We start from the raw sequence: 72,089 nt of genomic DNA on the forward strand, positions 1-72,089 counted from the left end.
ATAGGGAAAAACAAATCTGACTCCATATTGGATCTGCTTCTTTTTTCTTTAAGCTTTGTATTCTGTTGCTTTTGCGATAAGTTAAGAATGTTGCCTATAGCCTGAAATATACAGGAGAGCCCATTCTCAAGGCTCTGATTTTTAAAGGTTTAACATTTTCCATTCATATAGAGATAAAAAGTTGCAGAATAGAAAATAACGTTTGTCTTGTTGGGGCTTTATAAGAACATTGTGACCAGACAGACCTGAGAGGACAGCTCCAAGAACAAAGGATTTGGGTGCTGAGAAGTTTGCAACAACCAGCCTCACCCAATTCCCTGTTAGTATAAAAGAAGCCTGAATTCTAATGTAGGTAAGATGGCTCTTTGGGCCACTAGTCCACCATCTTCACAATCTGCTGGCTTTCCAAATTGCTATTCCAAGTCTCTCTTTCTTGCCTCAACAATTTGTTTCTCTGTTTACTGACTGTCATGTGGTGAGCAGTATGAACTTGGACCCAGTATCACAGTCAGGAACCAAATCTCCATCAACTTTGTGGTCAGTTTATGGGAAGCACTTAAACAGTTATTAGGTGATGAACAGTAACCAACACCCAATAGGTACTCTGTGAACTGTGACTCCCTTCACCCTTTTCCTAAAACAGAAATAAAACAGAGTATAGTTTAGGGACTGACCTTAGGGAATTCATTGCAAATAATCATTGGTGCTCACAGCCTCCGTGGCTGTGCACTTCTGAACCTGTTAGCCACGGGGAACAGCATTCTGATACCCCTACATCTTTCTGATTTCTTAGAAGTGACATTGGCCTTTGACTTGTCACACCCAGCCCAAGTCCTAGGTAAATGATTCAGTATAATTCTTCTCCATTTTTTTTTCACAAGTTCTTGACCAATTAGAATGAGGAGATTTAGAGCTGAACTGAGGAAGTAAAAAAAAAAAAACTAATATCTGAAGAAAACGACTCTAGTTTCTAAAAGCATTGACTTTCCTTGAATTACAGTAAAAAAAAGAAAAAAGAGAGAGAGAGAGAAAACACATCTTGGAAACTGCTGCGGGTGCACATTTTTACTTTGAAGCCCTCCACCCCAAGAAAGTCATGCAATGCACTTCCCAGAAAAATGAATACAGGGAGCAGGATGAAAGGGGGCCTCCCAGACCACAGCCGTGTGCCCTCTCCCAGCTCCTCAGCTGGGCATTGAAATTTCCTCTCCTCTAGTCTTCTTACAAAGGCATTTTGTTCCTGAACAGAAAATGTCTGTGTAGGAAATGTGTGCCCTGACTGCTTGGTACCTGGTCTTGGGGCAGAAAAGGCCATCACCATCATTTCCTCATCTTGGTGCCCAGGAACATCAGCATCCATCCCAGCTGTCTCTTATCATCTTCTCTGGAAAGCTGAGCCATGCCTTCTGATGACCTGTCCCCATCTTCGGCCACCTTTGGCCAACTGTCTGTAGCCATGTCCATGGGAGCTTGTAGGTGGAAGAAAATATAAATACTTCCCTGAGGACCTCAGACCTGTTTACTACATAAAAAGAACTGTTGAGACTTGGACCTGCACTTCTGCTCCCTTGATCCTTGAACTCCTCCCCTTCTAGCTCTGTGTGAGGAGCAATATACTAGAACACAAACTTTGGTCAAACAGACCTAGGATCCCAGGAGATTCTAAAAAGGTTCCAAATACAGTGATTAGCAATAAGTTTACAAAGATGAATAAGACAAAGTTCTGCTCTTGAGATGCTGCCGGTCTAGTGGGAGAGGAAGGAATGTCAGAAAATGTTCTGTAATACACTGTGATGAGAACATTTCAGAGAGAGCCATGAACCCAGATTAACTTCACCTGTGGCACTCAGGGAGCTAGAAAGAGATGGAAGTGTTTTAAATGGGTCTGAAGTATGAGTAGGTGTTCTAGTTAGAGCTGGCTATATTATTTTACAAGAACAAAAATCCTCTAAATGTAAGTGGATAAATACAATAAAAATTTACTTCCTGTGTGTGCAAAATCCAATTCAGATGCCCTGAGTCAGGCAGCTCTTCTCTGCGGTGACCTAAGATCCCAGACTACATCATCCAATCGGGTTACTGTTCCCTAGGGCCTCAGAATTCTTCTGGATTTTCACTGGATCCTCTTCCTCTTCACAATGAAGACACAGAATATAGACATCCCATGAGGCTTTAGGGGTCTGCCAAAAACTGTCTCACATCTCTACCATCCACATTACACTAGTCAGAAATCGTGCACATAGCTCCACGTAGCTGCAAAGGAAGCTGGGAAGTGGACTTTTCCCATCTGCCAAGAGGAGTAGAAAAGCAGGTCTGGTGAATTCATAGTACTGGTTGTTCCAGAGTAGGATTTACCAAGGAGAAAGGGAAAGACATTTCATGGAAGCTTTAAAAATGTAGGTGGGTGGTTACTTAATGCAAGCACTGAGTAAAACAGTTTCTCTCAAGAAAAATATATTAGGAAACTAGCCAGGAAAACCAAAGACTAGGCTTGGGATTTCGTGAAAGATGGTTGCAAAGGATAAAGAAGAAAGTTGGTCTGCGGGTCAGCAGAGGTACAAGCTAAGCTGTAGACTGGAGCCAATTCTTTCCTAAGGAGCACATGCACACAGCCTCCATTCCTTGTGCAAAGGGACAAGTGCCCAGAGAAACTCCCACAAAAGATGGTTTGGTCTATTTAAAAATAGGAACTGTTTTTTCCTCTTCTTTTCACATGTCCAGATCCCAGGGCCAGCTACCTAAGGACCTCCAGGTGAGTCTGGGGCTTACCCCTCAGTGCAGGAGTGTTCACCACTGCCCTGAATCTCATGCAAGCTACCCATCCTCATGTACACCTAGACAGCCTGAAATCATGGGTACTCGAGTCCTTGGGTCATCAGTATAGACAGCTTCCAAGCAGATCTCAGATACTGGGTTCAGAGCAGGGAACTTTGAAGACGAGTGGAGGTGTGGTCTGAGATATTGCCCAGGGCCCCTCACAGGAGAAGAAGGTCTCTAGAAGCAGATGCACACCGTGGCAACCAGACATGATGCCTAAGCTCTGTCTTCCCAGCCATCTTTGACAGGCTTTGAGATCGGATGTATTAACTGACTCTAAGTCTCAAATGACCTGTCAAAGAGCATGTATTTTTTTAAGTTTAAATGATTATTGACTTAAATTTCTTTTGATAATATAATAGTATCACAAAAATTTTTCTGTAATTCAGAAAAGTATTTTTTTAAGTTACCACAAATCTCAACTCTTAAAGAAAAAATGTGTTGAACAATCATTTTCCTAGATCTTTCTTTCTATATAAAGGCAGATGGAAGGAAAGGAGAGAGGGAGGGAAGAAGAAAGGAAAAAAAAATAAACCCACATATGACAGTGGAACTATACTTTTTCCTGGTGTGGTATTTTATACTTTTTTAGAAAGCAATAATATTTATTGACCAGTCCAAAAAATGCAAATTCAACCTCAAGGAAACTGCCTTCAACTCATCCCTCATGTTAACAGGAATTCCTTCACCTAAGAATTCTTCTTATATTAGCCAATCTGCCACTCATCAAGATCCGGTCTTTCATTGACTAAATAGCTCTTAAGGGCGTAGCATGAGCCAGGCTCTAGGCTAGTGCAGGGAGTAAGCAGTGAGCAAGACTGGCACAGTTCCCATCCTCCAAGAACGTAGGGGCAGAAGTTCAAGGTCTTGGGGCATCTGGTGTCAAGGGACAGTGTGTATTTTCAAAGTGATGGTGATGCCTTTTGGAGTGTGAGAACCACTCTGCTAGTAGAGTTTTTTGTTGGTAGAGCATTGCCCAGAAAAGACATGGCAGGTATATTTAACCAGCTCAAGTCAGGAATCCAGGTCAAGAGTAGGCAAAGGTCCCGGCTATGGAGCTAGACTGACTATTTTGGACAGTCCCATGGCATAATTATAGGTCTAATCCGATTTCGTGTGAGGATCAGAATTACCACGAAAATGGGGGGAACACACCTCTGCAAGTAGTGGACTTTAGCAGATGTTTGCAGCAGACTGGATCCTTCCGGTAATCTGGTGGATACATTCTCAAGAATTTTGATGCAGAAATGTAACCCCAACTTCTATGAATATCCAACAGCAAAGACTTCTTTGTGCCCTGGCAAATGTCATGAGGGCTTAGAATCTTTAGCACAAAGATCCTCAGAGGAAGAAACAGTGAACTAAGGATTAGAGTCAACTTCCTGCTAGAAACTGCTCTCCTTGAAACACATAGATTTAAAAATGTGTTTTTCCTCCCCTGTTTAGTTGAAAAGTTGAGACCCTAACTAAATGCGCAGGAGAGTTTAACACCCAGTGTGTGTCCTGGGGCCATCTGAAGGAAGGTCTAGGTGAGAGGGGAACTGTACTTTCCCCATTTAAACAACAGGGCTTAACATGGTAATGTGAGACCAGGCAGGAACCCACCTAGAGGGTTCATGCAATTATGTAAGTTGAATAAATACACTATTTGGAGAATCCATAACATTCAGATGGCAACATTCAGTTTTTAATCACCCTCTAGCCCTTTAAAGACACATGCTTTTAAAGATTAATTATAAATATTATTCCATGAAATGTTGAAGCTGGAGAGGTGAGCATAAACGTCTGTTAGATTAATATTTATTATTATAATGAGTGAGTGAATGAATGCTTGAAAAAAGTACAATTAAAAGACTAGAAATTAGCTTCTTAAAAAAAAAAACCTCTGAAATATTAAGTAATCATCACAAGCTCAGTACCTTTTTCATAGCCAGTAATTTTTGTTTCTCCATATTGCTAGCAAGACTTAGTATCTCATTTTTTAACCAGCATCAGGCTAGGCAGAAGAAAGGTTTAGTGTTTTCTAGATTCTGGGGAAATAAATACCGATTGCCACAAGGGGGTTTAATTGAGAGCTTGATGATAAAGGGAAAAGAAAAAAATGTTAAAAATTAGGTTTAAAATTCTAAAGTCACAGACATCTGATGGCATTCAGCACAAAGCAAAGAAGCCCTGAATATCTTCAAGCAGATGTGACCACATCACACATGGCAATAATTAATATTCATACCAATGACTTCAGGTTATCGAGAAAGTTTTGTGGTACATCTATGTGTTCTAATTCAAAGGACTGAGAGATGTATGATACAATTAACATCTCCTTCACAGTTAGTTTTGAAAGTTTTTGTATTTCACAGGTTTAGCTTCCTTCATGGATCAAATTCACTTGGCCAGAAAACCTCTTTCTCCAGTGACTAGGGTTGCCAAGTTCAGCAAATAAAAGTATAGGACACACAGTTAAATTTGAATTTCAGCAAAACAACCAATCACTTTTGGGTATAAATGTATCACATCCAATATTTTGAACATACTTATGTCCCATGCAATGTTTGAGACACACTTATACTGAAAAAAAAACAAAAAACTGTTGTTTGAAATTTAAATGCTTGAGTGTCCTGTATTTTATCTGGCAATCCGACCAATGACTCAAAAGGAACCCAGTGTTGCATCTCAGAGTTAGTACATTCTGGAATTGTTGCACTTGAGAAAGCCTTGCTGATTCTATGAGTCAGTGCCACAGAGGTTTTTTTCAAAAGAAATCTGTAAACTTTAGGACAAAATAACCTAAAATATTAACCTCCCTCTAAAAGTCTCAAGTCAAGACTAGATCAAAGCTTGAGATACACCTGCAGGTATGCAAATAGACATAAGCCCTAAGGGAGCAGGTCGGAGGGAGTAAATTAACTCAGTAAGTTGCCTTGCAAAATCACCTCGTTTGAACTGACTTCTCCAGTGAAGCCTTTGGCTTCCATTGCAGGAAGCCACGGGAAAGAACACCAACACAGCCATCACTGAAACTGCTGCTGAATGTCGCTGGGGATGCTCTGTTCTGCCTCCTTTCTTCAGGTCTGACCTGCCGGGAAGTCTTGCCTAACTCTTCTAGGCTGCTCCCTTTTCCAGAAGCCTCCCTTTTAGCCTTAATTCTACGTTTCTCTAATTGTCTGTGTTGTTCTCTCACCAGCTTCTTTAGAGGGCAGGGAAGGTACCTTTTAACTTTGCATTCCCAGTGTTAGAACATTCCCTGGTCTGCAGTAAGAACACAATATGTGTTTGAATGGACAGCAGAGAGGATAGCTGGATGGATGGATGGATGGATGGAGGGATGGATGGTTGGATGGATGATTGGATCAGTAGATGGATGGAGTACACAGTTGAAAATATTACATTGTATTTATGGAAAGGGAAAAAGTAGCTCTTCTTGACAAGAATATTTATATTTACTTTACTCATACTAGGCAAAAACTGAAAAATCCAATGTGTCCAAACAGGAGAATGGATAAACAAATGGTGGTTTATTTACCAGTGGAATTCTACTTAGCAATAAAAAGGAATGAGCTATGAATACACGACAGGGTTAAACTTCAAAAATATTACGCTAAGTAACGGAAGACATACAAAAGACTACCTAGTGTATGATTCCACTTTTGTGCAGATTTAAACAGGCAGAACTAATGCAGGGTGGAAACATAAGAAAAAAATTGTCTGGGAGGTGGAAGAGGGTGGGGATTGCTGGGAAGGGACATGAGAAGACTTTCTGGGTGATGATATTGCTAAACATTTTGAGTTATTTGGGTTGCCTAGGTGTGTATATTTGTCAAAACTCAATAAACATACACTTGAGATTTATGAGTTTCACTGTAGTAAACTTTTACTCATATGAAGAAAAATCTGCAAACAAACTGCATTCGGGTTACCTTCAGAAGTATTTAGGAGAAGTGTAGTGATAGCTGCAATTTGCTTTGAAATGCAGCTCCAGAATAAAACGGATTGATGGCTGGACAGAAGAATACCTCGTTATAAGATAAAACAGGTACAATGAAATGTTCGTGGTAGCATACTGGTAGTGAGTATACAGGTGTTCACTGTAAAATTCTTTCAATTGTGCTATGTTTGAAATTTTTCATAATAAAATGTTGGGATTAAAAAAAAAACAACTTGCGGCTCACTTGTCAGAAGGCTTCACTTAGAAAGAACTCTGATGTCCTCTGAAGATGTTTGAGAACCTTTCTCAGGGCAAGCAAACTACATCTGAGGCTTTCTCGGATATTGGTGCCTGTCATGAGAACCCCGAATGCCATTTGGCCAAGCTGGGTACAGCTGGTGAAAATTCTATTTAGGTTATTTTTCCATCACCCCAACAATTCCAGCACTTTTTCCCCTGAAAACACAGCCCATTTACTTAGAAGGAGGAAGAACCCCATCCCAGGCTCGCATCCCTTCTCCTGCATCCATTGGTCTCCATCCTTTAGTGTCAGGCTGGAGGAGGCTGTGTCAACGTCAACATCAATACAAAGTCGATCAGAGACGACTGACTCCCGGGGTTTGTGCCGGGCTGAGCCGCTCCCGCCTGCAGAAGCGATGTCTCTGAAGATCACTCTCCCTGACACGTTCCCGCAGCTGCTGAAGGAGAGGATTTACTTGGGTGAAATGTAGGCCCCAGAGGGACTTGAACATCATGCCCACAATTAGAAGTGACATGTGACACAGGATTAAAAGCTGGCTGCCAGAGAAAGAAGTAAGCTGACTCTTTGGAGCCGGTCAGATTCAGGGAAACTGTCTTTGTAATTCCTTCTGTGAAAGGTCCAGAAAAGTTTCAGCGTGATCAGTTTTAAAAAAAAAAAAAAAAGAGCTGAAGATAAGGAATCCATTTTAAAAACAAAAAAAGTCACAGGCGTCCAATTAAGGGAAGAGAGGAGGATGAAGAGCTCGGTCACGTGGACAGTATCTGTGACTCTGTGTCACGCTGTGGCTGCAGGATGTGGATGACGCTTCACTCTGCCTGCAGTCTCCCCCAGCCAAGTGAGTTGCAGAATCGAGACGTATTCCAGTCCTCTCCTGAGGAAGTCTCGGTCCTGTGACCTTCTCTTTGGAGACAGATTTAAGCTCTATCCACTGATGACACAGGTACCGCAACCCACATCCCTGGAGGTATTCAAACTGACGCTGGGCCATCTATGCAGGCTCCCTAAAGACAATGAAAGGACAGAGTGGTGTTACGGGCTGAAATGTGTCCCCCCCCACATTCATATGTTGAAGTCCCAAACCCCAATACCTCAGAATGTAACTATATTTGGAGCGAAGGTCTTTAAAGAGGTGATTAAATTGAAATGGTGCCACTGGGGCCAGGCTCTAGTCCAATACGACTGGTGTCCAAGAAGAGGGAGAGACACCAGGCGCGTGTGTACAGAGGCATGACCGGCGTGAAGAGCCAGCCAGAGGGCCACCACCTGCGAGCCAAGGAGAGAGGCCTCCGAGGAAGCTAACACTGCAGGCACCTTGATCTTGGACTTCCAGCCTCCAGACCTGTGAGAATGTAAATATCTGTTGTCCAAGCAACCCACCCAGTCTGCGGTATTTTCTTATGGCAGCCCTCGCCGAATGGTACAAGTGGGGCTTGGAGCAGATGGCTTCCCAAGTTCCATCTTTGAGTGTAAGCTGCACAGAGGCAAAACCCTTGCCTTGTTCACTGCAGTGTTCCAAACACCTACGATAGTCCTTGACTGATAGGCATTCAATAAATAATGAATAAATACACTGTATTAGATTTTCCAGGGAGCTCTGTGTTACTGGAAGTTCGCTACCAAGCACAGAGCCTTTTAAGCTTGGCGCTGGGTATGGCTGTATTGCATTTATTACAGCATGCAACTTTCTTCTGGTTTGATTTTCAGAAACTGAAAATACAGGCATTAAAAGAGAAAATAAAAGTTTTCTGAAATCCCAACCCGAAAATATAACTGCTGTGAATATTTAGGGTTCATTTTCTTCATTCACAAAAATATACACATAGGTAAGTTTAAGACAAATTTTAAATGCAATTATTTTTCTTCTTTTTCACAGAAAATTATAGTATTTTTTAATCTTTTTATATATTTTTTCAAATAGGATCTTTAACATACGTGTATTATTCCAACATGAAGAGATACTACTGTTTAATCATCTAAAAGTTGACTTAAATATATTTTAAAAAATGAAATGAAACTATATGTCTAAAAAACATCCATTTTTAAAATTGCATTTAAGAGAGGCTAAATATTTTCCCATGTTTTCATTGGCTATTTGAATATTTCCCTTTTACTTTTATGATTTCCTATTGTTTTATGCTTAGACAAAATTTCCCCATATCTAAATCAGGTAATTAATCACTTTTATTTTCTCTGGGGTATTTCCATTATCAGAACAATATATGCTTATGATACAAATTTTGAAAATATTTGAAAACTGAAATAATAAAAAAAAGATCATCTCTAAGACTCTGATCTTTTATTATTTCCCTTTGCATCAATTTGCAGTGTATATTTTTACATATTTGCTACCATATAGTATCTATAAAATTTTATATACTAATTTTAAATTTATCTATATGAGTATAAAATGAACATCTGATCACTGTATAAAATCTGGAGACTGCACAGCACTACTTGGAAAAAATAAAAACAACTGAACGCTATTCCCCCAGGCAGGGCCACTGTTAACATTTAGTATACAATATTTCCTTCCATGTTTTTGTTGTATATCTCTTTACCTAATTGCAGATGTGCAATCTGCACAAAATTATACTGATTTTAATCATTTTTTTCATCTAATATTAATACATATTCATGGTAGAAAATTGTGTATCTAAAAGCATAAGATGTAAAATAAAATCATTAATAAGAGAACCATTCAAAGAAAACCACTATTAATAACTTGGCATATTACCTTGCAGAGTAATAGACACATGTCTTTCTTGAAAGGTAACCTTAGATGAAGAATACACATATAAATCATATATGTTTATATATATAATTCATACAAAGCAATATTCATAGGTTTCCTGTGAAAGGAAATACAAACAGAAGCATAATGGTTGGTATAAACTAATTAAGTCATTTAATGTTTGCTCTTTTCCTCTGTATTTTGAGTTTCTCAACTTTGCCCTCCAAGTTAGTGATTTGATTTTCTGCAAAGCAATTCTTCCCTCCACTCCCTCCAATGATGACTTTAATTATCTTTTTGTAAATTAGCTTGCTAGGTCAACAGCTGTTTGCAGTGTGTTTCTCCATTTATTTTTGTCCTATGTTTTTATGCTCACCATTCAGGGCTTGTACTGGGTTTTTGGTTTTTTGAATTTTTCTCTGCTTTATTTGTTATTGTTGTTTCTTAATTAAACCATTTATTTTTGATAATTGTGGTTCATGTGCACTTTTAAAAATAATACCAAGAGATAACACATGCTATGTCCAGTTGCCACCAACATTAACATCTTACAAAACCATGTATAATATCTCAGCCAGGATACTGGCATTGATGCAGTCACGATACAGAACAGTTCTGTTCCCTTCTTGTAGCTCCTTCTATACTGACACCTTCCTCTGTCACCCTCTCTCTGCCTCCCTTTACCCCTAACCCTGACCACCATTAATCTGTTCTGCATTTCCATAATTCTGTCTTTAAAAGAGTATTTTATAAATGGAATCATGTATCATGCAATCTCTAGGGGCTGGCTTTTTCCACTCAGCATAATTTCCTGGAGAGTTATCCAAGTTACTGTGTGTGTGTTTGTCTTTTGAAACATGTATATAAATGATACAAAATGGTGGAGAACAAAGTTTAAGGTGGTTCCCCTACTCACCACTTCCTGGTACTCATTCATTCGTGTAATCTCCTCCCCCTGAGGGTGAGCAGGACCTGCAACTTACTCCTGACCCATGGAATGAGGCAAAGGTGTTGGGACGTATGTGACTGCATTTATGGGATGATGTAAGAGTCTGTTTGAGTTTAGGGAGGGTCCACCACCATGTGAGGTGATGGATGTGTCGATTAGCTTGATTGTGGTCACCATTTCACAATATACACATATATCAAATCATCATGTTGTGCACTTTAAATATATACAATTTTTATTTGTCAATTTTATATCCATAAAGCTGGAAAATAGTGCCACTTATACCAGACACATTCCTTTGATATCTGGAATAAGGCTATGTTGTGTGTGCATGAGAATATAAGATTTACTAAATATATGTTGATAAATCTGGAGAATCAAGTGCAGTATTATACTCAGTGAATTGTTTTTATAGCATATTACTGACTGTGCTTCATCTTGTTCTAAAAAAGGGGAGGGTCTGCAGTTTTGTCCTCATTTTATAGATGGTAAATCAAACAAGGCATGGCTACAGACATGAAAGATATTTCAAAGACCATTTCCTTTACTCCTTGACCATATTGGCTCATTTCTGCTTTATTTTTTCAACAGTCTATTTTCTCTGTAACCATGCTGAATTCTCTGATGACAGGTTAATGCTGCCAAGTTGGCAAATTGAAACGAAGTAATTTCAAAACCTGCATTCTAATAATGGGAATCGCTCGCTTTTGAACCTATAACTAATTCAAAAGCAATTGAAATCTCCCAAAGAGAGCACACTGCATTGGAAGCAATCCTCCAGGCCCCCAGAGTGAGGCCACGAGTCAGGCTGAGTCCATCAGGCAGGTGTGCAGGTAGACAGACTCCTGAGAGACCAGAATAGAATGGGGATAGAGTTGATCATCCCACAGTCGGGCTACTTGATTGACTCCCTTAAAAGTCCACGTTCCCACAAAGCAAGACAACTCTGATGCATTGCAATGCTTGTAAGTGGGGCTCAGACACTGGCGGATATCTTTGTCAATCAACAAATACCATTTGAGGGTGGGGCATCCGTTAGGTACTGGAGAACCCTGGGGCTTATAACTGCTCTCTGTGGTTTTGAGCAACCCCACCGGGGTTTCTTTAAACATTTACCAAGTGACTTCTGTGTGTTTCATACACTGCCATGTAGGCTTCTTCTACCCATCCTGAGGTGTCATAAAGATAGACATATGGAAAATAACAATTACAACTAAATATAAATGTCCTTAACTAAATATTTGGAAAGGAATGGGGAAAATTGGCTCCTGCAGAGTAAATGTGTGAAAACTTACAGAAAAAAAAAAAAGTAGATGCTCTTTGAATGTGATATGTTCCCTAAGCTATGAAAGGTAGTGAAATATCAACTGATTTGGAGATTCTGCTTCTTTGCAGCCCTTCAGACTATCCATATGGCTGGCTTCCTGTTACCAAGAAACGGAAGCAGTTTTCACTGCTCAGCTCCAAGTTTCAATCCAGGCTTATAAGTTCACAGCAAATAGTCTTGAGAGCTGTGCTTTTAAAGGAGAGAAAAGGATTTGCTCAGACCTCCCCAAACTAGATGTTTACATATCTGGAAGTAAAGCTTGGAAGAAATAACTATGTGGTACATCTTGAGCAAGGGCAGGCATGAAAATGGTGACGGGAAAAATCTCCCCCATGTGAAGGGTTAAGCCATCCCTGTACCAACGGAGGATGAAGGAAGACAAAGAGCAAAAGGTTAAAGAGGAAGCCCTTCCTCCCCACGCCTTGGAGGAGGGACGATCCCTCAGTGGGCAAGAGCTGAAGCACCTAGATCAGAATGCCAAATGCCATTCTCCCATGCCACAGGGATGCACTGCAGTCATACACTGCCTTAGCAAGGAAGTGAGACAGAGGGGATAGAACATTAGGTGCAGAGAGAAAGGTTGTTATGATGACTGAATCATCAACCAGGAGAGAGAGAGATTAGGTTTCAAATGGGTGATAGATCTTTAATCGGCAAGAACAAGGATGTTTCACCAAAAGAGGTCCTGGTGGTTTGAAAACAAGTGAGATCAGTTATAGAAAATAAAAGATAGTTGTGTTCACTTACAGATAAGAAATTAGTTAAAGCCAGATTAAGGTGTTAGAAAGTCTGGTGAAATGGGGAGCTCTTTGATGGTAGGGCAAGGGAGACAGCATCTAGATACTTAACCAATCCAAACACCCCTTCCTTTGGGTCCCCTTAAAGAGCAGCAGTGCTCAGGATCATAGCTGTAGGTAGAAAACGTGTTTCTTTGCCTCTAACCACAAAACAGAGAATCACATTCACTTGTGCTGGACCCGGTGGCGAATACTTTTTTAAAGATGATCATTTCCAGTTGGTTTCACACTGAACTATGTCCCTGGGATACAAGAAAAGGGGACCAGTGCACTGGGGAATCCCCAAGAGCATGTGCTTCAGGTTCCAGGGCCCAGCACTGAGTTAGTCCAGGATGGAGAGAGGCAGTGAGCCTTTCTGGCTGCCAGATCGAGGCAAAGAGAGAGAAGGCTGTGAGGGGGGAACACGTGATGGCAGCAGATGGGCCCTAAAGGGAACTCCTGCTGCTCGGAAGAGTGAGAAAGCCAACCCCACTTTGTCAGACTCATTTAATACAGAATGACCCCACGCACCACTGTTTTTAGAGATAGCCCCAACAATCCATTCTCTTCCCCTCTGCAATATGAATGTGAATGTCCTGCCATCACCATGTGGGGTTTATTTCCCCTGCCCTTGAGCTTGAGTCAGGCTGGCCTGATGACAGCTTTGACCAAAAGAATGTCAGTGGCAGTGATGCTGTGCAGAACTCCCACCCAAGCCTCAGTAGATCTTGCATTTTTTAGCTTGGTGCTCTTGGGGTACTGCCCTGAGACCACCACATAGACCACCAGCCTAGCCTACCAAAGGTAAGAGTCCATGTGGAGTTACACCAGGTCATACCAGACGACACCCATCTATGACACCAATTGCCAGACAAGAATGAGGCCATCGAGTATCTTCCAGTCCAACAAACCACCCAGCTGAAGGCAGTGTGAGCTCAGCTGAAACCAGCAGAGAGACTTTTCCAGCCAACCCACAGAGTTACAAGAAAAAAATAAATCGTTGTTTTAAGTCATTAAGTTTTAAGGTGGCTTGTTATATAGGAACAAAGAAAACAAACAGCAAACCAACATGGTCTATTTCTGGTACCTGACCAATGCGGTCAGCATCCTGCTTCTGGAGAGTGATGGCTAGTGCACCAGTGGAGGCAGAAAGATGAACAGGGGAGGATAAAGTGGAGCAGCAGCCACCAACCTGCGAGGTCAAGCAGGGACAGATTCAGGAGGAACTAACAGATGCTGAGCAACTGGACTTTGCCCTGGAACAAGTGCAAGGTTCCTTTTCACTCTGCTTGTTGGCGAGTGCAGAGAGAGGGGCGCTGGCCTGTGGGTCAAGATCTGTGAGTCCTACTTACTCACTGTGACCTTCAGATGTGTCACAAAAGCCACCTGTGCCTCCGTGTCATCACCAGCAGAATGTCCTCAACCACTCTGCCTAATTCACAGCAAGGGCTTCTGGAAGCTTCCAATGAGAAAAACTGCTCTGGAAACTCGGAAGCATGATGCAAACATGAGACACGGCTATAAATTAGAACCAATGCTATTCATTAGATTCATTGCTATTTATTGAATTCACAGCTCCCTCAAATTATTTGACGGGATTAAAGGAAATGTTTTACAGCTGGAAGTCATCAGTACCATCATCTCACAAACACATGCCTTTACAAAAGAGGTGTGTCCAGCTTTGGAACCCAGAACACAGACAGCAAGGTGTCCCAGAAGCATCCCTAAGCCACAGAAAAGAAGAGACTGCATAGAAACATGAATCATCTGAGCCTCCTGGCCTGGAGGATCATTGCGAGACTAAGAGAAGCACTAAGAGAAATGGCAAGATAACCAGGAAAGTTAGACAGCCCAGAAATCCAGAGGGGATTGTGATGGTTCATTTTATGTGTCAGCTTCACTACATCATGGGATGCCCAGGGATGTGGAAGCATCATTTCTGGGTGTATCTTTGAGAGTGTTTCTGGATGAGATTAGCATTTCATTCAGTGGACTCAGTAAAGCAGGTGGCCCTCCCCAAGGGGAAAGCTTGAGCTGAGACAGAAGTCCTCTCTTGCCCTAGGACTGAGATTGACACCATCAACTCCCCTGGTTCCCAGGCCTTTGAACTTGGACTGAATGACACCACTGGCTTTCTCTGGGCCTCCACCACGCTGACAGTAGATCACAGGACTTCTCAGCCTCCATAATCATGTGAGCCAATTCCCCATAATAAATTATACATACAAAATCTATCGGTTCTGTTTCTCTGGAGAACGCTAATACAGTGATCTCTCAAGAAGAGATAGGTAAATTAGTTCCAAAACATGAAGGCAAGACCAGGGATAAACTGTGGTTAGAACGCCAACTCAACTTGGTTGGGGCCAAGAAATGCTGCAGAATAAGAAGAGGTGGAATTCGTTTTTTTATCAAGACTCCCAATGAAGAGCTGCGCTCCCAGGTCTATGAACACAGAGTGGGTAGGCAAGCTGAGCGAAGTAGGGTGCGCCTCAGTCCACAAGCAAAGGAAAATGTATTCCAACTGGTGATTTTGCTGCTGTCACCCATTAACTATGCTTCCCCCACCCCATGTGGGATTTTTTGAGGCCACTTAATGAGGGATTTAGATCTGGCTTCTAACACCAATCATGGCAGCAATTTTGAAGACATTTCACAGAAAACACACGTAGCAAAAGAGACAGTTGCTTAAGAGTCTTAAAATGCTGCTGGGCAGTTTTATAGAATGGTGGAAAGTTCTGCGTGTCGGCAAGAATCAGAATGGACAGAACTCAGCACAGAACCAGGAAGACATTCTGTCATTCTGGAGGGACACTGTGGAAACACTGGGGAAGCTGATGAGATTGTGAAGGGGAGAAACGCTGGGAAAACAGCCGGGTCCTTGGGGTTTCTGTACATGCTTGTCATCCACCCAGAAGGTAAAATGCACCCACTGGTCAGGAAAGCATCATCTTGCTTTCCTCAAGGGGAAGCCACGTTGCTGGGGAAATCACACCTTTCTGGAAATTCCTGGTCCTGATTCCCTCCATTTCTCTAGAAATCATATCTTAATTGATGTTTAATCGTTTTCATTTCTCAAAGTTAATTACCCTGAGAAGTGACCATCGTGGCCAAATTATTCTATTCTGCCTGCCTCCGTGGATGCGTGTGCAGTGTGTGTGTATAAACGTGTACATGCAGCTATAATGATCTGTGATTGTCCTTCTCGGTCAAAGATAATTGGCACAATCTTGATACTGCACATGTGAGTAGAGCTTAGAACAACCCACTGGCATGGGAGGGAAAATGGGAAAATGTCCTTGTGTGTGGGTCTAGGAGAGAATTTCCTATATTTTCCCAGTTTATAACATACTTGGTGTCTCAGTAATATCTTCATCGCAACTCTAGGCCGAAAGAAAAACCTGTTCCCCAGATACAGTAGTTAGGTCCAAACTGCTTAATAAGTAGTTATGTTCTAACAACTCAGCAGCTGTTGGAAAAAAATAATTCACATCAATTAAAGGAAATCCCCAGGTCACCTCCATTATCATCACCCTCAGTCACCCCATCTCTGTTCTGCCATCCTCCCTACCTGAAGCACCTCCCCCCTCCCAGTTCTCCCTGCACCCAGCTCTGTCTTCAGGACACAACTCAAGCATCACCCTACCCACCTGCCGTGCCCGCCCTCCCTCCCCTCTGCCGTGAGACTTGCTCACACCTTCCTCTCCGTTTCCAAAGGACTCTGCCCTTGCCTTTAACACACAGCATCACAGTTACTCGCTGGTGACAGACTGCATACCTTAAAGTAAGGGAACATGTTTAATTCATGGCTCTCTCCTCAGCTCCTAACGGGGTCTGCCACCTTATAGGTGCTTGGTACATGTTTATTCATCGAATGAATGATTGATGTTACCAAACTCACCAAACAACTTGGAAGTGACGACGTGTGAGAACCCGAGGTGCTAGCAGACATGTAAACGCGCGGCTCTATCCATATGCAAGTCGACGTGCATCCTTGCGCTTGGAATATACATATGCATGTTGACCTCAGCATCTGCCCACATCCCAGCTGCCTGACTGTTGGTGGCGGGTTCTCTTCCTGGGCAGAACACAGACAGATTAAGTGACTTTCTCAAGGTCACACAGTTCGTCTGTGGCAGAATTAGAATTCAAACTCTGGCAAATTAGATCTGGGTTCTTAACTGACATGCTCTCCTGCCTCTCATTTCTCCTGGCTGAAGTGCTTTCTCAGGAGTGTGCATATCACTGGGAGGTCCTTCCCAAAACAGGAGAAGTCAACCTCTTGTACTCTGCACCCCAATCCTCCTCCCTGCTGCCCGGTACTCCCCAAGGTCCCCATCAGCATGAAATCTATGAATTCGATAAATTCAGCAAACAGTCGAGTGGAGTGCTGATCTGTATCAGGCACGGGGGACCTGACCCCAGCAGAGCATGGCCCCTACGTGGCTAAGAAGGGAGAACAGAGGCATGGAAGACTCTAGCAGGACGACAATACACAAGGCTCATTAGGGACAGGGAACAAGACTGAGCAATTCATGCTGTTAAGAAGATCACAGAAGGTTCCAGAGGAGGATATTGGGCTCCCAGAAAGCAGGCTTCCCATTCAAACCAGTCAGATTGGACTCAATCCAAAATAATTAGTCAGATTCTGAAAGAGGTTGGTGCCTCTGAGGCCGCACCACGCTGCCCCAAGACAAGGAGACAGGGGAGCGCACCCAGCTCTGCCAAAGCCTCCGGCTGGCTGTTCCCCAGCTCTGTGCCTTGGATTCTTCTCTGCAGATGCTCCATGGAGCAGGCTGGACGACGTACACTATCTTCAGCTCAGAAACCTCAGCCCATCCTATATTAGATTCCAAATACGTGATAAAATATGAATAATAGTTCTCCGAAAATAAGGGGAAAGTATAGAATTTAAAGTAGTTGCAGTTATTTCAATTCTTGGCCAAAGAAACTGGTGGCCAAGGGAAGAGACCAATGGCCAGTGAACCCTCAGGAACACAGTCTTTCGTCCCTGACCCATCGCTCTTCTTGAGCGGCAGAGCAAGAACACTGTGATCGCTCCCTGCTGCCCCCATACTCCAAAACTTACCCCTCTGATGAGCAATGTTTAGTATCGCTGAGCACCTACCCTGTGTGCCCAGAATTGTGCCAGACCCTATGCCATGCTAGACTCAAATCTATATTGCCTTACTTTGCCTTCTTAGCAATACTGTAAAGAAAGATTATCATCCTACCTTCACAGGTAAGAAAACAGACTCAGAGATGTTAAGTCACTGCCCTAAGGTCACACAGCCAAAGCCAGTGGAGAACCCAGATCTATATTATTCCACAATTAACATTCCTCCTACTATGTACACAGCTGGCTTTCATAATAGACAGTAGAGAAGGGAAGGAAAACTAAGAAATGAGTCAGTAATAAGGGATGTGTTCTGAAGACAGAGCCCAAGGAACCCCAAGACTGTATGACCTGAAAGCTTGTTCATCGGGAAACAAGGATTTTCCTGGGACTTCCTCCCCATCTCCACTTTCCTTCCCCTGGCTGACTCCTCTTCATCTCTCAGGACTCACCTTGATTGTCTCTTCCTTTAAGACGTCTTCTTGGCTTTTCCCTGAAACTTACAGATCCCTTTTTGACCTTGGCCATTCCCATAACTCCTTCTCTCCACCGTGCATTTCATCCATGTGAGCAGAATGGCTTGATTACTTGTCTATGACCCCCCCACCCCCAACTAGATTGTGGTGCCTTAAGATTTGGAAAACAGTCTATCTTATTTTCTATCCTTAACCTCTTAGTGCAGTATCTGGCATGCATTAGGGGCTCAATAATTATTGTGGAAGGAAGGAAAAGAAAGAGAGGAGTAGGTAGACAGACGCCCAGAGAAAGACTCTTGATTTTCTCTTCACAGTTCTACATCATAGAGCCTAATCATAAAGTCTCCTTGACTTGAACTTGGAGCTGCCTCTTTTCCAATCCTGCAAACCTTGATGGTAATGAGGTATTGTCTCTGCTTGCCTCCTCCAGCCCCAGAATCTGGGGGCTCGAGGGCGTGGCTGGCAGACGAAGCTTGAAGGGGATGATGCAATATCGAAATTCGACTGGGAAAACTGGATGTTCTACTCTTGGGGGTGTGGAGGGCAGGTGGAGAGTTGCCTGACATCCCCCACTGGGAGAAAGTTCTTTCTCTCTACCTTTCCCACAGGGTAAGGCGTTCGGGAAGGAAAATATTTCATGCCAGACTCACTTGGCGAAACACTAGCTTAAACAGAAGTAAAGAAGCTTCTTTAGTGGAGAATGTCTCAGAAGTTTAACATGCTGTGAGATATAAATCTATGAGTGACAGAGAGACTGAAGATTCCATTTTCCCCCCAAATTAATAAGCAACTGAATTTTTTCAGCAGTGTATTTAATTACTGTCCTATAGAATAGTGCTTCTCAAACCATTTGTGGTGTAGAACAAGATTTTTACTTTAAATTTCCAATTGACAGTGGACCAATACATGGTCTTATTCTGCATGACAGGCACACAGCCCAACCCGCATGCCATTCACCACGTGTGTTTGACACCTGTACTCGCTCATTACATCCTGTCCAAGGAGATGAGTCCATTAGACTCTCTTTCAAAATCTCTCTTATCAAGTCAGATGTCCAATAGGATCACTTTCTCTCTTTCTTCTCCTCTTTTTCCCCGAGAGGGAAGACAGAACCGGATGGCGAGCTCAGGAACCACCAGCTTTCTATTTCCCATGTTAGGAGCTACCTCTGCATCGCCCAGTCCCACAGCAGACGTTTCTGGGAGACGAAACAGATTTCCTTCAGCCCATCAATGGGGGAATGAACACCAGGACCAGGGCTATGATTTGCCAAATGGCCAGGGTAGCCTGGTTTATTGGGAGTTGAGAGCCTTTCTGTTTCCAGGCTCTGTCTTTGGAAGTTCTAAGAAGGGGAAGCTGTCAGACCAAAAATGCTCTGGAGTAGGGTCCTAGGGAGCTGTTCTGTATTCCTATTTTTCATGCTCAGCACAGTGTCTGATGCTTAGGAGAGGCTGGCCTGAGAAGGAAAGAAAAAGGATTCGATATGAGGGAGAAAACATTTCAGAGCCAAGAAAGGACTAATATAGGCAGGGCACAGAAATGCTCACAGATTAAAAGAAGGAGATTTGGGGCTGACTGCATAATGCAGAATGCTGGCAGTCAGTATTTAACAGGGGAAGAGTTCACCTGCTCTCTTGCTGTATTCAAGACCTAACTAATAGCACAGCCAGCAGTGCTTGTGGTGAAGAAAAGCTCGTCAGTATCTCAGCCCTTCCTGCTAATTTCCAGGCTTCCAATTAATTGATTTTCCTTATGGAAACTCCACAGTAATAAGTGGCTTGTATATAAATATGACAGGTGTGCTGGGTGGATAAGAGTATGCCGTGGACATGTAGTGGCATTATTAATGACCTTGTCATCAATATCATTGCAATATTTTTTAAAAATTAAGCCTTAAGAGTAGCTTGGGCACGTGTCTGAGACCATCTTGCATGCCTTAAAAAAGTTGCTGATCCTAAAGTTTTTGTTTTTTTTTCTCTCTCTCTCTCTTTGTGTTGCAACTTGAGTTTCTTGAGTTTCTTTTGATGTTTGACTCTTGGGGTATTGCTTAAATAATTAAGGCCACTATATTTTACCTACTTTACATATAGAAAGTTTGATTTCCAACATTGAGTTAGAAAATTATTTAATGGCATCTTATTAAATAGAAGGTAGATGACACATAGATAGATAGATAGATAGATAGATAGATAGATAGATAGATAGAGATTCTTTTATTTAAAATGTGGATGCTATGAAATCCAGATGGACACAAAATCCCATTGTGGTTTTTTGAAGCCCCCAGGTGCTGGCTTCCCACTAACATCAAAGAGAACTGAGGAGGAAGAAAGCTCATTGCCTTGAGAATGCACCCTGTGAGAAGCGGGTTGCAAGGGCCATGTGGTTTATTTCTGCTAAAGGATCTGATGGGAAATGTCACCTGCCTCCACGGGCAGCCCCAGTCCCATCAATGCAGAAGGACCATGGCTACAATCGCAGGAAAACTCTGAGGCTCAGCTCCATCACTTAGCAGCTGTGGAGTCCTGGGCAAGTCATCTAACCTCTTTGAGACTCTGTTTCCTTACATACAAGATAAAGATATTAAAACTGGGCTTCTAAGGCTGTTTTGAAGATAAAAGGTAAAGTTTTTAAGTACACAGCGTGTAATAGATGTTCGGTGAGTGGTATTTATTACCATTGCTGCAATTAAGAATGACCAGGGAGTCTCCTCTCCCCATATGAGATCCACAAAGGTCTTACCCTTTAACCTACTTGTCCAGCAAATTCTAGCCTGAATAACAGTGGGGAGTTTCCTGTTCTTGTTGAGGGTAGCAGAACCTAACAGGACAGGCTGCCCAGGCTTCCATCTGGGGAGAAGAACTAAAGAGGACAGTAGGATGGGGGCCGGCTCACTAGACATAGGAACCAGGACCTGAAAATCGATAGCAAGACTAAAGACCACTCCTGCCTGATCGCATAGAGAGCTCCTTCCCCCAGTCACAAAAGGCAGGGGTGAGCACCCTGGGTTGTGTTCTGGGCGATGAGAAGAGAGGTGTGTTGGGTACACAGCTGCATGTCCTAGACATCTTCCAGGTCGTAATCCTAGTAATCTAGGCTGTGAAGTCATGGTGCACTCAAGTTATCACCAGCAGGTTATGCTACCCGCAACAAGAACATGAAACTCCCTGTTGTTATGAATGTATTTCTTCAACAACCAGTTCCTGAGGGTCTACGCAATGCCAGGCGCAGTTCTGGGCTCTAAAGGAATCAACGATAAAGGGAAAATTTATAAATGCCATCCCTACCTTTACCCTTCTGGGAGAGGCAGTTAATCAAATAAATACCGTGGCAACTGTGTGAATGTGCTATGGAGAAGAGGCACATGGTGCCATCAAAGGAAGCAGTGAGGGGAATTGGCATGGTCCGGGATATCAGGCCAAAGAGGCTTGTCTACCGCAGTGATCCTTGAGCTTCAACCTAAAAGATGAGGAACACGAGCTAGATGTAGTGAAGGCAAGGGTGAAGGTGAGAGGCACTGTCAGGTAAGGGAAATAGATATTCAAAGGCCTAAGGCAAGAGGTTGTATGCTGTGTGCAGCTGAATCCCCCAGGAAACGAGGAGGAGGCCCACAAGACAAGCAGGCAACATCCATATTATGTAAGACTTTGTAGGACTTCTTGAGGATTCTGGTCTTCTGCCCAATGGCAATGAGAAGCCTCTGAAATGATGTAAGTGGTTAGAAGATGACATGATCAAATTTGCACTTTCAAAAAGATGTTTCTGGGTCTTTTGCTAATTGGACATCAATCGTCATTACAGATGGACTTCCAAGACCCACCTCTCAGCTGGCTCTGAGACAGGGAACCAGGAGGAAGCATGAGTCAGGGGCTCCTGTAATTGGATGCTTCAAAATCTCCACTGCTCTGTCAGGGATGACTTGAGTACACCATGATTTCATCACCTTCCTTATCTTGGCTTCTGGTGCCAAAGAGTTTTCAGCATATTCCAGCTTCTCTCTGCCCGGAGGGTAAGAAAATTACCACCCTTGATACTAACATCTTCCTCTCCTCAGAAAGGGATCAAAATATTGCATTTCAGCCTCATTAAAGGTCAAACCTATGAATGAATTAATCCCTTATTAAAAACTTCTATCATTTTGGATTATAGTCTCTCATATTTATTGGCAATAAAACAACATGCTAATAATTAAACCACAAGACCCATGAAAAAGAGACCTCATTTTGTAGTGTTCTAGTTTCAGCCTCCTGCCCAGTAGTTGCCCAATAAAAATCTACAATATAAATGAAACTTCAAAAAAAAAAAAGAAGAAATAAAATGAAAAAAAAATCACTCATCATCCAATCATTCTAAAATAATTTTCCATTTGTTCTAGAATGCCTTTGTTTTTATGAAGATTGTCTTGTATTTGAACTAACTTTTTGGCATGTAATCCTAGTTTATATATGATGTACACATTGTTTATAATATTTGTTATTGTAAATACATGAGTCAAACTGTTAATTAGCCACTTGGATCATCCTGGTGTGTGTGCTGATGGACTCAAGTTGTGTGCACAGGAATATATACAATATATAAAAAGACATGTTTTAAATGTCTAAAGCTATAATGCCACAACTTAACGGGGTTTTTTTCCTCCATACAGAGGCAACAGAAATAAAACATATAAAAGAAGAGAAGAACAAATTAATTTTATATTATCGAAACAAATATACTATTGAAACACACAAATTTTATATTATTGAAAGCTTTGAGCTGACTTGGAAAAAGAAAGTCTGTGTAGCAGTCCTGGCAAAGACTGGAGAAGGTAATCATAAATATAACCTCAGATAAAGAAGGAGAGAGCTCTAAAGAGAAGGACGTGGATTCAAGGGATCAGAGAGATACAAAACAGAGGGGGGACTCCCCACTGGCCACCTTGCCCCCAAAACGTGTGCCTTTCCCTCCCAAGGGCTCCCACCCTCCCAGGGGCTCTCAGTCCTTCACAGGTGGCCCCTCGTCCTCTCTAAGTAAATGACAGGAGTTTCTGCTCAGATCCTCAATACATCTGACAGTTTAAGGAAGGTTATCAAGACGAACTCTTCCACCCCTAAGGCAAGCCTCCCACCCACACTTCCACACAAGCATACGACTGACCTCATGGCTCGTATGGACGGTGAGCCCAAGTGTCAGAGTGTACTGATGACGAAAGCAGAACCAAGGAGTAGGTGTACATGTCAGCAGGCAGGGGACCGCATCTTACGTAGAGTTCCAGGGTCGGAGATTAGAATTTGCAGGGACCAAAGATGATCCCGATTTCATACGTCTTTGTAGCTCCAGGGCTGTGAATACCTTAGCTGCCCAGAAGGACAGACGATGTGCAAAGTTCTCAATAAGTAGGTTGAATGGACGAATGGATTCCATTGTTCCCCAGATCACAAGGAGCACAAATTACCTCTTCCTCGGAGATAAGAAGATGTTGCAGTTTGGGATGTCAGGTAACCCTGTGAATCCCACTTTCAGTGGCTTTAAGCTCTCCAAACTTTCTTCTTCATCTGAATAAAGAGGATTATAATCCATCTCAAAGCACAATGTGAATATTGGAAGGGCTAATTTATCAAAACTACCCGGCATGCAGAGGGAGGGGCTGCTGGGTTCCGTATCTGAATTTCCTAAGTCCTAATGCTTGGTACCATTGAGCCGAGGTCAGTGCTGTGGGGCCTTATACCCATAGCTGACTAGGAGAAGCTATATCAGACAGCCCTCAGGATCGCAGGCTCTGAAAGCCAACTGTTTCCAGCTGAATACTAGCCCCATCTCTTACAGCTGTGTGGCCTTGGGTAAGTTACTTCACCTCTCTGAACTTTGATTTCCACATCTTAAAAGATGGGGATAATAATAGTACTTACCTTGAAGGGATTTTGTGCACACATGTAGCGTTTAGAATAATGTCTGGGTTTAGAACTGTTCGATAAGTGTAACTATTATGTCATGTCTATAAATAAACTTGAAGTTTAAACTTCTCAAGCCGAGAACAAAAATGTCTTTCTCTCAAGTCTACAATCAATGCCTTCTCATCATGCTTGACTCTCTAGGCATACTCAGGGATTTCGGCTGATGAGGGTTTGCTCTCCTTGGCCCCATGCCACTCACCACCCCATCTCCCCAGACCCCAGAGAGCTTGGGCAGGCCCAGGGGTTGAAGTGTGGCGGCACCAGGCAAGCCCTGTGGCCTGTCTGCAGTGCAGAGGGGCCTGAATGCCCCCTGAAGCTGCTTTCAGCCACACACTCTGCTCCCCTTTGCAAGAACTCCACAAAGAACTGATGTGGATGGAATTCATGAGATTTTTAGCTCAATGACAGCGCCTGAAACTGAACTGAAACTGAAAACCCTTCCATTTTCCTGTGTTTCTTTTTAGGTGAATAGGTGCATGAGGACACATTAAGGTTTATTAAGTAAGAGGAAGAAATGCTTGCAAACTTTATTGCTCCTCCCAGGCCTGTAAACAATTCCTTTCAATCCTTGTTTAAAGCAATAAAACCTGGAGGGAGATGAGCCCCCGGAACCCCCAGGGTGAGGGTGGGTCTGCTCCCAGCCTGAGGCTGAAACAGGGCTCCAGGCAGGGCAGCCCCCTCCCTGCTCATCCCTGCACGGGAGGGGAGTTAATGGAACCCCTGGGGCTAAAACGGCTAGGAGCTCACAAAGCCCAGGACCCCTTAAATTGTATGTAAAAACTAGAGAAGGGGCGATCTCAGGGGGGCTGGAGGCAGCACAGGACCCAGGAGGAGCCGTCAGAGCTCTGCAGCCAGACTCCTTTAAGAGCAGGAAGGTGAGGAGCCACAGGGGGTGAGATTAAGGGCAGTGAGCTATAATGCTGGGTCCTGATGCAGGTTCCGCTGCTCACCAGGCAAGTGGCTCTGAGCAAGTGACATGACCTCTCTCAGCCTCAGTTTCCTCCCCTGTCTTGGGGATCATGAGATATCTGGATGAATGCAGAAGACAATCAGTGTAAAGCAACAAACACTATGCCGAGAAGATAGTAAACACTAAAGAAACTGTGGCAAATCGTTACTTAAGTGGGGGGTGAACACCCAGGTCCTGAAGGATTTGGAGCGTGAAGCCACCTGTGCTGAATAACAATGATCAGTGACCACCCCCAGTGCAATCGTCCCAGAGAGCCCAGAGGAAGCCCTCAAGGGTATCTGCAGACACCAGTGGTGCCAAGAAGACCGGCTAGCAGGCTCTCCGGGCGCTGGCATCTGAGGGGTCCACCTGTCATTCCCCCGGCTTTCTCCTCTGGCTGCTTCCGGCACCAGGCGGCCCGGATGCTGCCCAGTGAGCTCTGGGAGGCTGGAGTCAGCAGTGGCCTGGGCTCCACGCCTGGGAGGGACTTAGGGTGACTTGTAGCCCTGTGGCAGGACAAACAGCACAGGAGGAATATATGGGTCCAAAAACATCCCTACACAGAGAGAAAACAGGACCCGTAGGTGAAGCCAAAGAGAAAGGGTCCAGGCTCCTGGTGGGCAGTGATTTCTTGTGTGACCTTTGAATTAGTTTTCTCACCTCCAGCCGGTTAAGCTTTCATTTGTGGGGCATCTTAACAGAGCCACGTTTCCTTTCAGATACTCCCGGGAGTCTACAATAGACCACAGGTGCACTCTTTTCAGGAAAGTTACATGCGCATCCACTCTGCCCGACTGAAAGATGAAGCAGAAAACAGATCTCAGAAATGGTATAAAAAGGCTCCTCGTGAGCACTGAAATCAGTTAAAATACAGGCTAGCTTAAATCATTATGTTAAGCTTAAGACCCTATACTAAAGTCAAAATTATGTTTAGAAGAGTCAATATTTAAAGTTAATAACAACAACAACAATCATAATTCTATACCGATACTTTGCATCTAAAATTCCAGAGCCGGCTAACAAAAGCTGCCAAGTGGAAGAGAAAAATGGGAGGATAGTAAAGAAAAGAGAAAAAGTATGCTAAACATCCTGAATTCAAACAGAAGAGCTACATCGAATACAGGGGACATAAATGGTGAAAAAAAACAAAAAAGAAAAAGAAAACGAAAAAGAAGACAGGCATTAAGAACACCCAACAAAAAGCTAAGAGAAATCAAGATGATAGAAGAATGAATTTAGCAGTTATAATTTTATATATGTGTGAGTTTAAAATGCATAAAAACAGATTCTTAAATTTAATCAGAATCAGAATTTAAAGACAGCCATCAAGATTTTAAAAATTGGATGATGAGTTCGAAACGAAATTTTAAAAGGGAACAAAACTCACGATATTACTATCAGATAAAAGTTAACCAGGATAGAGAAGCCCATTTTCTAATGACAGAAGTTCAGCACACAAAGAGGAAAAAAAAAAAAAAAGACACAAGAAATAATCATCCTTTAAAAAAAAAGGAAACAGTGTTCATCTCTTGCTTTTTTAATTACATTGAGATTCTTTTTCTTAGTTTGGTTTATCTGCATTTTCTCTATTTTCTTCAATGTATTTGAAGAGAAAAAGAGTTATAGCTCCCTCCCTTTAGTACTCTCCTCGTTCCCAAAGAAGCTAATCCAGCCCAAGTGTCTCCTCTTCCAGGAAGCTTCCCCTGATGTTACAAATCCCACTCCCATATGTGCCCTTCCCAGGGACGTGCCAAGCCGGCTCCTACGAGCTAGAAAGCAGGGTGTGTACGTCTCTCCCCAACTCCATGCGCCGCAACACCAGGTTGCTGGATTGAAATCTGCCAAGACTCAAGCATTTACACCACGGAAAGCAGCACATGCTACAAATCAAATCAAATCAAATCACATGCACCGTGCTCTTGGAGCTGGCTGTTAACACTTACCAGCACACCACTGCTCATGTTCCCAGAAGTCTGTGCGTGACCCTCTACAGAGTTTCTGTCATCCTGCATGACAGTGTTTCACGTGGCTTTTTCCCACCACTGGTTTGTGAGCCCCTAGGAGGGTAAGACATTCCAGCATTTATCTTAATCCGCACCACAGCATCCAGCACATAGTTGGCAGGAGGAAGGACAGGAGGAAGGAGGAAGGAAGGACAGATGGAAGGAAGGGAGGAGGGGAGGGAGGAGAAGGAAAGATAACTGTTTTCTTTCCTCATGTGTGATAAAATTGCCTAATTGTCCCTAAATAGCAACCACAGCCCATTCTTTGGAGCATGAAATCCTCCCACTGTCACCAAGAGGAAGACCTAAGCTTCCTCATTCCTGATTCCTAAGGAGCAAAAGGCATTGCAAAGCACCCACCAGCCTCTGGAACTTGCAGCTGGACGGGTCAGGAAGGTAGGATGAAGCTATTATTGAACAGACGTAACTTAATCCCAATTAGGATGGGAAATTTTTTTAGCTTAAAACACTTCCTGAGAATTAATGATTCTGAGTCTATTTCCTCATCCAGCATGTGGCACCCACGAGAACACTCTTTGTCCGTAACTTCTATCATTTCCTTGAGGACCAAGCCTATGCATAAAGTACTTGAAAAGCTTACCTGTTTGGTTCCAACCCTCTTATAAAATGTATTGGAATCTCTTCAAGAATCATTTTGCTGTCCTAGCCAACAGACAATAGGTGTCTCCTGGGAATGGTCTATCCAAGTCGTGTGCTCTTTGTGTAAATATATCCTATTCTATCAGCCTTCATGCAAACTCCCCTTCTTCGTGAATCTTAGACCCAGGCCAGACGATGCTCAAAGGCCAAAGAACTTGTTGAAGTTAAGGAAAACAAAACAGAGAACAGTAGCTAGCCAGTTTTTCTGATACAGACTAGACACATCCACTCAGCTGCTGTTCCATTGTCCTAATTCAAGTTCCTTCACGTTGTGTGTGCCAGTGTGTGTGCCTGGCGACGGCTGCTGAGAAGAGAGAAGGAAATGAAGACCACTAATTATTGAGTAGCCTCTGGATCCATTCATTGGTTCAACAAATATTAATTGAACGGTACACCAGGCACCAGCCCAGCCCCTAGGGTCACAGATGAATGAGACCAACTTTCGGTGTATGCAATTCCTTGGAGGAACGGGCCTGAGAGAAGTAACAAAAAAACAAATAAATAAGATAATATACAGACTGGAATAAGCTCTAGGAAGGAAGGAGACAACACATTGTAGTAACTTGTCGAGGAGAGGGACGTATGCAAGAGGGACAAGAGTCTCTCTGAGGCGGGTGGCGCAAGGCATGAAACTCAAGGATGAGAAGAAGCTGGTCACACAAAGGAAAGACGCATTCCCAGGAAGGGAAATGGCTTCAGTAAAAGTTCTCCTCTGAGTGTTGAGGGGACAGCAGAAGACAGGGGCTGGGATGACAGCAGAGAGACCTGTTGAGCGGCTGCATGGAATTCCTTTCATCAGAGTTTGGACTCAGGCGCAAGAGGCATGGTCACCAGCTCCAAGTTTTCCAATGTGGATCCATTTGCCCAAAGGAAACACTTGGTGGCTTCACGCCAATTTCACACTTCTAGCTGGGAAATCTTGAACACATGACATCACCTCTCAGGACCTCAGTGTCTTCATCTGTAAAAGCAGTTCAGCCGAATCTCCCAGAGTATCCAGTAAATGTTATACTCCTTGGTTTCTTGGAAAGGAAAATGACTCATATCTGCTGGAAATAGACCAGGTGGCTCCGGGCAGTTTCCTGGGCCTGGTGACAGCCAAGCTTGGGTGGAGCCTGAAAGGGGCAAGGGTGGAGACCAAAAGCAGCCTGGGTACCTGATTATGCAGTGCAATGCCCCACGTCCCAGGCTGCAAACTGTCAGCTCAGGAATGTGGCTTAGGTGGGGCGTGCTAGTGATGGAAACAGCAGAGAGAAACCCCAGGAGGCCCTGGAAGAAAAAATGAATATTCACATAATTGTAGGGTGGGGAAACACTGCTAACTTGAAAAGCAAAGGCAGAAGGCAGAAAGGCAAAGGTTGATGGAATTTATTTTATGAAAAATCCCACATTATCCTATAAATCAAAAATGAAATCATATGTAGACTGATCAAAAATGGGCAAAAGGCATGAACAGGCACTTATTTCACAGAAGAAGCATGAATAGTCAATAAACTTTTGGCAAGACTTTGAACAGTATTGGTGATCAGAGAAATACAAACCAAGGAACCATGATCTACAATTTTACGTACATTCAATTGGCTAAATAAATAAATAAATAAAAGCTTACAATACTAAATTTTGGAGTGGATTTAGACCTCCAGATCTCCTACATGCTGCCAGTGGAGTGTAACATGGTATTCCCACTTTGGAAAAGAATTGAATGGTGTCTTCTAATAATCAATATTTATATATTCCATGGTCCAGCAGTTCCACTCATAAATGTAACTATACACTTATGATCAGGACGCACAGCCAAGAATATTCAGAGTGACATTGTTCTCAGCAGCAAAAACTTGGAAACCACTCAAATATCCTTCAGTGAGAAAGCGGATCAGCAAGATGGTATATTCATACAATGGAATAGCATACAGCAGTCAAAATGAAGGCAGCGTGATGATATGACATGCCACTATACAGATAAATTTTAGTAAAATGATAATGAATGAAAAAAGTCCTCAAAGATTACCAACAAGTCCTTTAGGCGACCAGAAAATCTTGTTATGTTGGAAATGGAAAATCTTCTTATGGAAACCAGTGTGTTTACAAAAACAAAACATTTTCCTCCACCAAAAATTTACCAAACTCTATAATTAGTACTTGGTGTATTTTAATATATGTATATTATATATTAATAATAATTGTCTTAAGAAGGATCACATACCCTTGCTATGAAGTTAAAAACCACAACAGCGGGGAGGGTATAGCTCAGTGCTAGAGCGCATGCCTAGCATGCATGAGGTCCTGGGTTCAAGCCCCAGCACCTCCATTAAATAAATAAATAAATAAATCTAATTATCTCACCTCCCAACACAAAATAACCAAACAAACAGAAAAATTAAAACTTACAACACTTTAAAACCTACCCATTCATACTACGACCCTACTTTTATTTAGTAAAACTAAATAAAAAGAGATTCAGGATGATGGAGGCCTCAGAGCAGAGGCCGCATGAGCTGGATTAGGAGAGATGAGTCAGCCATACTCCTCTGCAGCTTTGCTGTCGAGACTAGCTGGATTTGGGAGGTAGTTCACAGATGTTCACTGCATAACTAAATGTAACTAATGAAGAAAATGACAAACACAGGGCTCACTTTGGCAGCACGTATACTGAAACGGGAACAACACAGACGAGATTAGCATGGCCCCTGCGCAAGGATGACATGCAAATTCATCCGTATTTCTAACAAGGTCCTGCTGTAGAGCATGGGGAACTATAATCGATAACTAGTAATAGCCTATAATGAAAGAGTTTATAAAGAAATAACAAACACAAACAAAACAACTAAATAAAAGGGGGCTGTGATGATTTTGTGTGTCAACTTGAGTGGCCTATGAGGTGCCCAGCTATCCGGTTAAACATTATTTCTGGTGAGCGGGTTTCAGAATGAGATAAGCATTTGCATCCACAGCCTGAGTGAAGCAAGTGCCCCTCCCCTCTGTGGGCGAGCATCATCCAGTCTATTGAAGGTCTAAATAGAATAAAAGGCTGAAAAAGAAAACATTCTCTCTTTCTGCTCTAAAAATAAATCTCTTTTTATAAATAGGAGATATAGAGAGAGTTACATAGATATTCACCCTATTGGCTCTGTTTCTCTGGAGAATCCAGGCTAATACAGAGGCCATGTATGGACAACAAAACAATGTGTCAGAACCCAGGATCATGATTAATTAACTCTGTGCCCCTGAGATCTGAAATAAAAAAGAAAAGAAAGAAAAAGAGACGTGTTTCTCTGTGAGAAACAAGAGCAGAATGATAATTCAGAAACAAATGACAGACTTGTAAGAAACATTTCCGTATTTGTCTACGTAACAAAAAGGCAGTGAATACTCTTAACCTCTTGTAAAGAATTCCAAATCAAAAAGGAAAAAGCAGACAGTTCAACTGATAAAACATGTAAAACACTTGATCAGGTTTTCCTTTTTTTTCAATAACATGTAAACAGCGCGAGGACAACATGTTAAACCTTACTTGGAAACAAAATAAAAAGACCTTTTCCACATACGCCTGAGTGTTGGGAGCCCGTTCTCTCACTATCATAGGAGTTTTCAAATATGAAAATAGAAAGGGTAGTATGTTTGCACTGAGAGGGCAGAAGCAGTGCCACACTCGTGGCATTCAGAGCTTGGCTTCTAAATACCCTGCTCTACGAAAAGGCGCAAGGACTCCTTGGGGGGAAAAGAGGCAAGTTCCAAAGATGGTGCAAGGAAAGTAGGAGGTAAGCCTGGAATACCACGTTGCATCAGCAAAGAACTAAGCATCCAAAGAATGATAGGGACATATCACAAGCACACAGAAGCCAGCTAGAAGCGACTCTCACTAGTCATATTTGTGACAATTTGAGCATCAAAAGGGGGTTGTAACCCAGTAAATAAGAGAAGAATCTAGGCGTCTGTGATAATGTGAATACATGCATGTATATATACATATGTATATTCATTCATTCCTACAAGAGATGGGAAAGCTCCTCCTGACAGAAGACAGGCAACCAATACATGTAGAAGGAACACTGGACATCAGCGGATGCTAGAGCTGGAGGTTGAGGCTGATGGGATACAGTGTATTTGCAGAGTCTCAGAGTGTTTGCCTACAAAGAGCATACAGATGGAAAACTAGTAACTTTATGGTGGAGAAACCTGGCAGACACCCACTAAACTAAATGATCAAAGTTAATGTCTCTAAAAAGGAACGAATGAACGTCATGTGCGTACTGATATGCTGTTCCAAGGACACAATGTTAACTCTTTAGTCTTCCTACCAAAAATGCATAGCGTGAGTCTAAGCATGAAGAAACATCAGACAAACCCAACCTGACAGGCCTTCTATGAAGTAACTGGCTCTCAGTCTTCCTAAATATCAAGATCAAAAAAAAAAAAATCAAGAAAAGCAAAGACATTGTTCCAAAGCAAACACGACTAAAGAGACATGACAACTGATGCAGTATGTGATACAAGATTAAATCCTGGACTGGGAAAAACTGAATAGCTAAAAATAATATCCTTAGACAATTGATAACATGTGAGTAGAGACTGTGGATTAGATAACAGCATTGTATCAATCTTCCACTTCCTGATTGTGATAATCACATGATATATATGAGGATGTCCTTCTCTTATGAAATACACACTGAATTATTTAGTAAAAAGGCACAGTGTTGCCAAATTAACTCTTACATGATTTGGTGGGGAGGGGGTAGAAACCGTATCTAGAAATAGAGATGGAGATAGAAACAGAAATAGAAATGTCTGTATGTATGTGTAGAAAGAGAGAGATATACTGGTATAATGCTTACACACGCATACGTGTGAAATAAATGTGAAAAATGAAAACAGTTGGTGAATCTGTATAAAAGGTATACAGGAGATTCTTGTACTATTATTTAAAAGTTGCTTTATAAAATATATATGTACATACATACAAATGTCTATATCCAAAGTAGGTGGAAATTAAAGGAAGTAGAGGCTGAAATACACTGCTGGTGGGAGCATATGATTTGGTATTACTTTTCTGAATGTTGACCATTTGGCGACATATAGCAGAACTCTATATTTTTGCATCTAATTTTGACCGTATAGAAATGTGAACATGGAAGCACGTAAATCCAGAGCTACAATGATCATTATATGGGAAATCTGGAAAAACCCAAATGGCCAATAATAGGAAACCGATTGAACAAATTATACAACATGCATTCAATGGAATAAAAGTCCAATCCATTAAAGTGCCAGTGCAGAAGACTATTTTATTACATGGAATTTTTTTCTGCACTACATTAAGTGAAAAAAACAAAAGCTAGTAACTATGATAAACAATAACAAAGAACGTATAATTTAGCCAATTTTTTGTCCAAAACAAAATTATATGTTATGATAGATTACGTTGTTGGCCCCAATTCTTGACTATTTTCTGATTCTACATCCTTGGCCCATGGACCTTGGATTCAGTCACGTGACTTGCTTGGACCAGTAGGATGGGGTGACAATGTGCATGAGCCAGTTTTAACCTGGGTCTTCAAAGCCTTTGTACATTCCCACTTCTCTGGCATTTCTGCCCACCTCCATGAGAAGGAGATAACTGGGCTGGCGTCGCTCCCAAGAGGAGAATGAGTGCCACATGGGGAGAAGTAGAGCTGCCCGGCCAAATTCAGCCGAGGTCAGCTGACCCCCAGCTGCTCAGATTCATCAGGGAATTGCTATGTTAAGGTCTGGGATCTGGGGTGGCACATTCTTCTGGCAAGAGCTAATAGATATATCTCTGAAGCACATACCTGAAAGTATTCCAATTGTTTACCCGTGGCTTGCATTATTACAGATCTTTTTTTTAAAATTTTCTTCTTATTTTGTTTATTTTTTGAATAGTGAACGTGTACATATATTACTCTTGTAATAAGAGAAAAATGAGCTGCGAAAAAATAGGGAAGCAGAAAAATACAATGACAAGAGTAAATAATGAGCTCAAATTCAGTATCTCAAAGGATTTCTGGAAAATGTTTCATGACTCCAATAAATATACAGCTTCCACTTATTGAATGTAACCCAGACATTTCCCTTTTTTTAATTTCTAAAATTTTATTTTTAGTGTTTTATTATTTTTTTTAATGAAGGCACTGGGGATTGAACCCAGGACCTCATGCGTGCTAAGCATGTGCTCTACCACTGAGCTATACACCCCACCAACCCAGACATTCTAATGTGTTCCCCCAGAACTTTTTTTTTCACTATTTAAAAAGTGATAAAGAGAGACAGGATTATTTCCATTTTACAACTGAGAAAACTGAGATCTCTATAATTTAGGTAGCACACCTAAAGTTACTCAGCTATAAATTATCAGAGCTGGGATTCAAACACACGTCAGCTTGATACGAATTAATCCTTGATTAATATTAGGGGCCTCCCAGACCCCTGGTCCTGCCAGAATTCTGTTGCTAAGCTTAGGAACTTTATTTTAAGTTACATGGGGGTCTTGAAGGTCTGCCATTGTTCTGTGACTATGGAATTACTCACACTGCACCCCCACCTCTCACAAGGTGGGGATGATAGATTATAGAAAGCCGCAAACTTACTAGACCAAGTGAGTGCTGTAGCAATGAGATGCTGGGTTTCTGTGATGTCCTAAAAAGACTTTGAGCTTCCCTCGGACCTTTAAGAACATTCTTGGGACCCCTGTTCTGAGAAAGTCCCAGGAGCCGCTTGGAGAGAGCCTCTTGAAGAGAACTGAGGTCCCTGGCTGACGGCGCCTGGGAAGCCCAGCACCAGCATCCAGCCCCGAGTGTGCCATCTTGAAAGTGACTCCTCCAGCCCCAGCTGAGCTGCCCCAGCTGCCCCACCGAGCCATGGCACGGTTGCTGATACATGAGCAAAATAAAGGGTTGCTGCTGTTTTAAGCCACCAAACGTGGTGCTTTGCTATGTAGCAATAGATCCCTGAAATAAGAGGTGTTCTTCCTTAAGTGATGAAGGAAGAGGGAGGGCAGGAGGGAGGACAAAAACAAAGAAGTATTTGCCACTTCATTCCATGGAGAAAATTGCCTAAGTGAGTAAACTCCTCATAGCGAGAAATGCACCCGGACTCCTGGTCCTCCGTGATCCTCTGCAGAGAAGGATGCAGTGTTGGCTGTGCATCAGGGCCTCTCTGAGCGGCTCTCCTTGTCTTCAGCAAAATAAGGACGGTAAAAAGACTGAAGTTCCTAGTGTAGTCCTAAGCTTATCCACTATCTACAGCAGAAAGGCAGAAGTTTATTTCTACATTTTCCTGTGTATTTATTTATCCTGTCAAAGGCATTTTCCAACTTGTCATTTTAACCCCATGGAATTTTTCATCCATTTCAGAATTTCAATCACCATGTCACTGAACGGTGATGGTGATGTAGGGGCAGCCAAGCTCCTGAGAGCAGCATAAATCCCATGGCCTCTGCCTTCAGGTAAGCTAGTCCCTGGTGGCCTGCTGCCAGAAGCATTCAACCAAAGGAAGCTGGACCCTGGCTATGAAGTGGCATTCTTGGGAGAGATGCTCCTATGAGTGGTGGCTTCCTTCTTCTCCTTGAATTGTGATTAAATCCCAATAAAATAGACTCTCTTCTCAAATGGCAAATAGAACCTATGAGTCCATCTGGTCCAGACCCCTGACTCTAGGCTGAGAAATAAATAAATATTCCAGGACACCTAGAAGGTCAGTCACTTGCCCACAGCAGATTCATTTCCCACCCTGCCTCTCTTCAGCTCTGTATTGTACAGGGCTGAGTCCTGTAAGCTGCATTCCCTAAATCTCTTAAAACTGGCTTCTTAGGGTTGTGCAATCATCATCAGAGGTACTGATGGGAGATTGGAGGGGAGGAGGAAGGGAGCAGCCAGTATGTTTCTCCCCAACACTCTCTCTTTCAGGCTGGTGACCAGAACTCTTCCATGGCTCCCATTGGTGCAAGGTGCTCCTAACTTCCAGGTTCCCAGGCTCTGTCAACTCCACCTCCTGCCATGACTCCCGGATGCCATTTCTAAGCTATCCATGTCTTGGTCCTGATTCTCAGCACCAAGACTCATGTGTTTACCACCATTTTCTGAACTTCTTTTGCTCCAGATTGAACTCTTTCAGTTGAATGCTTTAAAACAGCTGAAATAGTTTATAATGTCAGGAAGACACTCATTCATACTAGTCTGCCCGACCCTGGTGCGATCACGCATTCTCCCCATCCAGGAGCCCAGCCATCCCGCTGACATTCAGTAGGTCAGCAGGGCTTGGGTCTCAGTTCCATGAGCCCGCACTACTTCGTTCTTGAACTGTCTCATTTTCGAGTGTAAGTCTCGTGGGGAAGCAACTCCTGGCCAATTTACACAAGTCCCTGAAGGTTCTGGACTGTGCTGCATGTGTATTTTTATCACCAGTACCCTGTTGTCATCAGGAACTTAGCATCTAAGACAGGGAGGCACAGGAGGAAAACCCTGGTCCCCTGTACCTGACCCCCTCCCATCCATCCACCATCCAATCCCTCATTGATTCAAATGAATGTATGGATTATGTGTAGAGATTTTGGAATCTGAAACAAGAATTAATTATTAATGAAATAATTAACAAAATACAACTCACCACTTTTTTCTTTAACTGTGTGAACTTGACTAATTACTAACCTTTGGGAGCCTTAGTTCATTTTCTGTAAAATAGGATCTACCTCATAGGATTGTCATGAGGATTGAAAATGATGATGTATAATGTGCCTGCACTTAATAAATGACAGATACTCTGTTATTCTAATAAACAGCTACTCTCGGGGTGTCTCATGCATGCCCGGCTCTGTGTTGGGTGTTAAAGCCTCAGAGTTTCTCAATTTCATCGAGGTCAGTTTAGAGTGTGAACAATCAGAATGGAATGAATCCTTTAGCCACTCTGAGCCTCAGTTTTCTGCTCTGTAAAATGGGATTGGTAATGATAACTACCAACCGGTTGCTGTCATGAGGAATTAGTCAAGCGGTCCCTGTAAAGTACTTAGCACAGGGCTCAGTATGTGGCTAGCACCAAGTAAGAGTCTGTGTTGAAGAAGAAGAAGAAGGAGAAGAAAAAGAGGAGGAGGGGAGATAGGGGGAAGAGGAGGAGGAGGGGAAAGAGGAGAGGAAAGGAGGGAGGGAAGATGACAATGATGACGCTGTTCCCAGGAGCAATTCGTACGTTGCCTCTGTCTGGCAGTGAGTCCAGATAAACCCTTTGCAAAGCCTGTTCAGTTCCTGTGGTCCCCAATGCCAAAGGCCCATGGACAGTAGAGTTCATGATGACAGACTTGGTCTGATTTCCATGGAAGGCAAAGTATTATGACACTGAAAAAGCCGCTTCCGGACCAGTGTAGGGGCTGCCAGCCCTCTGTGTGACGAGTGCCAAGATCTAAACCTTCTCTGAACAGTAGCCCTCTCTGTGAGGAGGCAGGAGTACCACAGGCACAGACCAGATTTACCGTTAACACAGCAGGACTGGATTAGACACTGTCCACAAAGTGCTTCAGACTCCTCGGAGAGCAGCCATCTATAAACAGCAGGTGGTGGTGTTTTTATTAATCAGGCAACCTGTCACTGAAGCTAATTGCTACCAAAGCCAATGGGACGGACGTTTACCTGGGTGCAGCCTAGGAACCAGCAGCAATCCATTATTTATTTAACATTAGATTAGCGGCCAAGAGAGTACTGCATCCCAGCAAGAGCAGCGGTGTTTCTTGTCTACAGGAAGGCCCGAAAGGGGGAAAATACCATTTTTCTTGTTGTAAAGACTCAAGTTTTAATCCTACTTCCATCTCTGACTGGGTACATAAGTAAGGTAACTAACTGCATTTTTCTGAACCTCAGTTTCCTCATCTGTAGATGAGAAATGACAGTTCTCACCTCGGGCAGGGGCTGTGAACATGAGGTCCTGAATGTCTAGTCCCAAGGCTACCATCAGGCAGGGGTAACTGTGACTGCTTACAAGACCCACTTCAAATGCTTTTGGGGCTTGTCATTTGTCACCGTAGACTTCTAAGCTGTCTTGTCTACACCACTCTTCACCTTATCTATTTGGGGCTTTTGTAACCAAGGAAATGGACCCACTTTTCAGGCCAAAGAAAAGGCAGGGTAGAAATCAACACATTGTAACTGATTATATGTCAATTTAAAAAAAAGGGCAGGGAGCTATCACAACAGAAATCAAAGAACAGACTCACCTTGTGCCCCTATGCCTTACTCTTTTTTGAATAAGATCGAATGTTCACTCCCTAGTTCCCGGCCCAGTTATGCCACCAACCAGTGAGCAATGAATGACTGTAGCTAAATGGTGACTCTGCTGCTGCCTGACGTCAAGCCAATATCTGCTTTCCCCACCCACTCCTCGCTTGCTGGTGATTGGAGGGGAAATTGGCTCACGGACTTGGGACTGACCAATGAGTGAGAGACAAAAGCCACCAGGAGAGGCTACCTTCTAGGTCTGCAGAAACCATAAAGCCATCAGCCCCAGAAAACATCACTGGCCCAACCTCTGTGAGGAACCATGGACCACGACATCATCACACTGCGTGACACACACCCTGGGGCTCAGCAAAGTCCAAGTAACAAAAAGGGGGACGGGGAGGAGGGGAGAAGGAGGAGAGAAGCTGAAAGACAGCAAACACTGGCAAGGTCAGAGATGAGGTTCCCAGGGCTGGCAACGTGGGTGAGGGGTTTTGACCACTGACCAGGTGGACCTTAGATAAAGGGAGGAATAGCATCTGATGAAGGCAGGGGACCCCCAGCCCAGTGCATCACCTGAAGCCAGGCCATTCTGTCCAGTCTCATCACTACTATGTGCAAGCAAAGAACTGCCCCATACACCTCGAAGGGCAAAACCAAAAATGACTTTCCAAAGCACATGAAGGGGTATATGAAACATTTTCTTGCCCCACCACCTTTTTCCCTTCTCATTCTCTTTGGAATGAGTGATGACAATGTATAGCAAAAAGGAAAGAGGGTGTGGGTTCAAATCAACTCTGCCTTTTAATGTCTGTGCAACGTTGGGCAGGTGAAGTCTGTAGAAGGAGGCTGATAACCCCTGCCCCACGCGGCTGCTGTGCATGAAGGGAGAGAATCTGTGCTCCAGGCAAGTGGTAACATAACAGACCGTCTTTATCGGGTTCTTCCTGGGGAGGTGCCAAGAACTTGATGTGATTTTTCTCACTTACTCCTCACCACAGCCAGACATGGTAGATACCATCAAACAAGTTCATATTACAGGGGAGGAAACCGAGCCATGGAGATGCGCTAAGTCGGGAGAAACGGTGTGACAGCCCAGCAGGTGGCTGTCAGCAGCAAAATGCCTAACGGTTATGTTACAGCCCCTTCTTGTCCTCGGAGACCCTTAATTATTTGTGGCTCTTGGACTCATCTGGAAATCTGTTTTTCTCCGGGGAAAATGTTCGTACATTTAGTCCACAAGTTCAGGGGGTTCCCTGAGTCCCTAAAGTCCACCCATGGACCCCAAACCACCAGGCCACTGCCATGGAACTCACTGACAGTCTCCACACAGGGGAGGAGAGAAGAGAGAAAGAACCAGAAGAATGGCCCAGGGAAGGTGCCACCAACTTGCCCAAACTAGTAGGAGCCAGAGTCTGCTGGAGGGAGGCAGGCGCCGAGCACGCTGCGCCAGAAGGGGGAGGAGGAAGAGGCATCCGATGACAACCAGAGTCAGGGGAGGGTGGGTTGGCCCCGGGCCGGCCCCGGGCCGGAGGAGCATCGCCCAGGAGCCCAGAGCTTCTGAGTCAGGATGGAGGTCACTGAGGCCGCAGTGCTTCCAGGAAAACATAAGGGAGAGGCCCGACAGGAGCCAGGGCTGTTTGCAAACGGCAGCAACAGCAGGGCTCAGCCTGGGCCGCGGGGCTGGGCGAGGTGGAGCCGGGACAGCCCAGGTGTCTGCAGACAAGAGCCACCCTGGCCTGGGGAGGTTGGGGAGGACCTGGCAGGACCGCCTGCTCAGGGAGGAGGTTGCCCCGAACAGGCTCCCAGGAGGCCTGGGGTGGGGATGGGGCGAGGCCTGGGTGAGGCCACTTCCCAACACCGCGTGGGGATGAGGGTCCCCGGCCACCCTGGATGACTTCAGCCCATGTTGGGCAAGGGCTTCAGGCAGCGGCCTTCTTCTACCATCTAATCCAGAAAGGTCTGCAAAGGTTATTTTTCCTGACGAGGGTTTCAAGTACTTACGAGATTGTTTGATTTTTTTTCAACTTTTTATTTTAAAATGATTATAGACTCACCATAAGTCATAATAATAATAATAATAATAGCAGCATATGGAGTCCCTTGAAGCCTTTGTCCCACTTCCCCCAATAGTAGCATCTTATAACTGCGACGCAACATCAACACCAGAAAACTGACATGGGTAAAATGCTGTTAACTAGGAGGCCGTCCTTGATCAGTTTCAAGTGTCCATGAAGCTTTAAATCGATGGCTGGCGTTTACAAAAGTGTGCTGAGCCCCCTCCCGTGCCCGGGAGTAAGGCTGGCGTTGGTTTGGTTGGGAGGCAGTGCCGGAGACAGGCAGAGGTCAGAAGAGAAAAACACACACAAGTAGCCGTCATAACTTTGGTCACAATTGTGACCACACGCCGTGGCTCAGGCACAGGGAAACCTGACCTGGCACCTTCCGTGAATCGGCCACAGCCTGGCAGACGGAGGGGTGGGGTCTCGGCGTGTACCTGGTGGCTGGCGTGCCCACTTGCTTTGCTTATCTGGGATGAACGGTGGCCTCCCCCAAACCTGCCCGTGTCCTAACACCCAGAACCTGTGAATGTGGTTTTGTCTGGGAAAGGGGTCTTTGTAGATGAAATTAAGGATCTTGAGATGGGATCACCTTGAATTATCCGTGGGGTATTCCAATGGTAAGAGAAGAATTCACACAGAGGGAGGAAGAGAAGGCCTCCAAGACAGAGGCAGGGATTGGAGTGAAGTCACAGGCCCCAAAGGCTGGGAAAGATGATGGTGGATTCTCCCCTCAAGCCTCCAGAAAGCACAGCCCTGCTGACACCCTGACATCGGACTTCCAGCCTCCAGAACTGTGAGAGAATATATTACTGTTGTTTTAAGCCACCAAGTTTGTGGTCATCTTGTTATGGTGGTCCTGGGAAAACAAGACATTCTAAAATACGAATCACCCATCCACACAGCCTGGCCCTTCACCAAGCAGACTGGCTGACGCATGTTATCCGACTTGTTCCTTACTTGGGCAGGACTTCTGATCTCAGTGTACGAACCAGGAAACCGAGGCACAGAGCTCTGCTTTGCCCGAGGGTGCACCGCGACTTGTGGCTCCTCCAGGACTCAGATCCCTCTCTGGCTCCCTCCCAAATCCATGATCCTCGCTCAGATCATTGAGGGCCACTTACAGGGACAGCGGGCTGCCTGTTGGAGCAAGTTTTTGTCCTGAAGCTTTGACTTTTCTCTTTTTCAAAAGAAAAAGGCCGACCAACTGGTCTCAGGAACCTGGAAGAGGGCAGTTCTCTGGTTAACCTCTCACTGGCTGTGCCTCCATCCGAGGCAAGGGTGATGGGAGCTGCTGAGGGGGACAGTGTGGACGCCCCACCAGGCAGTCCTGGGGAGCGTGCCCAGCTATTCCGCAGCAGAGCAGCCCCCGACTTCTGCTGAAGCTGTGGACAGCTGCTCTCTCCTGGAGGCCCCTCCAGGGCGCCCTGAAAGCCAAGTTCTAAGCCAGCCCATCCTCGCCGTGCCTCCGGAGACCAAGCCAGGCCAAGTCATCCTTGCAGCCCTGGCCTGGCCTGGCCTGTCAGAGACTGTTCCTGCTACACATTTTCCCTCCCAGTCCAAGGACACTATCTTGTTTTTTGGGTTTTTTTTTTAATGCTTTTTAAAACGTGTTACATATATAAAGAAAGAAAGAAGTCAAACAACCCAAAAAGATAGAATAAGAAACATCTCAGGGAGGGGCATAATTCAGTGGCATACACATACTTGGTGTGCACAAGGTCCTGGGTTCAGTCCCCAGGGCCTCCATTAAGGGAAACAAATGCATTACTGTTAAGAAAAGAAAAGAAAAAAGAGAAGAGAAGAGAAGGGAAGGGAAGGGAGGGGAAGGGAAGGGAAGGGAAGGGAAGGGAAGGGAAGGAAAGGAAAGGAAAGGAAAGGAAAAGAAAAGAAAAGAAAAGAAAAGAAAAGAAAAGAAAAGAAAAGAAAAGAAAAGAAAAGAAAAGAAAAGAAAAGAAAGGAAAAGAAAAGGAAAAGAAAAGGAAAGAAAAGATCTCCCTCTCACCCAAGAATTCAGTTCCTGAATTCTCCTCCCCAGAGAATAACCACTCCAGTGTCCTGGGTTAATCCAGTCTCCACAAGCATGGACATCCTTCTCTTATACAAACGAGAGGACCGCCTGCCTGGTCCTGTGCCTCCTCCCACTTGAAAGAGCAAGGAATTCCCCGCAACAGCGCGCATTCTTGCTCACAGCGTCCATAGTCTTTCCTTGCATAAATACATAGTCATTTCTAGAACCCACCCCCTTGTGCAGCAACCTAGGGTGTTTCCAATGCTTTCTCGCTGTAACAGTGCTATGAGGCATGTCTGGTGCCCTCACCTTCACACGGATGTAAGAGTGTATCTGTAGGATCCATTTCTGAAAGAGGAATTGTTGCCTCGGTGGGCATCTGCCTTTTAGATTGGGAGTTCAGATTAACGTATACACACTACTATGTATAAAATAGGTAGACAGCAAGGTCCTACTGTGTGGCACAGGGAACTATCTTCAAGTCCTTGCAATGGCCTATAATGAAAAAGAATATATATATATATATGTATATGTATATATATATATATATATATATATATATATATATATGACCCACTATGCTGTACACCAGAAATTAACACAATGTTTTAAATCAACTATACTTTAATTTAAAAAAACATTGAATAGCTATGGTGAAACTGACCTCCAAAAGAGCTGTAGGAATTTATACACCCCGCCGGCAGTCAGTACCTGTTTCCCTGCAATAATGCCATCATGGCGTATTGGCAGGTCTTTTCTCTTGGAAAATCAGATAAATAACAATAAACATGTGAGTGCTATGAAGGAGCTGATGGAAGGATGGGAGTGTGCACACGTGTATATGCACGTGTAAAACTCACTGAACTGTACACTTAAAATTCGTGTGCTTAAGGTACTTCAGCGAATGCATGTGATGTCTCAGTAAAAGGGAGAAGAAAACAATATGAAGGAAAAATGGGGTGCTGAGATCAAAGAGCGCCTGGGTCTCCTTCTTCAATAGGGTCGTCTTGAAATGCCTCCCTGAGACCCCAAGGATGATGAGGCTCCCAGACAAGAGCCAAACATGTGAAAGATGGTTTCAGACACAAGGAAGAGCAGTCGAAGGACGAGGAAGGAGGCTGACTTCTTTGGGGAAGTGAAAATAGCAAGCTAGGGAGACTGGTCCCAGATGAAGCCCCAGAGGTTATCAGGGGCCAGATCAAACCGAGTCTCTTGGGCTATTTTTCTCATTGCTCTGTGAAGCCATTGAAGGGATGAAAGCACGTGAGTAGCACCATCCATTCTTTTTTTTTTAATCACATGGTGGCTAAATGGAGAGTGGATTTTAGGTGGGCAGGAGTGGAAACGCAGAGGCTGGCGGCCGTGCTCTCTAAGCCGAGACACGGGGGCGGCTTGGATCAGAGCAGTGATAAAAATGGAAAGAGGTGGGAGGATGGTGGCTATTATTAGGAGGGAAAATCTATGGGATGTCTGTACTGATAATATATAGGATGAAATATTAAAGGGGGGGATGAAAGAGACGGTGGGGTCCAAAGACACTGCTAAGCTCTCTGGTCGGGCCCAGTAGACAGGTCACGGCAGCACCTTCCAAAAGGTAGGTCTTAGGGAGGTCTTGGCTGAGGCCATGGGGGAAAGAATCAAACCTCTGGTCTTGATCATATTAAGTTGTAGATGCTGAAGAGGCAAGAGGTGTGGAACAGGAATCACTCAGGAAGGAGTCCCTGGAGAGTTGTGAAAAGTCTGCCCCCACGTGCATTTGCACAAAGACCCAAACCACCACCACTCCTGCCTGAGGCTGAAACCCCAAGGACTTGCAGACTTTGTCTTTTCGTAGCTGTGGAATCAGAAGTCTCCATTGCGTGGGCACAGCCCTTCTCTGCACAATTTGACTCTAAGCTTTTCCAGGGCAGAGGCTCAATATGAACCTCCTAAACCCCTAGGACTATAGCACATGCTCCCAAAATGGGTATGTGGCCAAGTTGATGGCTCTTCACAGATTGAGATCCAGGCATCTCAGAGGAGAGGCAGTCAGCTGAGCTCAGACCATCATCCAATAGGAGCAGTTGGGGCCTGGCCATGGTCAGGAGGAGAGAAGAAAGGCCTCTCAGGCCCCCAACCCTGTTGGAATCAGAAGACCCCAGTGGCACTGCTTCCAGCATCCAGATGACCAGACCTAGAAGGGGCCGTGGTCAGTGCTGATGGGCCTGGTGCCCCTTCACCGAGTGGAAGCTATGGAAGATTGAACAGTCCCTCAGAAGACCTGACCTATCTTCCTCTGGGCCAAGCCCTACCACCACTCCATCATTCCCATGTCAAACATGCCATCAAGAAAGTCAGCAAGGTTCCTGAACGTGGCTTCTTATATCCGTCCCCAAAATAGCCATCGCCATCATCCCAACCTTCCAATCTATCCCCTGCTGGGATGCTGACACACAAATCTGATCATTCCACCTCCCTTCTTAAAAGCCTTTGCTGGTTCCCATTTCCTTTAAGGTAAAGTCCAACTCCTTACCCAAGTTCACACGGCCTTTTATGATCTGGCCTCCGCCAACTTTTCCACCCGTACACCCCGAGTTCCAGACGTATAGACTTTCTCTCTGTTCCCCAAACATTCCAGGCCCCACCACCTCATCCCTTGGCTCTTTTCTTGAAAGGGCTAGTTCACATTTAAAAGAAAAAATATGGGAAGATGCTAAGCTTTACCAGTGCACCGGGGAAACACGAGTTAAACGGGGTAGTCTTTTCCACCTCTAAACTGCTAAACATTTAAAAAGATTTAGAATACCCAGAGGTTAAAGAGGGAAACAGGGCCATGCAGTACTCTGTAGTAGTTATTACACAGCTACTTTTAAAAGGCAGATATGCTCTGACCCCAGCCAACAAATTTCCAGGATTCTTTCCCATTGAAGTCTTTGGACATAAATGCATGTAAAGCACGTTTACAGCAGCCTTACTTATCATAACAAAAGTAGAGACAATTTAAATGCCCCAAAACAAGAAGGGCTAGTTCATCTACAGCACATCCAAACTGTTGACCTGTTGACTTCTATAAAGTTGTTAAAAAAAAATGAAGATTTGTATGGACTGATTTGGAAGAATGTGCATGGTTCATCGTTAATGCCAAAAAAGTAAAAAGTTATAAAATATGATCCCACTCTTGGCTAAAACTGAGAAAGAAATAAAGAGAGAAATCTGGTGTACACATCATTTCTGCTCGTGGTAGTGTCTCCGGGCAGCAGGAGTGGGGAACTGTGAGCAAACACAGAAGACTTTCACTTTGTCCGTTGCAGTATAATTTGTGTGTTTTTCCACCAGCATGTACTCCTTTTGAAATGAGGAGACGACCTGTATAATGAAAAATAATTGAAGAAAAGCTGCAGGGCCCAAAGAGTTAGCGGTGATAATGCAAGAAGTTCGAGAAAAATCAAGCCTCGAAGAACATAGGAGATTGTCCCCCAAGATCTGAAAGAGGCTGGTGCAGGGGGTGGAGGGAAAGAGAGAAGGGCCATTTGCACTGGGCTTCAGTTCAAAGAAGTCTGTTAGGCACTCCCAGTGGCATGTCTGTGCACAGGAGCAGCAGGAAGTCACAAGAACTGACTGCGATCCAAACGTCCGCAGCGCTGGGAACTGCCGACCGAACAGAACAGCAGCTGTGAGCCTGCATTGTGGGGACCTGGGTTCAAATCCGTGTTCACCTTCCAACTATAGGTTTGGGATTGGCTCCACGGTAAGCCTCAGTTCCTCCATCTGTAACGTGAGAAAAAAATAATAGTACTTTCAAAGACGCATTAAGCTCCCATTGTGTCTGGCACTGTTCCTGCTAAGCAGACAGCAGCAAATAAAACAGGTCAACAGTCCCGCCCTCGAGGGGGTTAATGCTGGGAAAGGAGAGTCCCTAGAACAAAGGAACTGCTCCAGGTGGCCGAAAGAGACTCTTTTCATAGAGACTTGCCTTAAAGAGGAGGCTTGAAGCCGGCCATCAGATCCTGGAGCTAAGGATTAAGAATTCAGAGACGAGAATAGCAAGTCACCCCAGAACCTCAACAATGACCAAGGGAGTATTGCAAACGGCCAGTAAATAGAAGCTTCAAAGATTGCAACTCTATGCTGCACGGGCACCCAGAGGTGGTGCCTCTTAGGGCCCTGGAGAAACAGGATCTGTGTAAACAGAGCATCGTGGGAGGACTGGACGCCAAGAGATGCCAGAGCCGCAGCGCGGGTTCAGCGAACCCCCCTGGCTCCACTTCTTGGAAATAAGTAGCTCCCTTTTGCCAGAAGAAAATAAACTTAAACAGGAAAGCGCTTCGTGATTCAGTGGGTAACTCGGGGCACTTGAGGGGCGAGTGGATCTGAGTAGGTCGGCTGTGGCTTTCCAGGCACCCGGCGCGTGGGGGGAGAAGCAGGGTTTCCTGGAAGTGAGCACCGCCCGCGTGTGCCTGCTGCTGCCCGAGTCCTGCTGCATCCGCGCTTGTTTACACTCGCCTCTGTATGTTTGTACACACGTGCGCGGACGTGTCTGTGTGTGTGTGCACCCATGAATGTTTCTGAGTATATGTACCTCTGTGTGCTTTTGCCTCGACTTCCGAGGATCTGTGTAACTTTTAATTGAAGTATAGCTGATTTACAGTGTTGTGTTAGTTTCAGCAGAGCGATTCAGTTACACATGTATAACTGACACATACTTACGTATAACTGATTATATGTATTTCTTTTACAGATTATTTTCCATTATAAATTATTACAAGATATTGACTATAGCTCCCTATGCTATACAGTAAAACCTTGTTGTTTATCTGTTCTATATACAGGAGTATGTATCTGTTAATCCCAAACTCCTAACTTATTCCTCCCCACCCTTTTCCCCTTTGGTAACCGTAAGTTTGTTTTCTATGTCTGTGAGTCTATTTCTGCTTTGTAAATAAGTTCATTGGGGTCATTTTTTTTAGATTCCACACATAAGTGATATCACATGGTATTTGTCTCTCTCTGTCTGACTTACATCCCTTAGTATGCTCATCTCTAGGTCCATCCAGATCTGTGTAATGTCTACATGTGTTCCTATGTATTTGTGGCCATGTGTGTACCTTTGTGGGTGTGTCTGTGCCTGGGTAGTTGTGAGTGTCCTTGAGAGAAGATACGGGAGGGGAAGCAGAGATGGGAGTGGAGGGTGTGGTCCAGAGCCTGCGGGAACTGGGGAGGATGTGCTAGGCATGGACTTAAAACGTCATTGCCAGGGATGTGGTGAGGAAACAGACTCACAGGGTGCAGCTGGGGCCTCCAGAAAGGGCCTCTGGGGCTCTCTCAGATGGGCAGTTACTCTGGCCTCAGGAAATAAGGCAGCCTCCTGGCTCTCCAAGGGGCTCTTGTGACCCCGCCCAGGGAAGCTGGTCCAGTAAGCCCTGCCCACGAGGACCTAGAGGAAGTGGAATCACGGACCAACTGTCCGCTCCTGACTATGGAAATTAAGACTCTCCCACAGGAGAAGAACAAAGGCTGCCCCCAGCTCATGGGTACCGATCAGGGCATCCAGTAAAAAAATCAACCTATGGACCTGGCCTGTCCCTCCAGGGCCTCACCGTTGACCATCGGCAAGCAAAGCTTCGTGGATGGCACTGCATATCCTCCAACACCGTCCCACCCACCCCAGGGGAACTGCACCCACGCTTGACAAATGAGAATGAGTTTTTCTCACGTTGGAGGTTAGGACGCTGGAGGGGCTGCCGGAGGTGGAGGAAGTCAGGTCGTGCTGGGGAAGAGTCTGTTGAGAATCGTGGCATCAGGCTGACGAAGGAGAGTGACAGGGCAGGCACAGGAGGCGATCCCCTGAGAAAAGGTACAGGCACCACAGGGCCCGTCATCCAGGGATACTGGGGGAGTTTACATCAAGGGATAATTCATTTCTGCTGTGAGAGTGGCAGTGGCCCTGTGATTGTCCCCAATCTGGGAGAGCCTGGAAAAGCAGTTTACCAAGACAGTTGCTCTGGATACGAGCTGCCTGGGGGCTACGCAACCCCTTGTTGTGGCCTCTTTGTGTCAGTGTCTTCTGAGACCTCCCTGATCCTCCCGCACCTGCTCTCCAACCAAGCACACAGAGCATCATAAAGAGGAGGGGTCTGTCCTACCTTTGGTCCCCGTGCTCAAGCAGATAGAATGAGGTCCAACTCAGAGCAGGAAGGCAGTCCAGCTCCACCTTGGGGTTTTCGGATGGAACTCAGCCTCACTGTCTATGTTCAGTGAGACGAGCTAGCACAGGGGCTTAAATGTCACAGCAGGTCAGTAAAGAGCTGGATTATCTGCCCCTGCGGAAAGGGGCAGTGTGTGAATATGGGGTGAGGATGGACATCTGCCTTTTCCACAAACACTCAGACCCCACTAGCAAGAAGCCAGTTTAGCCCTCCCCAGCCATTCTATGACCCATCCTCAAGCAAGGTTTCCTTCTGACCGGCCGATTATGGTTTAGGAGCCACCCACCATCCCAGAAAGCCCCACGTGTGTCTGCCTAGGATTCAGAGCTCAGGGAGCATTGGAACTCAAGCCTGGACCATAGGTGTTCCAGTGCGTCCACTTCTCCTGCAGGCGAGTCCTTCCAGGGAACACCTTTAGAGAGAGCCTAAGGTGGGGGACATGGCCATTCTACTCTGACTGCATACCAGTTACTGTCATCAGGAAAAGAGAGAGAGAGAGACCGCTGTGCCCTGGCACTGAGACCAGCGAAGGGTAGTGAGCGTGAATTATGTATGACACAAGCAACAGAGATGAGAGTGGAAGGGGGGAATCATAACCCTATTAATAATGGAAGTGCAGTTTGTAAACTCTCCACCAGGAATAATTTGCATTGCAATATAAACAGGGAGGAGAACACAGAACAGCCTACCATGGTGCCTCAGTAAAATGTAAAAGCCACCATTCCGAACATTAAACGTCATGATTAAATTATAAGAGTTTGTTCAGCGGAATGTACGAGGAGAGGGTATGTGCTCTGACTCCGTCTGAGCACAGGGTCAGCCCTGCCTCCCCACATCTGCCAAGAGCGTGAACCGGGGGCTTGGGTCCCTGGAACCCTGGCAGTTATTATTCTCATTATTGGCTGTTGCTGTTGCTGAGTGCTTACTGTGCAGACCATGGTAAGCATGCCACATGCAATAACTCATTTAATTCTTGAAGCAACCCTGTGAGGGAGCCATGATAACATCTCTGTCTTAAAATGAGACAGCTGGGGCCCACAGAGGCGAAATGACTTGTGTTCAGTCGGCATGTAAGTTGGATGTGCTGAAGTTCAAACCCAGGCCTTCTGACCTCCTGCTGTCCCTTTGGTAGCTATCTAGATGCTCCTTCGTGTGCCTCTCAACCAGGGCTGATGGGATGGAAAATTGGAACCATCCTTTAAAAAATAATTTGGCAGCACATTAGGAACTTGACCCACCTTTGATCAAGTTGTCCCCCATCTCCAAAACCCTCTTCCGCAAAGAACTTCATACCATGATGATTTCTATTAGCTACTGAGTATAGTCATTATTGTAAGCTATTTGTATCTAAAAGTTCTAGGTACAAAGGTGCGTGATTTACTTATTATCATGTGAAAAATTTGGAAACAACCCACACGTCCAATCACTGTCAAATGGTTAAGCAAACCACGGTGAAGCGCTATACATCCAAAAGGGGGCTGTTGATAAAGAATTCGTAATAACATGGAAAACGCACATATTATGTGAAATAAGCAAGACATAAAAGGATAGACTCAGTCTGAACTCAGCTGGGCAAACCAGCAAAGAGGAAAACGTGCGAACTGCCTGTGAGGCTAAGGACGTCTCTGTGTCCAAAGTAGGCATGCTTTCCTTGTCGCTCCTGTTTTCTGTATCGCCCACGTTCTCTACAACAAGCATGTACTGTACTTACAATAGAAAAATTCTATAGACAGATAATACGTAAGTATGCGTATATATATATACACAGGTGTTGTGGTACTTAGTGTCCGTGCACTTGAAGGAAGCCTCACCATCTCAGTCGGAAACACCAAGCAGAATGAGAATGGCTCTCTGTGTCCGCATCTAGCCATCCCCACCCCGCAAAGTCTGCAGTCCTTCAGGGGGAGCTTCTCCCCCTCTCTGCGACCATCTCCCTCACTGACCTGGCAGCACAGAGCTTCCTGGACCAGCGGACCAGGCACTCTCGTCCATGCAGGTGAGCAGTGCCCCATCTGCCATGGGCTCTTCTGTATCATTTCTAGAAGCCTCTGCAGTGGAGAAGCCCCTGCAGCGTTTGTCTGCAGAGCTAGATCGTAGCACGCTTACTCCCAGGCCAATAACACGAGCAGGGTTTCCTGGAGCTGACGGTGGGTGTGCCTGCCCTGGCGGTGACTGCAAGGGCACTGGTCTAAGCGGCGGTGCTGGTCCTACACGGGCCACCTGGCTGTGGGATCTCAGGTAAGTCACCTGAGCTCCCCGCACTGCGGTTGCCCACCCAACAGATGAGAACATTTAACTGGGACATACCAAGGCCCTTTTCCTGCCATTAAACTGGATAAACATAAGCTCGTGTGAATGCAACAGTCCACACGAGAAATGTTTTAGTGCCGTTTCAGAATATTCCAGTACAAGATAACAGAAAGTCCCAGCTGCCTTGGCTGGTTCAGAGGCCGGTTGCAGACACAGTGAGGGGAGTTGGGCCGGAGCAAGACGTCCGTGTGACACTCTAATGAGCCCTGGGCATGGGGGCTGGGCTCCCCTGATTGGCCAAAGTGTTGCCATCTGGCACAGGCTCAGCTGGATTTTGTCACCGAGGGTTGCTGCCCCACCCAGTCATCTGTGAGAGGCATTACAAGGGAAATCCCAGCAACGGGAGGGTCAGGCTTCGTCCTGGAGGGTGACAGAAGCAGGGAGGCTAGCCAGCCTCCCCAGGATGGGAGTGATATACAAGGAGCAGGATGCTACGGACCTGGGGACCTACGTGCCTCAAAACCCAGGATGGAGATGGAGCCAGCAGCCAACTGCACTGGCCACCGTCCTCAGCACATTACTGACATTCCAGAGAGGAGAGGCAGAGAATTAATTTCATGCCAATTTCCTCCCCCCACACCCCATGCCTCCCCTGCCCACACAATCCCCAGCCAAGTCCAAAGGAGGGTCTGTGTCTTGCGGGAAGACAAATGATCACAATTAGGAAGATGTTCCCGAAGCCCCCACATTCCATTCCTCCACCAGCTCCTCCCCAGCATCCCCATGGGGCCGTGTGCCCAACACCCAGCAGGGTGGCCTGCAGTTGGTGCCCAGGAAACAGCTGTTAGCGCTCAACCAGGTGGGCGTTCTCTGAGCTCTGCTTCCCTGAACCCCAACTTGCCAAAAGAACCTCTTTCCTTCTATTCCTCACTCTCACCTCTTATCAATTCACCCCATCCTTTTTCATCCTACTTGTCAAATCCTAAAGGGTTGTAAGAAAAATTGGAGATTTTAAAGGTCTCCCTCTTTACTTAACATCAGTCATTCAAATAATCACCTTTGCTGGCTGTCTTCAGAAAGATAGAAGCATAGTCTTTGTGTTTAAGAAGTTTAATATCTGGATAGAAAGCAAAAAATAAAAGGAGTTGGGTAGAGAGGGTGGAGAGAAGAGGAAACACTTGCCGAGCATTTATTATGCTCCAAATACTGTGCTTTCCATATATTATTTCATTTATCTGTGATAATAAACTCACAAAGGAAGCAACATCATCCCCGTGTGATACGTGAGGAAAGTGAGGTTCACGGAGCTGACATCACTTGCCACGTGGAGGTTTCCTTCCTCCTGCCTGGCAGTGAATAAGCTGGACCTCGGGCTGGGGTAGACAAGAGCCTTGCTACTCAAAATGTGGTCCAGGGACCAGCATCAGCATTATCTAAGAGTTTCTGAGAAATGTGGAAACTCAGGTCCCATTCCAAACCCACTGAATCTGCATTTTAATAAAAACCTTAGGTGAGTAGTGTACACATTAGAGTTTGAAAAGCCGGAATCTAGGTGGATCTCTATCTTCAGAGTGCATGGATTTCACCTGGAGGTGATGCCAGCCCAGGGTTTCTGACTCAGTAGATCTGGAGTAAGAATCAGGGAATTTGCACCTCTAGCAAGTTGCTAGCAAATGCTGATGCCGCTGGTCCAGGGAGCACATTTTGGGAACTTCTGAGCTAGAGACATCCTTAGGAGCTCCAGCCACTCACCCTTTCTTCCACGCACTTGCTGGGCGTTTGCTGAGGCCCTGCTCTCCGCCGCTTGGCACCATTGCTAAGACTTTGGTGATTCAGACATGAGAGCGAGTCCAAGCTCACGTTCCAGGAGAGGAGGCAGATACAATAGCCAGTGAATGAACGCCGTCCCTACATGCCGATGGAAGCCGGGTGTTATCCAAACACTGCAGAAGGAGATGCCAGGTGAGTCTGGGCACTTAGCTGAGAAAGGCCCCTCAGGGAGGGTTTGAACTTAGGTCTCAAATAAGCTGGCAGATCCCTTTCATCAAAGTTCACCAGAGGGCAGGGGGGTTTTCCCAGTGGGTATTATAGACTCCATGCTTCTGGGCTTATCCAAGGGCCTCCAAAAATATTAGGACTTTAAAAAATATGGTTTCATATATCCAGAGGAAACTAATTCAAAAAGACACCTGCACCCCAATGTTTATAAGAGCACTATATACAATAGCCAAGACATGGAAACAACCTAAATGTCCATCGACAGATGACTGGATAAAGAAATTGTGGTATATTTATATGATGAAATACTACTCAGCCATGAAAAGGAATAAATTAATGCCATTTGCAGCAACATGGATGGACCTGGAGATCATCATACTAAATGAAGTAAGCCAGAAAGAGAAAGAAAAATATCATATGATATCAGTTAGATATGGAATCTAAAAAAATGACACAAATGAACTTATAAAACAGAAACACACAGACATAGAAAACAAATTTATGGTTACCAGGGGGGAGGGGAGTGGGAAGGGATAAATTAGTAGTTTGAGATTCGCAGATATTAACTAATAAATATTAAACAGGTAAACAAGTTTATTCTGTGTAGCACAGGGAACTATATTCAGTATCTTGTAGTAACCTATCATGAAAAAGAATATGAAGAGGATGTATGTATTTATAGGTATGACTGAAACATTAGGCAGTATACCAGAAATTGACACACTGTACACCAACTATACTTCAAAAAAAATAAAATCCTCCAATAGAGCATTAGAAGAAAATGTAGAACAGAAATAAAGAATTATTCCTTGAATGCCTGCAAAATAACAGAGGTGGCAGCTACCGAAGCAGCTGAAGCTGCGTACTTCATTTGAGATGCGAGTGCCTTTAAATGTTTTTGATGATGTCGGATGGGACCTCTGAAAATTGGAGACCCTCCCTCTGTAATTATCCTCAGCCTGTTCTGGGGCGGCGGCCCCAGGAGCAGCCTGCATGAACTCAGCTTACTCTGTAACCGCATCCCCTTCTGCAGCCTCCGCCTGGGAAGGTCTCCCCACTGATGGTGTCTGAGGGGCTCACAGTGGCAGGTAGCCTGGGGGGCTCTTTCACAGCCGCCTTTAGCATTCCCTTCTGCTCTCAGCCCAGCTGTTCTGGTGACTGGTGCTGTTTGTCAGTCACCAGCCAGGGGTCATGGAGAAAGCTTTGCCCAGGCGCCTGTCACAATCCAGGTACAGCCATAGGTGCTAACACCTTGTCATAATGTCACCCTGACCTGAACTTATTGGCCTTTACATGTCACACCCCAAAGAGACATCAGGACCCCTCTGTGGCTGAGAAATGAGGGTGTGGGTGCTTCTCAGAAGCCCCAGCTCACGTCCCTCTGCCTGTAGCAGGCAGGCAGGCACAGACCAACACACATGGAGCATGGAAAACCTTAGGTTCCTGGGACAACGAGGCAACAAAGAGAGGAGAAAACGCTGGGGACCAGGGTCTGTCCAGATTCAGCACAAAATCTGATGAGTATCCCCCTTTCGGGAATCAATTATAAGGAAATAGTCAAGCACATGGCCACAGGCTTATGTCCAGAGACAAACTCTTCAATGCCAGTTATAAGAGTGGGAAACTGGAAATGCCATCATTGAATGTGTTGCTTTGGGCAAAACACTCAACTCTCCAAGCCTCGGTCACATCAGCTATGAAATGGGAAAAATATTAATACCCGCTTTATGAATGTACTGCAAAGATTAAATGAGATAATGCAGGGGACTGTGCTTAGCATCGTGCTCATCACAGAGTAAGGGTCCCTGAACAGCCACTGCTAAAATTATATCCAAAAGTGACACATCGGTTACACAAATGGCAGTGTGCCAAAAAGGCATGAAATTATACAGCAATTCAAAGTGGTTTTCTTTAAAAAAGCTTTACTGATAAGGAGACCGAAGCTATGATATAAATGCATAATATTATTTATCTGTATTTTTTCGTATAAAATGTGCATGTTTATAATGAAGAAGTGGACTTAATTTTTCTTACTAGAATTCAGGGTTGCAAAGAGGCAATCCGCGTAAATAATGTCACTGATGGGGAAAGGAACATCGTGACCAAATTCGGCAGGGACCTGGGAAGCCAGGTGGAGGCGGGGAGCGTGTTTCTCCTGAGCAGCTGATCTCCAGCTCCGAGAAACATTTTCTGGTTCTCCCCTACTGGTTTCAGGGAGTGTTTGTGTGTGTGAGAGAGAAAGTCCCCGACCATGTGTGGATTCTCCAGAGTACTGTTTCCAGATTGTTCTCCCCCGTTAAGGGGCTCGTTCAAAATGCAGACTCAAAATCCAGATGCCAGATCAGAATCTCCTGGGAGATTTGCGTGACTAACCCCGCACAGCATACGAAGAGTTGGGTAACTCTGAGGATAGAGATCTTATCCTGTTTACTCTCACGTCACCAGTGCCCAGCGCGGCACCTGGGACATAAAAGGAAGGCTCAACAAATCATTGTTCAGTGAATAGATCAATCAACCACGTAATCCACCCATGTACCCTCCCAGCTTTGGGGAAAGTACACACATCCTGCACTGCACTAGACTATATCTTCCAAAGGATGGGAACCCAGAGCCCCCTCTACGTGGCAGAGTAGATGTCCAATGAATTTACAGAACGAATTAATTTTTACTAATGTGATGAAAAAATTTTGACTTCTCTTTTTCCTAGAAAGACTGTCTTCCTTGACTGAACAACTCATGGTCCATGGAGACCTGCATAAAAGCAGGGAAGCCCTGATGGCGGAGCCCACCTGTACCAGTGCAGCCTTGAGAACTGTGACCACGAGTGTCCTGAGAATGGGAGGGCGACCACCCGGGAGAAGAAGGACATGTCTCACCCTCATAAGAAAAGACTGAATAAGGTAACAAAAGTGGCCACAGTAGCCATAGCTGCCGGTCAGATGTATATAGTTCTCCAGAGTTAACAATGCGCTTCACCTCACTTGAGCTTTGCCATTTTCACAGGTAAGAAAATAAAATGACTTGTCCGAGTTTCTCCAGTTACTCAGTGGCATCGCCAGGTCACATGAATCCTGGTGCTCTAACTCCGATGTCAGGATTCTTTACCAACACGCTGATGGACAGACCATCATCTTCCTTTACTTGCTCTTCTCAGCCCAGCCACAGACAGGTCCAACCACAGGAAGCACCCAGCTAAAAGTGGTGGATGTGCCCCTCCAAAGATTTAAGCCACAAAAGATTATTTTCCAGGTGCCTCTGATTCACCAGCTTTAAATGGCTGGACCGGTTCGGCCAGTTTGCACACAAATGCAAAAGCCATTAGGAAGCCCCAGTTCCAGCACTGTGGATTTTGTTGTAAGTACCAGCGTCCCAGAATGGTTTCCATTACTCCTCTGGAATTTCAAAATCGTGCAACCATTGTAAGTTACCAAGAAGATAAAAAAAATAATAACAGCAATGCCAGAAAGGAAAACAGAAGGAAAGACAATATTTTTCAAATATTTTCCCAACTGTCATTTTAATAATAGTCTAACCACTGAGTATGCTAATTTCCCTTCGCAGATACCTGGGAATGCAAATGCAAAACAAATAGTAATTAATGTCTCGGTGTGAAAATCAAGCAATTGGTATTAATTTTGCATCAGATCTGAGATTATGCACATTCAAAATCATGATCTGTTTTGGGCAGTAACTGTGACAATCATAAAGGAAAAATGGCGAGGGAAAGCTCTGGATAGAATCCATACAGCCTTGCCTGATATGACCTCTCCCAGCTGCTCGTTAAAGTACACACGAACACTCTCAGCGCTAAGAATCCTGATCAACCAAGTTTCTGATGCTGAGCAAAAGTTTTACTAGCTCTATCCATGGAAGGGAACCGGTAAAATTAAATCATTCTTGACAGTATCAAGGTTGGCAGTTACTGTCAAACCCTAGGTCATGGGCAGAGACCCCAGAACTTGGCTGATTTAGGAAACAGACACCCTCTATTATGCTCAAAGAGCTGTCCAAATTCATCCTCCCTGAAACCACCAGGACTGGTTCTCCACTTCAGTTGAGAGACTATCATATGACTACACCGGGGAAGGAAGGGGAAGAAGTCCAAGGTGGGATATTTAGGCAGACAAAGTCATAAAAGGAAGCCTACAAGTTATGTTCCTTACAGGTTGTGAGTTTTCAGATGTTATTTCTACAAAAGGAGACAGAGAGAGAGAGAGACTATCTCACAGTGTTCAGAAATGAATACTCTGGTTCCTCATCATAGAACTGGGGACCAAAAGATCCCAGGACAGTCCAACAAAGTGCACCACAGTCAGAGCATACCGGAAAGTAGAAATCCACCCAGAGCTGTGCTCGCTAGTAGGGTGGGCACTGGCTCTAGGTGGCTATTTAAATCTAAATTACTTAAAATTAAATAAAATTAAAAATTCAGTTTCTAAGTTCATAGCCACATCTGCAGGGTCCAGCAGCCACACACAGCTGGTGGCTAGCACTTTAGACAGCAGAGATACAGAGCAATGATGGAGACATCATCACAGAAAGGTCTACGGGACAGTGCTGATCTGGAGCCTACAAACATAAACTCCAAGGGCTGACATCTTTCACTTACTCACTGTGAGCTGTGCCCCCAGAAGGCAGACCTGTGTGGGGTGAAGAAAGTGAATCCTTTGTCCACTGGTTTCTGGTGGACCTCAGCCATTGGACGGCACCAGCGTGGCACCCACCCCAGGACAGGAGGGTGAGATCAGGGCGTTTGTTACTCTGGCTTCCTCCCTACTAGTCACTGCAACTTAGATGCATCTCTCTATTAAAAGCCACAGCTCTTACCAGGCGACTCTCCACTCAGCTATTCTCTCTGGGTTCAGGTACCCCTTTCCACCTCCCCTTAATCCTTCAGACCTAGGGTAGTAAGGTACTAGACATGGGGTACTGTGTCACCCCCTCAAGGAGTCCCTGAACTCTTCCCATGCCTTTGGAAATAATCCCTTAATAAATCCTTTATCAATTTCCCAGTGTAAGTGTGTTATCTGTGGTAACCTGATGGTAAGCTCCCTGCTCTAAGTTCAGTGTGAGAGGACAACTTTGTCCACACCTACAGAGTCGGTGGGAACAAGATCCCTCCAGAGTCATACAGTGGATCTAGAAATAACTCGCTTCCTTTGACAATGATTCAGCAGAGGAGACTAGCACAAGGGTTGGCAAACCTTTTTCATAAAAATCCAGATAGTAATATTTTCAATTTTGTGGGCCACGCCATCTCTGTTGTAATTACACCATAGGATGAGAGCCAGCAGCCATAGATAATATAGAAGTGAGTGAGTATGGCTGTGTTCCAATAAAACTTTATTTACAAAACGGGGAATGAGTCAGATTTGGCCCACGGACCACGGTTTGTCAAATAATGCTACAGCATAAGTGTTTCACAATGATACGGAGAAAAGGCTTGCCTTTAAACTTGTTGACTAAAAAAATTGAAGAAAATCTTAGAAAGTATGTGTATTTTGTTCTCAATAAATTGCAAGAAGTCGTGGCTTCTAGAGGGGAAAAGGAGATGAAAAATACGATAAAATGCAAAAGCAAGATACAGGCTAAGACGAAGGAAAGTCTGGCCGCGATGCCTAAGCAGGCCAAGGAGCCACAAATGCACTCTGAGAATCACAGTTTACGTTAGAAGTAATAAAGAGCAGGATTTATACTGCAGAAAACTGAGGTTCAGAGAAATAGTAAACTTGAAATATATCTTTCAGAATCTAGAGTTGGAAATAATGAAGCAGCAGATGGCATGTATGAGGAACAAAGGAAAGAGATCCAATTCACAAAAAGAAAAAAGATGTGTTCCTAAAAAAAGTCTTTAAGAAAGTAATGACCCTGGAACACCAGTCAAATCTGTAGTAGAACATTCCTAGACTGAAAAGCAAATGATCTAAGATCGCAAAACGAAACGGTATATGCTGTACTGAGCATAATTGATAAAGAAACCCACAGTTTGACAGCAAAGAAAAAATAAATTATAAGTACCCCAAGCAGAAAACAGAACAAAGCAAAGCCGAAAATAATGAAAAACATGTTGTTTGCAAATGAGTTAAAAAAAATTTTTAAGGCAAAATCAGGCTGGTCTGGCTTCAGAACTTTCCTTGATACAAAAAAAAAAAAAATTAAAAATAAACAACATGGCCCACAATGTGGAAATGGTTAGGTGTACTTACAATGCAACCAGATGTTAGAATATTATGCAACTATCAAAAGCAATGGAGAGCAGGTGTCTTTAATGAGATTGGAAATGCTTATGAGAAAAAGTTGAGAAAGGAAGTCAGACACTAAAAATACATAGCAGGCGTGTAGATGTACAAACACATCTATTGTATTTCTTTCTATTGTTTTGTCTACCCATGTGCACAAGTAGAAAAATACCACAAGTGCTATATGGGAGGCAGACTCGTTCACCTCCTTTACCACCCATGGTTTAACTCCCCCAACAAATTTGTGAAATAAGTCATACGTCCAAAGCCTGGTTAAAGACACTGGGTGTCAGAGACGTCCCGGGCCTATCTAAGTCATCCAGACAGTAGCACACCAAGATTCTATTCAAAATCTAAGGTGAGCATTTTTCCATGAGGATGGAGACTGAGCCTGGGTGAGGAGAGGGGATGGGAGGGGCTGGAGGAACCTCAGTCCTGAGGTTACAGCCCTGGGGTCCTGGGTGCTGTCAGCAGTCATAAGGCTGGTGGGGTGGGACCACTTTTCCTTTGCCTACACTGCCCTGAGTTTCCCTGTTCCGAACATCAGCAACAATCCCACTTCCCTTGGCTACTGATCTCACCCCGGGAGAGCCAGCAAGAAACAACAGAATTTAATGGAAGCCCCAGGGCTGGCTAACTCAGAGGATGAGTGCTGTTTCATCACTTTGCTGAAATGTGAATTTAACGTGGTCACTCCCTGAGACCTCTGTGATAATTTTGTTTAGAGTAAAGAAAACCCTAGGAAGCAGGCAGCTGTCCCCTGTCTCAGAAAAACAGATCCGGAACCCAGCTACGGAGATCCTGCCCAGCTCTGAAATGACCACCTCTTCTAAAGGAACATTGTGTAAAGTCAAATGTCTATGCTGGGCTTTCTGATGGACTTAAGTCTTTGGCGAGTTCTATAGACAGACACCGACAAAGCAGCCAAAAAGAAAAAGAAAAGAAGGAAAAGAACCCCTTCCCCCAAAGGGGGGCCAGTGGAGGAGGAGTGTTTGTTCTGGACTTTCAAGCTCTCCCTGATGTGAAGAGTTTTTGATCATTGGTTGATTCCTTCATTCGATCATTTATTCACCCTAAAGAAGCATCAAACACAGTGTCAGACTCACAGGACTCAGGGAAGAATCAAACCTTGTCCCTGCTTCTGAGAACCAACAGAGTGGAGGGGAGGGAGCTTAAGAAGGAAAGGAGACGTAGCCCGGCGGCGTGTGGCTGAGGAAGCTCACTCACTCCACGAAATGAGCAAATGGCAGGACTTTTTTACATTGCAAAGCCATTGATTTAAATAAAACCAAAACACACCCAAAGCAAATGTTATGCACGTACATAAACATGGAACAGCCTGAACTGAGTTTGTATCGCATTTATGATGTCTTTGGGGAAGGAAAAAGAATTCGAAGAACTAAAACAGAGGGGGCTTCACAGGGATCTTTTAAAATGTGTTTCTTGAAAAGAAGATTCAAGGTAAATACGACACACAGAGCACATATCATGTGGCTGCATTTACATAAAATTCAAAACTAGGCAAACCAGGCTATGTGGCTAGGTTCAGGGTAGTGGTTCCCTTTTGTGGGAGTGGACGGAGGGGGAATGACCAGGAGGAGGCAGAAGGGGAGGCTGGTAAAACTCTGCTTCTTCGTGCAGTGTTGGTTACATGACTATGTTCCATAGGTGAAAATTCAACAACTGTACAATTATGGGTATGTGTGCTTTTCCAAATGTATGCTATGTTTTAATAAACAGTAGATAGAGAGAGGAAAAGAGAGATGATAGATAGATGGATGATTAATAGGTGATTAGTAGATGAATACATATGTGGATTGGATAGATAAATAACTAGATAATTGATAGATAAATGACTGATAGATACATAGGTTGGATGGATAGACAGGTAGGTAGATAAAACATGGCAAGAAAGTTAGCATCTGTTGATCTGGCACGACAAATATATAGATGTTAGCTATAATATCATCTGGCTATATGATGTACTTTTCTGTATTTTTTTACGTTTTTTCTAATTATGTAAATAATGAAAAATAAAAGACAACTCCTGCTGCAATATAGAATTGGGTGGAGATTAGAGTCAGGCAGACCAGCTAGGAAGTCATTGCAAGAGCCCAAGTCAGAGACGCTGAGACCTGAACCAGGAGGCTGACACAGGCTGGAGAGAAAGGCATGGTGAAGCATCTCCAGAGGCAGTCGTCCCTCCCGGTTGCTCTGCAGACTTTGGATACTCACTCCAGCGGCATGCTCATCAACACTTCTGTTTCAGCATCCTGCACGCGGACCAGCCCCTTGTCATTTGAGGGGTGAGGTATGTTTGACCCCCAAATCCACTTCCCCAAATGCCTCCCTTTAACCTGCCCTCCTCTGATCCTGAAACTCCCCCAACTCTGGTCATTCCCCCAGAGCCTTTTAATTGGTGTAAACATTAAACGTGAGAATCTCTGGGAGGGACGATCCGTTCTTGAACCAGGCCGAATCAGCATGATTAGTTCGTCTGATTAATAAGCTTTCTCTGCCCGTTACCACCTGTCTGAGAGGAGGCCATGCGGGCTCTGACAGCAGGTAGGCAAAGGCGCAGGGCTGGATAGTTTGGGCGGGGGCGGAGGCACTGTGGAAGGTGACTCACAACTCCCCCGGGGCACCAAGCCCACGGCAACACTTGCCCAAAGGTTACTACAGAAGGAGTAAAGGAATGGGAAGGCCTGTCCTCACCAGCGACACTGCAAACGTCCATCTGGTGGTGCCCTGTGGGCCCATGCCCATCCCACGGAAATGCCATGAGTTAGGAACACTTCTCTTACCCACAGGCAGAGGATTTTTGTTTTCCCTCCTCAGAAAGGAGCAGTATGGACATGCGCGCTCTCTCCCCCATCCTCTCACTGCCCCCATCCTATGGGAAGGGAAATGACTGATCTGATTGGTGAATGGAAAGAGTCCATCCACTGGGCCATATTTACCAGAGCAGGATGGCTGTGCTGAATTGCAAGGGTCTCCATCCATCTCCCCTTTTCTAATCTCTCCTCTTCAGACATTCACATTTTCAGTAAGAGTGAGCCCCCTTGTCTGCATCCTGCCTCTAGTAGACAAAACTGGCCTGTGATCGCTCCACTTTTCCTCCTCAGCCTGCATCTGGCTGAATAAACTCAACCAGTCCCCCCACTAGAGGCCTGGAGGAGGAAAAGCAAATCCTCTTTAGCCTACTGCTCCCTGTGATAGACGGCACTGTTGTTTCCAATTCTTGATGCTTTCCTGTACCTATGCCCTTTGTATGTGCCTTTGGTGTACTTCCCACTCAAGACAGACTGCATTTCCCTGCCCCATGAAGGTTGGGCTTGTCCATGGGATTTGCTCCAGGCCAATGGAAAGTGGGTGAAAGTGACAATAGGCCAGGTCCCAGCCTCGGTGTGAGGAGGAAATTCATGTTTCCACTCACGTGCTTCTGTTCATCTTCTGCAGTTTCCGTGAGAAGAGCGTGTCCCAGATGGCCCACTGGGCCATGGATAAGGAGAGACATGTGAAGCAGAGATGGACCCAGCCTGTAGCTTGGATTCAAATCCAGCCTAGATCAACCAACCTACAGACAGATGAGTGAGAATTAATGACTGCTGCTTTAAGACACTGAGTTTGGGACTGGTTTGTTATGCAGCATTTTGTAGTGAGCTGGCTGATATACCCCATCATTCTTTGTTCTCCAGTTAGATAGTGAAAAGCCCTACTTTGGGTGGATTCTTGGTGTTGGTATGCCATCAGCCAGACCCATGGAGGAAAATTTTAGTTAAGTGGTTGGATTAAACCATTAAGTCTTGGGTAGTCATATGTCCCAGTGGCCTGGACAGTCCCAATTTACAACCGTTATCTCAATATAATTAAAAATAGCACCTTCCTCCCCCAAAATGCCATCAGTCTGGATGATTCAAATATGTAGCCACTCTACTCGAACCAAGAAAGACTCAACATGAACCACGACCTCCCTTCAATAACCACGGGTACCTCTTTATGGTCAACAGATACTATAGACAAATTTCAAAGCCATGCCCTGAAAGGCTAGAGGCTCGGACAGTGATCCCTGTGGCAGCAGGTGAAGCAAAAATCATTCTTTTCCTAAATGCAGTCTCTCTATGTAAGGTTTTATAAAAGTGCTATGGGGTATTTTCTGAGAAATAAACTCCTTAATACGACTTCATGGTAAGAGTCTATTTCCTTTACTCTCTGGAGTCCTGAGAAAGAAAAATATGCCCCCTGGCAGTGTTCCATAAAACTAATGATGTGGGGGAATACGTGAATAATTGCCTGAATCGTGGGGCTACACATCTATTAGGAAATCTCTTGGCAATATCAGGAAGGGGCTCAGGACACTTAAATTGGAGTCAAGTGAAATAAACTCCTGCTGCATCAGCTAGACAGTCTTGTGGGTCAAGAGAACTGTGGCAGTCATCTCCATAACTTGGGCAAGTTGAACCTCCAAATCGGCGCTGTTCACAGCATTGGGGACATAGGATGATGGGGTGGAAGCCAGGAATAAATAAGATGTGGGCAAGACTTGGCAGAGGCAGAAGGGCAAGACAAAGCAAGGCAGACAGGGCAGTTCTTGTGACTGGACATCAGAAACTTGGACCAGTGCCCCAAGCATTAGTTTAAAGTAATGGAGTGGCCAGATGTGGTACCTGAAAGATGTCCATGGAGCCTTGACACAATGTAGATATCTTCCCTGACTAAGGAGCATCATGGCTGCCTCCTTCTGGGTCAAGAATTCGTCTTCAATCATGGGCAGTCCAAAACTCCCAGGTGGTCATAAATAGGACAAAGTATCTGAGAAGAAATTACTTGACAGGAAAAAGAATGACATCTCCTAACCTCATTCCAGTATATGATTCAGTAGCAATTAATTTCCTGAACCATGGTACCTGATGGTTGTCTGTGGAAAATTACATGAGATAATCGTCATCATCAATTGGAGAAAATTTGGCAATGTTTAATAAATGCTTGATGTGTGCATGTTTAAATTAATACATCCTACAAATACTTATTGAGCACAATTTCGATGCCAGACTCTGCCTGAGGCCCAGAAAATGTGGCAGAAATTAAAGAGATATGGCCCCCTGCCTTCATGGAAACTTGAGTCTTATTCCCAGGGGCATATTGGAGTCACTTGGAGAGTTTTAATAAAGTGCCAGGGCCTCACCCAAGACAAATTAAACCAGAAACTCCAACTACAGTTAAAAAATCCCACTACTAGTAGGTGGGTACATAGATAGATGAATGAATGAATGAACGAATGAATGAATGACTTATAAGTGTGAAGTTGTCCCTTATGCAATAGTGATATTGTACCTCGTGGTATCACACTTTCAAAATTACTAGAATGAAAGGAAATAAAGCCCTTTAGAGAATGCCACATGATAAAATCTAAAGAGAAATAAAGCAAGGTGAAGTTCAGTGTCCTGTGTACTGAAAATTATGATCAGTCCAACTCCTTTCTCACCCACTCCAACCTCAGCCACCAGAAGAGGACTGGTAGTCATAGCATCAGAGACCATTCAAGAGAATATTTTAGATAATTCTTCCAGGGTCGCAGAGAGATCTGGGTAAAAGTCCTTGAACTCTAACAAAGAGGACAACCAGTTTGCACAACCCAGGACACCAACACCCATCCCTTATCCACAGGTATTTGGTTCTGATACACACGTGCATCAGCACAACTTTATAAATCACATTTCTCCCAGCTGCCTCTCTGCCTGAGATCTCCCCCCTTTAACTACACAGCAACCAGAGTGAACTTTTTGAAACGAAAATTTGCCAGCATTGGTGTGCTGGAAACTAATCGATGGCTTTATGAATGCTGCCTTTAAAGGTTAAATCCAAATCCTTCATGAGGCTCTGCACAATTTGGCCTCTGCTTACTCCTCCAGCTCCATCTCTCACTGCTCCCTGCTTCTCAGTTCCTCCATTCAAAGGCATCCTCCATCCTCCCGGCTCCTGGCTTTCTCTCACTTCCAGCTGTTGGGCATCCTCCTTCATCCCCTGGAACTCAACTGCCCGGCCCTTCCCGCCCTGTCCTTACCCATCCACCATTCCTCCACTCCACAGTCGGGGTGAGGTGTCCTATATCCTCCAACACAGCAGCCCCACATCCCCCTCACTTATCACTTACAACACAGTGGCAGTGTTAGCTTGATCAGTTCCCTGCCCTCCCCTTGCCTGAACGATTGGAAAAGACAGAGCCCAGGTCAAACTTGTTTGTCGCCGTATCTCCAGCACCTCGTTCAGTTTCTGCCACAAAGCAGGTGCTTCAGAAGGGCTCTTTGAACGTTGAATAAATGCACGAGTGGAAGACAACCGTTTATTCGCTCAACGTATATTAACTGAGGGCCTGCAGCGTGTCAGACACAGCTCTCAGCGAGTGGGCTACGTCAGCAAACAACAGGTCAGCCCTGCCTTGGTGGAGCTGACTTTCCAGGAGAGAGACGCTTATGTATTTAACCAGCATTTAAGGGCGAAGCGCAGCCCATCAACATCTCACCAACCAATATAAAGAGTAACACTTCCGGTTTGGGCTCAGCGAAGGTTTGTGGAATTAGACAAATGAAAGAGGAGTTCATGCAACAGCAGAACTTGCCAAGAGGTGAGAAGAAGGGTCTTAGGATGAGCCCACGCCAAGCAAAAAAGAGAGATACAATTTTTTTAATGGGAGAAAACTTTTGCAAAATTCAGACAACCAAGAGCGCTGGCTGATCTCCATAATCCAGTGCAGAAAACTGAACAAATGACAGCCTGTCTCGTGTTTAATACAATGTTATTTACATAGCGGACTAATTACCGTGCCTCAGTATAGGAAAAGAGGTGAATGTTCTTCTGCTCTGTTTGCCTTAAAGCTCTGGAGGTAATAAACTGTTATTTTTATTCTTAATTGGTACATACGTCTTCTTATTTCTTTTCTTTAAAAACAAAATCAATTCCTGGTTTGTGATACCTTTCCTGGGGAGGAGAGAACTGTGACAGGGCTCATTATCCTGTTTATTGCGATAATCTGTCGGCATTTATTCTTTAAAGGGACCTCATGGAAGACAGACCCATGATGCATTTTCGGCAACAGCAAATGGCACGCAATTTCTTTTTTTTTTAATAATTCATTAAAAATATTTTTGATACTTATATTTATTCTTTTTTAAATTGAAGTATAATTGATTAATGATGTGTTAATTTCTGTATACAGCTGAGTGATTTGGTGATACATATATATTTATATTCTTTATCATATTCTTTTTTTCTTTATAGGCCATTACAAGGTGTTGAATGTAGTCCCCTGTGCTGTACAGTAGGACCTTGTTTATCTATTTTATACGTAGTAGTGTGTATCTACAAATCTTGAACTCCCCCCGACTCCCAATAACCATAGTTTGTTTTCTATCTCTGTGAGTCTGTCTCTGTGAATACGGTTTTTGTGTCTTTTTTTATTTATGTTTTCTTTTTTTTACTGAAGTATAGTCAATTCACAACATTGTGTTAATTTCTGGTGTTCAGCATAGTGATTCGTTATATGTCAGGCCATTTCTAAAGTTCAAGTGACAAAAAGTGCAATGGGTTTGGGCTCTGCTTGATTAAAAAAGAAAAAAGAAAACAAAAGGCACTACCTCTTTCGCAAAAGCCGTGGGCTGCGGGTCCGGCCTGCCGAGGCGGGGCTCCCAACATCTTGGAAATGCCGTGCCCGGCCGCTGCCCACTGCCCTGGCCCTGCTCCTGCCCCGGCTGAGCTTCGGGAAGTGGTAGCTGCTGTTCCCAGCGAGTCTGGCCAGAGGCAGAGGCCGCTGGTAACCTTAACCCCACGTGGGCAGGCCCTCATCAGAGCCTCTCTCCAACCCTAAAATTAACTGGCAAGTTTTTGGAAGGAGAGGTGGACAGAAAAGTGTGGGGCCGTGTTTGCTCTTTGGAGTCCCGAGGAAACAGGATTCTGAGAACTGGCTCCTGGGGCCTGAAAAACTGACATTGCTGAGGGAGTTCAAGCATGTGAACAGGAGCTTCGCCAGCCCCATCTGCGGGAGTCAGGGCCGCGTGTGCGGGGTCCCGCACGCCCTGAAGGAGGTGGCATGGACGGGTGGTCCCTCCCGGAGGGAGGAGTGCGGAGCGTGGAAAAGTCTGAAAGCAGTCAGTAGCTGAGGATGGGACTGAGGCTGGGTTCTGGTAAGGCCCTGCGTGCAAATCTAGCTCACCTTCCCTGTGCGCCCTCATGGTGCCCGTTTGGACCAGGCAGCATGCCACAATTAACATCTGCAAAATAGTGTGCCGTGAGCATTTGTATTCCCATTTTATACATGAGGAATTCAAGGCTCAGAGAAGTGAATTACCCTTCCCGAGACCAGCCAGGCCAGCGACGGGGCTCAGATACACAAGCTGTCTGTTCCAGGTCTCATGCTGTCTTTACTCTACCAAACACCGCAAGCAAAGAAGGCAGCAGGAGCCATGGTGAAGAGTGTGGGCTCTGAAGCTAGGCAACCTGGGTTCCAATCCTGGCTTTCCCCCTTCATAGCTGTGTGGCCTTGGGCGAGTTACTTAACCTCTCTGTGCCACCATTATCACATCTGTAAAACAGGAACAAGAGTTGCCTCTTTCTCAGACCAAGCCTGGATTCGAAGCTTGGAACTTTCAGTCCACCTACCCTGCCCCCTTATCCTCTGGATTGAGTTAATGATCAGTCATGCCTACATGATGAAGCCTCCATAAAAATCCTGAAAGTGGGGTCTGGAGAACTTCCGGGTTGGTGAACACATCCATGTATTGGGAAGATGGTGCACCCTAACTCCACGGGGACAGAAGCTCCTGTGCTCAGGTCTCATCCTATGTGTCTCCTCTCCTGGCTTTACCACATCCTTTATTGTATAATAAACTGATAAATATTTAAAAGGGGTTGTATCTTTCTCATTGGATGATTAGGGGAATTTAAAGGTGTTAATATTTCTCAAGTACTTAGAAGACCATGTGGTACACTGTTCACGTGTTTCATGCTTGTTACATTAAAAATGGACCTTTTCATTCTCACCACTCTCAGCTCATTCTCCAGTCCCTGACTCAGAACGTGCCTTACATTTTCTTAACATCATGGTGTCTGCAAAGTGCTTTGACTGCCGTGACTTCATCTTACTGTCACAACAACTGTCCAGAGAAGGAAGATTACCCGTGTTACAGAAGAAGCCTCAGAGACCTGACAATGTGCAGGCCCTCCAAGGTCACCAAGCAATGACTCCAACTCCATCTTTCTGACCTTGAATCCTGAGCTCCACTCAAACTCCAAAGAAAAGCACAAACTTCATGAGTTTGTGGATGAAAGCTTGGCATTGCATCTGTAACAGGACCTCAGGACAGGCTTTTGTCACCATTTTGCCCCAAATCTCTGATTTCACGTGCTCTGGTGAAATTCCTCAACCCTCCAAACGAAGTCAGTGACTTCTGAGTTCAAACACTGCTGTGACTCCCCACAGCGTCTCTCCTTTGCACTCAGGAAATGGAAACTTCTCTAGTATCAACAAGTCCTTGATCACTTTGTCCCAAAGACAATATAATATTCTCTTTTTGCACATAGAACTGACAGAAGCTTCAAGAGTGTGAGTGATTATCCAAGTCACATGAGTTCAGTGAGTAGGGAACTGCATCAAGAGAAACAGCTTCCAGTTAATTTTATGAACCCGATATGTATTGCCCAATTTGAGTGTTCAGCCCCATGGTTCCCTGTTTTTGTGTGCAGTCAATGACCCAAATTCTAAGGAAGTCAGACTAGGGGAAGAGGGGAGGCGGTTAGGGAAAAGTAAAAGAAAACAAAATGCACTCCGTTTGGAGAGGTGAAGAAGCTGGAAAACAGATGGAGGAGGTTTGAGGAACAGAAGAAGACCAGAGTGCTGATGTCTTTGGGAAGCACTGACGCCAGAGTGTTCAGGAACATAGAAAAGTGGCTGATAGCCACCACGCTCAAGGAAATCCTACAGCAAACAATAGTATTTGAACTTAGAGTCAATGCTGGCATCTTAGTGCTGATTATGGCTCCAAAGGAAGGTGTCCAGTGCTCAGATCTGAACCATTCCCCTGGCGGGGAGACTGAGAAGCAAGGAGGTGCGGGAGTCCCAGAACCCGCCCTTGATGGTGAGATCCCGGACCAGTGGCCACCAGCCTGCTGCTGGGTTCCCCCCTCCAAGGGCTGGTGCGTAACCTCTCCATCCTCCCACTCAGGTCAGGACCCCAGTCTGCCACTCCAGAGATGGACAGTAAAAATGCCCACATCTCAAATGCATGCATGCTACAATTTTCTGATGATAAAATCAATACTGCTTTATTTGGAGAAAAAAAAAGCTTGGAACTGCAGGCATATACATAGATTCTGCAGTGAATTAAAAGGATTTATTATCAATGGTTTCATTTGGGTGGCTCATGGATGAGAAGGAAGACTTTGAGGCTTGTTTTTTTTACCTTTTTGTATTGCTTTAAATTGAGAACTAGGCTCATGTGTCGTGTGTGTGTGTGTGTACAGAAGATATCTGGATGTGGGGTTGCAGGCCATTTTGTCATTCTGTTGTCATCCATCTATTTCTCTGTATTGAAACAGACAGACAGAAAGGAACAAGCTGATGATAACCTATCTTAAGTAATTCGAAAACTAAAGGAAAAGCTAGGGTCAACAATAATTACATCAACCAGATATGAACACTCTTATGACTGTAGTGTATATTTCCATGCTTAAGTAATAGGATTATTTTATACCCAGATTCTAAAATCTGTTTTTTTATTTATTTATCCTTATTTTTTATTTTATACCATGAATGCTCTTTCATATTTAAACATTTTTCAAAAGTATCCTTTAATAGTCTTTTTAATGAGTCGTTTCTAATGAATTTTTCAACAAAGTAATTCAAATTTTTTTTAATTTTATTGAACTATAGTTGACGCACAATATTGTATGTAAGTTATAGGAGTACAATATAGTGATTCACAATTTTTAAAGGTTGTACTCCATTTATAGCTAATATTTTGGCTGTATTCTCTGTGTTGTACAATATATTCTCATAGCTTATTTTATACATAATAGTTTGTACCTCTTAATCCTGTTTGCAGGAGTAAGAGCAGGTTTAAGGAGACCAAAAAGAGCCAGTGCAGCACCCACGGGGCTAGCATCACCAGGAATCCATGACCTCCCCAGGCCCACAGGGGAAGACCCAGTTGCAGGAACCTGGGGGGAAGCAGCTGAGGCTGGAGGAGAGGACCCCTGGGCAGGAGTTGGGCTGGAGGGAGGCAGCCAACCCTCAGAGACTCTGCAAGGAGGAAGCTGGGGAATCTATCACCCCAACTTCACTCCCACTTCTGATCACCATGCCTCCCACTGGCCAATCCAAACAGAAACCAGAGGAGGAGGAAGCCCCATCAGGTGACCCAGCCAGCCTCTGGTAGCGCGGTGCAAGAGGGGGAAGGGTGGAGACTGGGTCTGGAGCGGCGCACATGGAAAACATGGAAACGTCATGGGCCGTTTGCTATTTTTGATCTTTCTGTTACTTTACAGACCCCACCAGAGCTGAAACTCCACTGTGGAGGGATCTAGGGGCCCTGTAAGTCTGGTTCACCATGGGTACCCAGAACTGGGAACAGCACCAGGCACGTAACAGGTGTCCAGTGAATGCCTGGTGATTGTGGCATGCATGAACGAATGAACTCCAAATCAGCCCCGCTGTTGCTCAAAGCTTCTACCAAAGGAAGCCCTTTGTAGGAAGTTGTAGACACCCAGACAGGGGGAAAAGAAAACCTTATTTCTCTTTTTTTATGGAAGTATAATCAATTTATAATGTGTTAATTTCTGGTGTGCAGCATAGTGATTCATTTATACATATATTTATATATTTCTTTTCATAGTCTTTGTCATTATAGGCCACTACAGGGTATTGAATACTGTGCTATATAGTATAATCCTCTTGTTTATCTATTTTATATATAGCAGTTAATATCTGCAAACCCTGAACTCCCAATTTATCCCTCCTCACCCCCTTTCCCACCTGATAACGATAAGTTTGTTTTCTATGTCTGTGAGTCTATCTGTTTTGTAAATAAGTTCATTTGTATACTTTTTTAGATTCCACATTTAAGTGATATCATATGGTACTTTTCTTTTTCTTTCTGGCTCACTTCAGTTAGAATGATGATCTCTGGGTCTATCCATGTTACTGCAAATGTCATTATTTTATTCTTTTTTATGGCTGAGTAGTAGTCCCTTGTATAAATATACCACAAGTTCTTTATCCAGTCATCTGTTGATGGACATTTAGGTTGTTTCCATGTCTTGGCTATTGTAAATAGTACTGCTATGAACATTGGGGTGCATGTATCTTTTCAAATTAGAGTTTCCTCCAGGTATATGCCCAGGAGTGGGATTGCTGGATCATATGGTAAGTCTACTTTTAGTTTTTTGAGTACTCTCCATACTGTTTTCCATAATGGCTGCATCAAACTACATTCCCACCAGCAGTGTAGGAGGGGTCCCTTAAGAAAACCTGTGACCCAGACTAAAGGAGCAAAACCCTCACCTCCCTGTCCCACCACCTGGCCACTCTCTAGCTCCTTTCTCTACATTTCTTTAGCATAGCCCTTGACACCAGCTGGTCCCACAACTTGAGAGACCGCACACACGTGCATGTATGTGCGTGTGGACACACGTGCAAATTTTACATGTTTAGCAACCGAGTCCCACTCTGTATGTTAAGCACCAGAAGGCAGGGACCTTTGCCATGTTCATCAAAGTCTTCCCAGCACTGGGAATGGCAGCTTGGATTATGGGAGGTTCTCACCAAATATTTGAGAAATCAATAAATAATGAATGGATAGTGAATAAGGACTTAAATTGTATAGTACTTGGCACATATGAGTCCCAACATTTTTCTTTTTTAAAAAAATGTTATTGTGGTAAGAACAATTACCATCAGCTCTACCCTCCAACAGATTTTTAAGTGTACAATATTGCTAACTATAGGCACAAAGTTGTATAGCAGATTTCTAGAATGCATTCATCTTACAGAAATGAAATTCTGTACCTGGTAACTAGCAATCCTCCATGTCAAGCCCTGGGAAATACCATTCTATTCTTGGCTTCCATGAGTTTGACTATTTTGGATACTTCTTATAAGTGAACCCGTGCAATATTTTATTTTATCTGAATCCCAGGTGTTTTATAGTGACTTCGGGGGAAAAAAA

General features: G+C 44.4%; 1 long non-coding RNA gene and 1 pseudogene across 1 annotated transcript; one reads left to right on the top strand and one right to left on the bottom strand.

The window, feature by feature from the left end:
* Positions 1–7,129: 7,129 nt before the first annotated feature.
* LOC140687289 (uncharacterized) lies at positions 7,130–14,090 on the bottom strand. Its single transcript, XR_012061485.1, has 2 exons — positions 13,977–14,090; positions 7,130–8,002 (listed from the first exon to the last, which is right to left on the bottom strand). It is a non-coding gene; the product is annotated as an uncharacterized lncRNA (long non-coding RNA).
* A 16,450-nt stretch (positions 14,091–30,540) lies between these two features.
* LOC116278644 (U6 spliceosomal RNA) lies at positions 30,541–30,639 on the top strand (annotated as a pseudogene).
* The last annotated feature ends 41,450 nt before the right edge of the window (positions 30,640–72,089 follow it).

This window comes from Vicugna pacos, chromosome 19 (genome assembly GCF_048564905.1).
Source record: "Vicugna pacos chromosome 19, VicPac4, whole genome shotgun sequence".
In the NCBI taxonomy this organism is placed as follows: domain Eukaryota; kingdom Metazoa; phylum Chordata; class Mammalia; order Artiodactyla; family Camelidae; genus Vicugna; species Vicugna pacos.